Raw genomic sequence first — 60948 nt, 5'->3', positions numbered from 1 at the left:
CGCTGCGCGTCCTTCCGCGCCTCCGCTGTGCGCGAACACGCACACACACACACACACACACACTCTCTCTCTCTCTCTCTCTCGCGTGCGCGCAGCACCCACCTAGAAACTTTGCTACTTACGCGTACGCGGCATCTGCTCGTCCCACAACACACCTCGCGCGTCCCAGCTAGGTCTCCGCCGGCCAGTCGCAATCTTAAATCGTAGCAACTACGTATAGTCTAGGCATCAAGTCGAGACAAGCATCCATCCTAATCCAATTGTCCCCGAGTCCGATTCAACTCGATCGGAGTCGGCAAACTGTCGACCTCGCTCGATGCATGGTTTATCATTATTAGCTAGCTTGTACTTTACACCTTGAACGTGTGTGTGTGTGTGCGTGTGTGTGTTTGTATGAATATCACACCTTAAAATCATTATTACGCACTGTTCTTTTCCACTTATACTTGCGCCTCTATCTCTCTGCCACTGCCTCAACTATTATTATCGTTTGTCGTGTATTTTCATTGTCACGTCTGTTGTATCGTTGTGGTTTTTGTTATAATTCATATTATAGACTTACGACTAGTTTTAAGGAATGTTTCTTGATATTTGCGTACATGTGTGTATGTATGCGAAAAGCGATCTTAGCTGGATTGTAAGAGTTTGTACATGTAAATTTGATATGGTTGAAGCCAAGCAATTGGCGTGATATTTACCGAAGGAAATCAATCGCAAAGAAAAAGCAAAAGCAATTTGACAGTGTATATATAAACGGGCAAAGGCCAGAATGGGAGTTATCAATTTTCCGACATGACGTGTAAGTAGGTGTCTGCGTTCGGTTAAAAGAGACGGCAATGGTTGAATCGGCGAGTCTTGCGAGTAGTGCGAGCGCGAGTGGGAGCGCTGTACATAGCCGTGGAGTGTCTGACGAGCGCGAGTGGAACGGAAGAAGAGAGAGAGGAAAAGAGGGAGTGGGATGAGGAAAGACGAGTCGGCACCATCCTCTCTTTTCCTCGTTCTCTTGTACTGCACCACAAAGCACCAAAACTAAGCACCAAAAATAAGCACCAAAAATAAGCACCAAAAATAATCAGCAAAGTTAAGCACCAAAAGAGCACTTGGCCGAGCGAAAGGGTATACGTGAGAGGATGATCTGCACTGTGAACGACAGCACTGTGAGAACGAGGGCCTGTGGCCGATGCACCTTGCACCATGCACCAAAAGGGCGGCGATCGGACGATGGGCATGTTAGGCGTGGGTGTACATAAACATTTATAGGCAAGCCCGCAAGTTGTACATATCGAGAGCAAGTTGAACATGGATTCGATGCGAATCATTAGTGACAAAGCAACTTGCCCCACGAGCTCGGTTGATTATTAATCGACGCGTAAATCCGTCTGACTTTCAGGACAGCGGCAGCGGCACCATCGGAACGACGACGAGCTACGATCGTTGAGCGACTACGCGGCTGAAGCGGCCGAAGCGGCAGCAGCCGCGAAAAGACCAAGGGCTGCAGTCCGCGGCGGCGACTGCGTCTGCATCATGATAGCGAACGCAGGCGCGAGCGCGAGTGCAGCAGAGCAACACAAGTCAGGGACAAGCGACCACTTCCGCCTCGCTAGCGGGAGCACCAGCAGCAACGTCAACGACCAACGAGTCGACGTATGCTAGTTGCCGCGAGCCAGCGACTATCGGGACTCGCCGAGGAGCAGGCTCCAAGCCGCAGCATCTGCCAGTCGGATTTGCTCGCGACGTGACACGCGGCGATCGCTCTCTCTCTCTCTCTCTCTCTCTCTCTCTGTCGCTCTCTGTCTCTCTCTCTCTCTCTTTCTCTCTCTCTCGCTGCCTCTCTCTCTCTCCCGCTCTCGGTCTCTCGAGCTACCAATCTGTCGCTCGACTGAGAGAGCCTTCGGGGAGCAGCAAGCAGACTGGGCCAAAGACCCGGAGGACCTCGCTCGCCCTCTTCCTCCTTGTTCGGCGACGACAGCACCCGTGACCAGAGCGCGCAAGCAGCAATAGCAGCAGCAGCAGCAGCGACAATCGACAAAAATCGACAAGTCCAACATCGACTCTATATAGCGAGCAAGAAGAACAGAAGGCGAAGCCGAGGGCGGCCGAGGAGCAAGTCAGCCAAGGCGGTCGCCGTGCGGCGGCGGCGAGGCTCTCAGGCCCGGACCATGTGCTCGAATCGCGTGCTCTGGCTGCTGAGCTACATCGGACTGAGCTTGGCACTGGCCCTTGGGAACCGACAGTCGGCTGCCCTCGAGCCTAGTCGCCAGCAGCACCGTCAGCAGCAGTACCACCACCAACAGCAACAGCAGCAGCAGCAGCAGCAGCAGCAGCAGCAGCAAATGAGGGAGGCGGTGCACGACTGGCTCATGTACGAGAAGCGCGCGGGGCCGGTGCTCGGCCACGACCGACTCATCCTGCTAGACGACGTGCTGACGAGCGTGCTGGGCGACGTCGCGCATCAGCAGCAGCAAACGAGCAGAGCTCAGTCGCAGCTGGCAGAGGAGCCGGCGAGGCCGTCGAGGCGCAGCAGAGTCCAGCAGCAGGTCGTTGCCAAGCGCAGGGGCCTCTCGGACAAGCCGCTCTCGAGCAAGCGCCGCATCAGCGCGTCCAGAAGGCAGCAGATGCCCCAGCAGGAGCCGCAGGAGGCTGCGCAGGCCCTCGCCCAGGCTGGCAGTAGCATGGCCGCGTCCAGCTTCATGTTCAACTCGAGGAACGACCGCAGCTACGACGTGCCTCTCATCGGTGAGTACACACGCGTGCTTTCCGTTCTCGCTCCATCTCCGACGGGCGAGGCTTAGATCGGTCGATCGGCTGATATATTTTTGCTGAGAGCCGTCTCTGGCCGCGACGGTGTTCTCGTGCTTCGAGTCGGCCAAATCTCGTTCGCAGCTGTCGCTAAACATAGCTCGAACACTCCAGCTCCGAGCGTGTATTCGAAGGCATTGCTCGTGCGTACTTGGCGTGTGACACGGAAGTAGCTTTAGGCTGGTCAATCACGCAGGGTCCTGGCATCGGTCATTTATAATTCTGCCCGCTAGCACTCTTCTTCTTTCGGCGAATCAATGTGCGGTGAGGTCCGCTAGAATGCACGTAAAAGCGGCAAGCGAGGCGCCAGCTGGAGGGGAGCAGCGGCGAAGGGGCGAAGGGGCGTACAATTGAATGGACGAAGGGAAGAGAGAGTAACGAATGTACGAGAGGGCGTTGTACGGGCGGGCGGGCGGCAATGTCGGCCCTGAAAAGGAAAAAATGCTGACCTTGACGCGTCCCTGCGTAAATAAAAGATTCATCAGCGCGGCACGCGCGCGCGGGACCTCCGAAAATTGATGTAGCGGTTTATTCTGAATCGATAACGCGTGGAGGCCGAGTGGCGCGCAGCGAGTCTCGCTCTCGACTGGAAATCACGGTGGCAGCGGGACCCACTGGGTTGCACGCAGCTGGAGGTGGGTGGAGGCGCGAGCGAACGACGAGAGAACGACGAGAGAACGACGAGAGAACGACGAGCGGCCAAGCGAGAGAGAGTGAGAGAGAGAGAGAGAGAGCGCTCGCGCGCCACTGACGTCATTACATTCGAGCGAACAACTATAGCTGGTCCGCGCAGCCTGTCCGAGGGGGCAATGACGCAGGCAACCGCGCCCAGCCCAACCGAGTGCCACCGGTAGCCGCCAAACAACGCGGACACGCGCTCGAGCCTTTCGCCGACTCCCCGGCAGTCTGCCTGCGGGCGAGCGCGGCCAAGAAGCTCCGGCCTCCCTAACGAGCGAATCATTTGTTAATGTATCTCTTATCGATCACATCGCTTGGCGGCTCGTGCGCGCGCGCGATCATCTAGCCGCAGTTCTGGCCGACTCCTCGCACTCTACTTGACCCAGAACTGATAATCGAGTGGCTGTGTGTCTCGCGCGCTTATAGCTGCACAGTTATACGCGCGTTCTCGCCCGGATGCGCGATGCGCATTCCCATTGTTTGGACTTTGGGCGGCATTCCGCCCGCAGCTGCCAGTCCTGAAAATACCTCGGGCTCCCCGATCGATGCTCCACTCGCGCGTACCATCGGCAACGTTCGGTCGATTACACGTTTGACCGGAGACCGCGAGCGAGTCGAGCCGCCGATCGCTTACGTGGCAGCGTGCACTTGTGACCATTGCAAGCCCGAGCCGGCTATCGCTCGGCGAGATGGCCGGCGATTGTGCTCCTCGGCACAATGGGGCCTGCGACTAATTGAAAGACAAGAGGAAGCAGCCGCGCGAAAACCGCTTTGTCGGTCGCGTCCGGCGCATTCGCGACAGACCTGCCGCGGCGCTTCGCTAATTGGCAGCCGATTACAGGGGCGAGCGAGCAGCGCGACAAGTGGGTCGTGGAAAGGACGGCAAGGCCGTGCAAGGTCCCAAGACAAAGACGGCAAAACAAATAGCGAGCTGCCAGTAGGTAAATAAGCTGCGCGTTATGACGACAATGCGAGGCGCCGAGACTACGAGCGGCGCGCGAGAACCGGCACAGTCAGCTCGCGCGCCGCGACGTCAGAATGTAAAACGCCCACTCGCAGCGCCCGAGACGAGACAAAGACAGGCTATGTGGCCAACTAAAACTAGCCGAGCTCGTCGTTGACGCGCTAACCGCAGTCGCGCAAGACTATGACGACAAAGGCAGCGCGCCCACGCGCGACGTCGCGCCGCGACCCCCATATCTCGCGACGAGACAAAGCGGCCCGGCGCAGCCACCTGGCCCGTATTCCACGCGACACTCGAGCCGACTCGAACCGCGGCACTGATGTGCCCGAGACCGCAAGCCGGTTTGTCCGCTCGTCCGGACTACTTACTCTCCGAAGCCGCAGTGTGCGGCACTGCTTGATTACTTTATCAAGCGCTACATTTGCCTGGCGGCACTGCTCGACGCCGAGCGATCGACCGATCGATCAATCGAAAACAACAAAGTACTCGTTAAGCGCTCGTCGCCTCGCGAGTCACACACGGCGCGCTCGCGGACGCAAGGGTTGACCGTCCGAGTAGTATATGTACGCGAACGGCTTCACTGCTATATCCTAACGTGGCGTTGCAATTATTCATCTTCCCGGGGGTAAATGACCCGAGCCACCTTCTGCGCGACGCGTTTTGTTCAATTGTACTCGGCGGGCCTTTTGTGCAGCGAGCCGCGGTTACTCGTGTACGCGCGCTCAAAAGAGCCTTTCAGTTGGCTTAATCTTTATGCCATTAATACCTTCCGGTCGATTAACGTATATATGATGACGCAGCGCTCGGGAAACTGGTTGTGTAACGACCGGAGCCTCCATGGCTTGCTCCGTGGATTACTTTTGGCGAACGCGGCGTCAAAGCGAGCAAGTCGACCAACGGTTTGGGCTCGCTGTGAGCGTAGCTGGTGGCTAGGGCCAGCCTCGAGCCTGTGCAAAGCGCTTCGGTGCGTTTCATAAACAAGCTCTACTGGTGTACGCAAATAGCAAGAGGCCGCTACTACACCAATATTTTTCCCTTTTTCCCTGTCCAGGTGGATTATTCGTTGCATAATTATCGCAGCGCCGTCGGGCAACATCGGCTTTCGGTCCGTTTTCCCCGGTGAACCGCAGGCTAATTTTTAGCCTTATCGACTCGATAGCTCAATATTTCTTCGATCTGTCGATAGCTTATTTATGTGCTTATTTCCGCTTCTTTTCTAGCCTCTGCATCTATAGCACACAAGGCTTTCAGCTGTCGTTGGTAGCGAATTCGCACCTATCGCGGCGTGGCTTACGCATTACTTATTTGTGGGCGAATTCGACGGGCATCAAACGATTCGCGTGCCAGGGCTCGCGACAATGTTCTGGCGCTGGGTCTGTGCCGAGGCAACTCGTATGCAGACGGGCTCGAATTTGGCGTCGCACAACTCTTCGGAATACAGAGGCGCCACGAGAAAATATAAAATATCGCGAGCTGCAGACTCGAAATTGTCGATCGGAGAATAGCTTGATAATTAATGCAGCGAGCTGCGAGCAGCAACACGTATACTGGCGGCAGTCGGGTAATAATTTATGAGCGATCGCGCATGCATCGTCCACCCTCCGCGCTGCATAATCATTCGAATTTATGAAATGCATGTAATTAAGCGCATCGGAATAGTATATGAGCCGCCTATACCTAGGAACATAATAGGAATATGAGCATGCGGCAAAGCAGCAGCTCGATCTCCTCTATCACGCAGCTATAGCCCGCTTTCGTCTATGCGGATCTAGCGTTCGATGGTGTGTTTGAACGCGCAACGTCAACGCCAACTGCAATTGCTTTCCCTTATAGCTACGCTCATCGAGTCTTTTCCGACAAATCATCGAGTCTGAATCCATTATCCCGGCATTATTCTCGTCTTTGTGCAATTTGCTGCTCCTCGCTGTCCGATGCATTCTGCGATTATCACCTCGCGCATCCTCTCGGCTGCCTCCCCCTGGATCCCTGGATCGTACAACTTTTCTCCGCGGATCCAAACTTTTCACGAGCTAGAGTACCTTTCAAATTGTAAGTCATTGTTATTGCCGCAGCCAGAATAAATATCAATGAGCGTTCGCGACAACTGAGAGAACTGAGGTTCGTTCGCCTTCTACTCGAGATCAATACTTGCTCCTACGTTATCATCAGCAACACCTGCCCGCCCTTTCGTGCGTGGAATAACTTTCGATTGGTTTTATTCTCGGATGCCTGCGCCCTGCGCATTATCCTCGTCCCCGTTCCCGATACGCTTGCCTTTTATCGTCTTCCGACCCTCGGCAACGGTTCGACTCGCTTGTCGAACAGTGGCTTTCCTCGGGTTTCGCGATGCAAATGTACATCTGGCTTTTTCTATCGACCACGCGTCGCCTTTCGAGCCCACGCAGATGACGAACAAATCAAAAGATATCCAAGGACGCTTAGCATTTACATAACGCAAAATGAATCGAGTTCCCGAGGGCGAACGTCGTGTAAACGGCGCTTAAATCATCTCGCGATGGAAACGAAATACTTGTAAACACGAAAGACGAGGGGAAAGACGAATTGACGAGAGACGATCGCTAGGTCTGCTCCGACGTTGACATCGACTACTGCCACGTGCCGTGCAACTAAAAGGCAGTCGGCGTGCAGTCGCAACGGTCGATGAAAAGTTACGTGACGAGGAAAGGTGCGAGTAAGGATCGTGTGCAAAGCGCTGAGATAAGGGGGGCTATTCCGAGTGGCAAATGGTTGCGTAGCGGTCCGTCGCAAAGCTATTTTCAGCGCAGGGCCACTCGTCGATCGCGCGATCGGCTGCAAGATAGGCCGGCCGATTTACGACTGGCATTACAGCGCCAAGTGCAAGTTGGTCGCGCGGCTAAGATCGCACCGATCCAAGCCAGCCGACGAGCAGCCTCTCGAAAGAAAGAAAGATCTGGATCGAGGCGGGCCACGAGCACACGCAGAAGCGCCAATCGATACAAACTTGTTGCTGCGGCGTGGTGGTGCGTCAGTCGTAGCCGGCGCACGCTAAACGCTAATCACATCGAGGCTGGCAGCGAGCCGCAGAATCGGAATCCCAATCCGCATGACTCGCGCTCTCCATCGCGCATCTCCATTATTCAAGCCCGTCTCCGACGATCTGGAATGTCGTCCACTTTCCGCGAGCGCGACCAGCTCTTCAATTAATAATCTCACCCTCTCTCTTGTCCGGCGGTTCGCTCGATTTTCAGTCTCAACGCTAGCATCGACGTTCTTTTTATAGAAACAAATTGGCTCTATTTGTTCCGCGGCGCTTGTTATAGCCAGACGAGTGCCAACCATTCCTTACAATGCAATGCAGTTTTATTCGTCTTTAGAACGAAAAATTGACGCTTCGAGGCGTCTTTAACGATGACTGTTTTCCCGTCCGTGCTATAAACGACGTCGATTGCTATCCTTGCTAGATATCAGTGGCGTTTCTGGCAAGTCGCCACTGAAATAGAGAAGCCAGACCCTTTACACTCTGCGATACATTATCGAGCGGCTGAGCGGCTTGTCCAAGCTAAATACGGAACGTGTCGCGTTATCGCCTTGTCACGCATAGGCATTGTGCGTGCGAGTCCACTACACGACTCGAAGCGACCGTCGACATCACTGCCGACAATTTCTGAATTGTCAAAGCTAAACCAAGCGACCAGTTCGCCCGAGCCGCGAACAACTCTTATTCGTTTGTTCATTTGCTTGTTTGCTTGTTTATTCCTTTATTTCACTCCGTTGAAGCTGTTAACGGATATTTTTCGAAGGCATGTTTTTACTGATCGAGGTGTATCCATTACTTATTGACAGTGCGCCTTCGTAAGTCGAACGAAGATGCAGAGACGAAGGGTGGTTGATAAAAATATCAGTCGCTTCATAGGTGGACAGTTTGTGCCCATTTTGTCCAATGAAACGTTCGATAGAGCAGGCCACATTCTGGCGAAGGTCTAGACAATTAGTCGTAGTCTCTCAGCTAGGTCATTGATTTCTCGAAGGGGACGCGAAGCAAGAGCTCTCCGACCAAGAATAAACAAGTTAAAAGTTTAGGTTTGCGCTTGATTTTCAATCGAGCAGCGAACGCACACTCGCGTGAAAACCGACGCTTTATTCGGAATAAGTTCCGATGAAATTCCCGTGGAAAATTGGATATCGCACGATTGGCAGCAACGCGCGAGAGCGCAGTCCAAACTTTCCGCTGTAATATAGCAGCTACATTGTCGAGCTTCACCACTTTTCTCTGTCTCGTACTTTTCTTTCCTTGTTCGACTTGTCTACGTCCCGGCGAACTCGCGCAAGTAAACTTTATCTCTGCTTTAACTTGCTGTCTTTTTCTTCAATTAAGTACTAAACAGCTGCGCTTCGTCATTACCGAGATGGATAGCGGAGAGTCGATCGATTGGCGCTGCGGCTGACAGCTGGACGATTTACCCGAGGAAGCTCCGCGCTCTCACGCAGGCAGCCTGAGCGAGATCGAGAGCTGGTAATAACTCGGGTAGGCGAGCGCTCGAATCCTGCCTCTCTCTCTCTCTCTCTCTCTCTCTCTCTCTCTCTCTCTCTCTCTTGTGCACCGACCCGGATCTTTCCAGACGTACGACCCACTTTACCCTCTCAATTTCTAGCCGCGCAAGAGGGCGAGCAACTTTTTATTTTCAACGAGGCCGTGAGTCGATGTACTGCGCGCCCAAGTCGAGCACGAGCGCAGCCCCGACGTCTAAGCCAGCGCAATTTTCGTCTCGACGATATGTCGTTGACACGGGCTACAGAACGCGCTGTGTTCCTGTCTTCCTGTCATCCAACCCTGCTCGCAGACATCGCCGATCACTTCCGCCTCTTCGCGGCTTGCCTGCGCGCCCCGATATTAGCGTCCTTGTTCGCACGCGTTGTCTCCAATTATCGTACTTTCAAATAGGTTTCGTTGCACAGACCAGCTCTGTGCCTCTTCACGGCCAATCATCATGACTTACTTCTTCCAAACGTGCTTTGCCATAACAAATGACTTTCAACGGAAATTTATCATTTTTTGAGTGCCATGTGTGTGTGTGTGTAAAACGCTGAAAAGACGATCGGCTCGGTCATACTTATATGCTTTTACGCAAAGCCGATATCGAATATTTACTATCAATGGCAACTTTGTAACTTTTATCAAGAATTTCTACTTAACTTTTTCAACAGTAGGATTGCTCGAATTTTTTTTTATTTTTCAAGAAGGCAAGAAGGAGTATACTTTTCTATTGAAAAATGTTCCGACTACTTCTAATAACTCCGCAAAAGTTGTTAGCCAAAGTTTGGAACGCTATCCTCTATCCATACTTTATTGTTCTACTACGGCTACTACGTTATACCGTGAAAAGGCTCGCATGCTCCAATTCCACTATATATCGGGAACGTAATCAAATATTGTTAGAACGTTTGTCGTGTAAATCTGTTCTAAAACGTGTATGAACTTTTCATCGAATGCCACAATTTGACAGCATAAAGTTTAGAATGCCGTAAACGATATTAATAGTTGATTGAAAGGATAAATAAAGTTGTCATAACAAACTAAATAAAAATGCCTACTTATGGAAAAACGCTTGAGGCGATCTCTCATGCAGAGGGAAGGTCAACTGTGCACTTGTCCGTGCATGAACATACACACTAGCAGAAGGTCGTTTTGATGCGTTCTCTCAGAAAGTATACAGCAACGGTCTGTCTACATTACTTATTTATAGCTTCTACACGATACAAGATCTTTCTATTTGAATTTCATAAACAGCCGACGTGCTTTGATATATAATGAAAAAATGACTCTTTACGTGCACCAATTAAGGCTCCAGCAAATATCATCAGGAGCATACGTCGCTGAACATTTTATTCTAGTCAAAAATATGAAATTGTTCAAGCATGCACCAGTAAAGCTTATTGTTTGACAAGGAGAAGTTAATGGATAACTTATTCAATCAGTAACTTTTATGCAATTCAACAAGTTCAATCGTTATTATCCGCTATAGACAATTGCCATTTGAAACCGTCAGATTTCATCAGATGAACGATTGAACAGCGAATAGTTTTGAATATAACTACTATATTCTGCAAAAGCGTATTAGTTTTCTGAAGTTTCTAGCCAATCATCCGACTGCTTGAAAGTAGATTGAGTTGTTAATCAAAAGGTATCGCGCGTCTGGGAAATAGAGAGCAGCTGCGATTTTGCAAGTAACTTTGTTCAGCGGACTTTTAAAAGATTTATAATTTATTTGCGTCACAGTTTTTTGCGAGTATAAGAAAAGCTTGGAGCGAGAGAGTGGCAGGGAGTTACTTTTCGGATTGCACTGAGCTTGATAAACCGAAGAGAGCTCGAGAGTTGAAATAAAGTGAATATAATGGAAGATATGCTGATCGAGAGGAGAAGAAAAAGCAGTTATGGCGAAGGAGTTGGATGGCGCAATGCGTTGCAGGAGGGGGGGGGGCGCAGCTGACGGCTGGCTAGTTAGTCAGGGTTCGCCGAGTGAGCCGAGCTACGGCTAGGTTAGCGCTACAGCTTGTGCTCCATATATAGCCGAGCGCGCGACACCTACGCAGAGGTGCGCGCTCTGAAACTGCGGGACGCGGGTCGATGAGTGGGCTGCGCGTACTCCCTCCTCGGCCCGCAATTCCAACTCTTCATTCATCGCTCCGCTCCAGCAGCTCGTTTTTTCGACCAGTTCGTTGCCGTGACCTTTGCCTCGGAAACAATCGACTTGGAAAATGCGACTACCCAACCCGTTGGGTGGGTCAGCCACGTCTCGGGTGGCTGCTTGAAGCAGGCGCGATCAGTCGAGTTAGCGTTGCAAACGTTACCCTTGTTCGCGTCGAACGTCCATTCGAATATTCTCTGGCGACCGATTCGGCCGATTCGATGAATTTTACCTGCAAGAACAAGCGCAGCAGATCAGATGAGCGCGCACCCACGCTCTCGACTAATTTTCCGCAGTGCCTTCACACCGTTAAAGACACTCGAGAGCTCAAGGAGAATACATGTGTCTGCTCTTTGGCCTCGCAAATTTCATCAGCCAACAAAGAAATCCTCGGGGTATTAACTGAAAGTGCAGGAGGCACGAGGCTTTCAGCAAAGCCACCCACGCTCAAGGATCTCAACGCGACACCGAGGGGAAACGCTACAAAACTACAAAAGGAAAGAGAACGGCAAATCTAATCAGCGCGCTCGTTTCAACATCCTCTACTGAGTAATGCTCCTCTTGCGAGGGAAATGATGAGATGTAAAACGAGTTTGACGGCGCATGACATGTTGAAAAAGAACAAGAGGCGCGAGCGCGCACCAGAGAGAGTGAGAGAGAGGGGGGAGGGAGGGGGAGGGATCAACGAACGCTCGAGACAAAACGAACGCGTGGAAAGAGGAAAAGAATAGTGCGCGCATATGCACTTATATAAGCGATAAAAGCTTTACACCAGCCGTGCAAAGGTGTCAAGTCTGCGCGGTCTGCGCGGACGCAGTTAAACCGCTTATCGTGTATACGTAGTCCCTTCGTCTGGAATTATTCCATGGGCATACACCTTCTTCCGACCAATAAATCTTCCCTCCCAACACTGATACCGACTTGTAATCTTCCCTCGGAGACGCTGTACTATATCCTCGTGTTGCTTCAAGTCTTAATCAATTACATTGTTTGACTATGCCGTTGCTTAAAATTAGGAGATTTTAGCGAATTAATGGCAGCATCAGTATGGAAAATCAAATGAAAACACGCACCGTAAAAGGTGAAAAGTTAGCTAGGCAATGCGAATAGAGGCAATGCGAATAGAGAGCAATCGCACGAGCAGAGCAGACGAGGGTAAGAGAGCTATTATGCAGCGGACACATGATTATTTGTTCGTAAGCCTGAAATTTGGTGCGAGCGAGAGTTAATATCGGTCATTTGGAAAGTTGCCTCGTGCCTAGACGTTGGACTATTGCAGGCTGCTGCAACAACTTTTGTGGTATTATCATAACTTTATAATGGAAGCAAGGTATCGAAGCGCAGGCAAGTAGTTGATAGTTGACGTTGAGCGATATTGACCGAGGCATGCAAGCGAACGTCAAGCTGCTGAACACAGACAAGAAGCATGCAGAAATGAATTATTCGGAATTGGATGAAGAGCAAGCGAACGAAGCAAATATGATTGATCAGCCGCAAGGCACGCGCCGTCATCGTCTCTCTCGAGCAGCCGTCGTGCTGTCGGTGCCGTTTCGATCGCAGTTTCTAATTTTTCTTCCCTCTTGGCTCTTCTACCAATGGTGTCGCTTATCGATTTTCAATCGGCCACTCTGACTGTGGTCAGACCTCTCTCTCTCTCTCTCTCGCTCTCGCTCTCTTTAGCCAGCAGCTCTCCGTTCACTACTCTGAACAAACAGCAAACCCAGCCGTTTGTCGCGACCAGACTCGTTCTTCGACCGTCAATATCATCAACCGACTCAACTAAACTATCTCGCCGCTGTCACTTCCGTGATTGTGTACAAGTTTGCATGAAAATTAAACAAAGTTATTCAAATATGTAGAGATTAGATTGACTGGCAGTCGAGCGGTTGAAGAAACCGCGACGGATGTACTGGCGCGAAGCGCTCGAGCCGGTACTCGCCAACTATTATCGGTCATAGTCAAGACATTCCAGCAAGTTTGCGTGACAGCTTCGACGGCATGTTGTTCGAGCATAAAGCAGCGGCGCTGCACGGGACAAGCGGTATATTTTTGGCCCGGGAGAAAGTTATCGGGCCATTCGGCGTCTCGCGACACGCAGAAACAGCAGACCTGTAGAAAGAGTCGCGTTTGCAGAGGCGAGCGCGTAAATAAGCCCCCGCCGAGGAACTTTCGTGCGCGAACATTTTATGCTCCTGGCAATGCCCAGAGGCGTACGCAGACTGGTACACTGGAAAGGGGGGGGTTAGATATCGATGGAGTCGGCGATAGAGCTAGCTTTGATCGTCGAGCCGAATGGAGCGCGCGCTTTTTTTTCGCTCGCAGCCGCTATTTAAGTATGCCCGGAATTGGCGCGAGGGGGTACGCCGGGGCCACGCACGCGCACTCGGGGGACGCGAGCAAAGTTTCGGCGCAATTACGCGACTCGCAAACGGTGCATGCTACAGGTTGGCGTGAATCCACGCGGCCCGTCCACTCTTGCGCGGAGCTAATCGGTGCGCCTCGCATTTTCGCATTGCAGAATGCCCGATGTCGGAGGACGGCATGGAGAGGTTCGCGTGTCCAACAGCGGACCGCATGGGCAGATACCACTGCATCGACGATCACGTACTTTGCGACGGCTACCTGGATTGCCCGATGGGCGAAGACGAAGACATGCAGGCGTGCATGTTCTACAGAACCGTGAGTACTGCAATTTCATTTGCCAATGAGACCTATCGGCTCGGATCGAGCCTCGGACGAGACGCGTACGCGGCAGAAAGACCGCGCAGTCGGCACTCCGACACGTAAGCGCTGCCAATCGAGCTGTCGATTGCACCAGAGGGAAAAGAAAGCGCCGGAGCACGTAGGTGTCTGGTCTGAGGAGGCTCGCCAATTTGTCCGCGACTGCGATGTGCTCAACGAGTTAAGCGCGGCTCGCCTGTTTGGTTGGTCTGTTGCAGACAAAAGCGCACATCGACATACTGGCGGACGCCCTGCTGCGCTGGGCGAGGGGCCGCTAATCAATTCCCCGGCATTCTGCTGCATGCGGCGGTGGCGGCGGCGACGTCGGCACGCATCCAGCCCCGACCACCCACTTGTACACGGACAAGCGCCACATCAGCAACAGCGGCAGCGCCGACGAGCCCGGGATGTAGCTTTGCGCGTGACCATACGTGACCAAACGAACGGAACAAGCTCGGCTCGCTCGCTCGCTCTCTCGCTCTCTCGCTCTCTCTCTCTCTCTCTCTCTCTCTCTCTCTTTCTCCCTCTCTCTATCTCTCTCTCTCTCTCTCCCTCCCTCGCTCCCTCTGCTCTCTTCGAGCCTCTCGATTCCCGCGCACTGCGTCCGCGACGCGCAGCCCCTCCCTGCTCGTCAGCCCTTGGCCCTTTCCCGTCGGAATGGCTTTCTCGCGGGTGACGAGCGACGGGCCGCGCCGTTGATCGATTGATAACCACTTTTCTACTCTGCGTACGTGTAAGAGGCGCGACATCGAGCGAGCGCCGATGCTCGTCTTGCCGCGGCTGCGCAACGATGAGCAACAGGCTCGCCGCGAGCTCCTTGGAGCCTCGAGCGCTGGACAAGCACGTTAACGGCGCTCCAGGCGAAACGGTCGAGGACGACGTTACGCGGCGCATCGAGGCCGAGCGTCCAGTCACTCGCATCCCAAGTCTGCCTCGTCCGGCTAATGTACCCACTCGCCTCTCGGGCACCCTCGGCCTACTGCTTCCCATCTTTCACTCGCTCTCCCCCTCTTCGCTTTCTTACTTTCCGCAAAGCTTTGCAACGCGCGTCATTAATCATTCACACACAAACAGCCCCGCATACGAACGACGTCTGCAAATCCCGCCGCTTGTCCCAATCTTCTTCTCCGTCTCGCTCGGCACCTGCAGCTTGGCCTTCGCGTCCGCCTCTGATTCGGCTGTTTCGCAGTCGCTCTGTGCCAATTACTCGATCGAGCTGCGATGCGATCGATGCGATCGGAGACACAAATTTGTCGGATGGAAAAGGGAAAACAACCCTCCGACTGTTCGCTTGGCCATCAAAACACTTACTTTGCCACTTATCGATTCACCTGCGCTATTGACGTCGTGCTTCTGTGCTGTGGCCGCGTCGGCGCGTGCATAGACAAACAGGAAAGGGAGAAAGGAACGAGAAAAACGCGCAAAACGGCACACACAGAGACGAAAAGTCAACGCAGAGCGAAAACAGAAGAAGGCAAGCGCGTGGGCATACGTGTAAATAAATGCGTCCGCGTAGATTTGGGACGAGACTTTGACGACACTAGCTATACCAACACGAAAAACACTAAAGGCAAGCGCATCAGACGACCATACCTATACACTTGAAGTCAAACGTTCGATATCAAGATGTTTTCATTGAACCTATCAATAATCACTAGACGAACATATGAAAACGATGTGAGTATGCAAACGTATGCAAACATTCGTATATATACACATTCTACAAATTCGATAGAGCGAGAATGACCCTCTCGAGAATACAATCGTTAACCTTTATTTCAACTTCAGCAGCGTCGCCTAACGTACTGTCACGAGTAGTCGCGAGACAAACAAAAACTAGTAGACAGATCTAAGCCGCGCAGACTCAAGATACACCGATCACGTGAATTTACAGTGCTGGAAACAAATAACGAAAGATCTATCGTAGACTCGATCGAAGCACCTGGGCGTCTTTAATAAAATTTTGACGAAGCCTTTTTCATAGTATATCTCTACAGTGCATTACTTCATTAACCGATTTTGGGGCCTACATGCAAAATAATTTATATTTTACATTTATCCATTCGTTTGTTCATTGCTTCTCTAGAAACATGCGAAAATCAAATAACGATTGAGTATACGGTTAAATACATAACAATCGTTGTGTTACTGCATAGTCGCTTCTGACGCACCAACACTCTAATGTTATTGCTTTTGATTTTTATACAGTCACACTAGTCCTTTTTTTAAACAGAACTTCATTTGGTTGGTAAGCAAATTATAAAATGTATTTTTAGAACAATAATTATTAAAAAGAAAACTATATCGAAAGATTTAACAAATGTTAGAAAAATTATTTTCAATACTAAAAAGAAATTGATTATCAAATAAACTACGCGCGCGTCGATCGTAGCAAAATAACAAATAAGTATATATTGAAATATTTCTGTAGACAAATGAAAAAGAAAAAAAATAGTAAAGAAATCTTAAAAATTTTATTTTTCGTACAAATAAAATATTTCGATCATGATTATAGTTGTCTAAAGTAATAATATTTCAGACTCATTCTTAATGAAAGAAGTAAAGATTAACGAGTTTGGTCGGCAAAATAATTTTCACACGCGCATTTTCTGTGTAACGATTGAAGCCAAGCCAACAAAACTTACATACACGTAAACGTTTCACCGATACACATAAAGTATATTTTAATAAATTAAATTACATTAAGCGATAATGTGTTGTTTGGTGTTTTCGCAAAAAATAAAAAATAAAAAAAGATTTCCTCATCTGAAATCGTGTTACAAAGCGTCATACGTATAGGTTGAAAATAATTTGAAACGAAGTAAAATCCACCGCGAGAAAAATGTCTGCATTCCCAACAAATTTCCGCGTCGTAGACACTGCGTCAGATTATTTAATATACTTTATTGCCTGTTTGAATGCATTTGTGAAACAATAGAAAGTAAAAATTGATTATAAAAGAATGACGCTTTCTTTAATAAATGGCAATTCGTTTATCTTACTTTTATCGGACCAATGATACCGTCAAACTAAAGCAAATGAAAATGTTCTTCTAAATTGAGTTTAAGCTTCGCAGTTTCGACTTATTTATCAAGTACGTGGGAAACTGTTTACAATGACGAAAGATAAAAAGTGATACGCGAACAAGTAATTGAAGCTGTTGAGCTTCGCTCGAAAGTCAATGAAATGTCCTGTTCGATCACTGTATTAACGCACTTATGTTTTCTCAAAGCCTGCATATTAAAAATAAAATGAAGAAAAAAAACATAAAAATAAATATCTAATGTGTGCTGAAGCGTTGCGATGAACAAGACTAGTAATAATAAATTATACAAGCTATAGCGAGAAAAAAAAAAGCATTGGCGGGAATACGATGGGAAAGAACGTGGGTGTGAAATTTGTTACCAATTTGCAGAGTAACTGGCAGCCATAGTGAATATAAAAATTCTCGCTATTGAATGTAATAAAATGATGGCAATTAAAGAAAGTAGGCAATGCCAGAGAATATGTAGATGTTGCGCAAGTAATACAGTTATAAGCAGAGGTTTGCGGTTCGGCGAATGATGAATAATAAGTGTGAGATGCAAAAAATATGACATAGCTGAAGGCATTAAACAATCGTTAAAGTGTTGAAATGTACGCGATGGAAGTATTTCCAATATTAAATTATATAAACCATTGTAATACACGAACGCACACATGCACACATTAATAAGTAACACAAGCATAGATACGAAATATGTACGTACTACATTGATGCTCATCGCACCGCAGAGAACACGCTCGAGAAGTGAACAAATAATTTTAAACGAGAGACAGGAAAACTGACGGAAAAATTATAAGTATGATGCAGAAGTTACTTGCGTTATCGAGAATAAATAAATATATAAAATAGAAGAAAACATTAACATTTACAGAGCCACGGAGGAAATAAATTTATTTATATCGCGCGCGGATGACGTGCGCGTAGATCAGATATATATGCATAGAAAATTAAAGTGCATAAAAACTGTCGAGAGAGAGAGAGAGAGTAGTCGAAAAGAAATAGAATCAAATTTTCGCGAGATAACAGTATAAAAAAATTATTAAATATAAAAAAACTATTGAACAAAAAATATACATGCATAAAAAGTATTTTTACTAATGTTAAGTGTACTTCATGAAAAACTGGATTGAACGACATTAAATTTCGTTTCATCTTATCTCGCGACAAGTTCAAATATACACATTATTTAAAACTGTATATCTTTAGCTTTTGTGATGCGGAGATCAAGGAAATTCATTACGATTTTGATAATAATTGACAATTACTATGACCTATGGAATGGTAGAATCGAGTAATTGTTCAACAAATCGATGGGATTCCTTTTATCTCTAATTTACGACTATTTTTATTTTTTAAAATGAGCATTTTGAAAATTTACCGACATAAGAATAAAAAAAGTTCGAATTTCTCCATTTTCGCCGCCTTGCAGACTATCATATTACCATTTATGCACTTATAATCGATTTTTCACAAAAATCCGAGGGAACGTTTTTAAGAAGAACTGAGTTCCACATTAATATGAATAATTTTCGAGCTGTTCTGTATGCGAAATATTGCAAGCGCGCCTAACACGTGCTGAATAACGTTCAGTTGCAAATGTTAATTGTTATTGAGGAAAATTTCAATTTCAAGTTTGGTACAGCTCATTTGTTTTGATTATTCTCGTAGTTCTGAATTTGCCAGCAAGCTACATTTTAAATACCAAACGATGCGTTGTCTTAGACCGCGAGAAATAACTTTCCAGTGGGAAATCTTTTCATGTTGCAACCAAAGTTCGATGATTCTATAAATAAACAATTATATTCTTGACCGATTCGTTATAACTGTATGGAAGCATATAGAGAGAGAAAAAAAACAGTGGCGAAACCAAGAACAAAGTTAACGAAAAATTAATGAATATTCTTGAGGAATGTGTATTTTGAGACTTATTGTACAGTTTAAGTACGGAAGGATAGTAGATATGTGTATATATATAAATATACTTATTACTATTACAATGATTACTATTAATTACATGAAAATCATTATTATTGTATTTATTATAATTATTATTAAATGGTTGGAAGCGAATTTATGGACTTCTACATAAATTTAAGTCAATTAAGATACAAACTCGTCAAGTTTCCATCTACCTCTTACATCTAGCCGACGTACATTTGGCCTTGTAAGTGTTCTGTCCATGATTTCTTGTTGACTAAACTTTGCAGAACACTGATGTATTGTTCTTTTTATATTCGTCATCAAATTCGATCGATAATATGACAAAACAAAAAAAATGATCTAGTGTTTGCTTTATTTTAATTGAATTGATTTAATGAAAAGCGATTATACAAAGCTGGAAAGTCTGATATCAACTTATCTCTCTATTTTCAGATTTTACATTCATTTTCTTCCACACTTTTCGGATGCACTGATGAATAAATTATTTGCAATAATTACCCTTAAAGTCAAGACTACTTGTAGCCATGAAAGTTCCATCAAACTTATGTTTCTTGTTTTAGCTTAAAAACTTGTCTTTTTCGTTGAATCTATTGAAACATCCTTATGAAAAAGTGATGATAAACTTGAGTTCTAATAAGTTCTAACGACAGTACTATCCGGAAAAACACAATGTAATTAACATGTGTGAATTATTTCCAGCTCTGACGATCCAACAAACGAGCGACCTACTTATAATTTTTGCGTATCACGTAATGTACAATCGTATAATATTATGATATACGTAAGGTGGGAGTGTAATTCAAGGTTGTTAGTGAATAATTCTGAAAAGCGCAAACGCGAAGCGACGTTATGTATAAAAGATATAAAACGAATCGCAGGAGGCTGACATTTTTAATTGCTTTGAGGATTACTTGAGCAAGAAAAGACAACCAATAACACTAGTTTTTCTTTCTTTCGTTTATTGTACTTGATAGACTTTTTTTACCAAAAATGTTACGTTATCGAGCGTATGTATGTTACTTTTAATGCGTCTTTTGTTATTTTGAAAACCATTATTGTACTTATTACAACTGTATAACGATAAGCTAAAATGTTTATAGTTTTTTTTCATGTTGTAATCTTATAAAGTCTATATAACTTAATTACAAAATGTGATATCTAAGCGATATCATTCTTTGTTAAATCTTATATAATCGACAAAGATACTTTCAACGACTGAAACTGTTTTTTCATCTGTATTTCTTTGATCATATAGTACATCGACAATCGTCATAATCGTCATTACTTAATATTATTACTGTAATTTTCATTCATTATGATGGATTATTACCGTTATTGTGATCTAATAATAATAAAATAATAATAATAGCTATTATTGTTAAAATACCATGGAGTATCCAAAGTCTTGACAACCCAATACTGTGAAAAAGTTATGTATACAAAACTACGAAAGAGATTATGAAACACGTATGAATTTAGGTATGAACAGGAAATAAATAATGTCATGCTAATTCATTTGTACTCAATTCATTACTTTCAGTTATAAAATTTTCGATGATTTAAAGTGAAGTTGTAACAACAAGAGCCTAATAGGAATTAAGACAGAAGTGTTTCTAATTGGTCAATAATGAATTCATCTGCGACAATCACTGAAGCTACTCTACATCTTGCGTAATTTTTATTTGAAACTATAGCGTGTCAACATCTACAGATAATTGAAGATCTCCATGTAAGCCTAATAAATGCAATTCTCAAATTGGTTCACTGCTTTATTAAAATACCAGTATTCAATAAAAAATGAAGAATGGAGCCTTTTCAATTATTGATGACAACTCACTTGAAGCTTTTGTAATTAGATTGATAATACGTTTCAATCCAAACCGGCTGTTATCTGTTTCAACAACAGCTTTTTGGATTTTTTATTCCGAGCGTAATGTCATCATGTCAAGATGCCTCACCTTTCTCGTATTAACAGTGGAATGTGAAAATAGAGATGTAAACATTGAAGTCTAATTATCGTTGGATGTAGGTTGTCGGCAGAGAGACTGGTATAAAAATAGGATTGAAGTTGACGAAAGATTGAAGCGCATAAGTTTGCTTGGGGCAGCTTTAGTAGAAAAGTGAATAATCGCACATAGTGGGCACAACTTGTCGAAGTGCAGTCTACGCGCTGTTTGATCTAATAAAGCAATTGAACGGTTAACAAGCAGAGCGAAAGCGAGGGGTGCAGGAAAGAAAATAACACCTCTGGCTGCATAACAACACGATGGAGATAAAAAGAGTAGAGCTGCTAGAAATGGAGGCTTTTATTTACCCGGCGGCGCAACGCAGGCGGCGCAGCTCCGTCGGTGTTAAGCCGCAATCGATAGAAAGAGGGAGAAAAGCTAAGCAATGACGGTCTATAGAACGATGTGGCCCGTGCAGGCGTGATGGGCTTGCGGCCTGGCCAAGGCGCGTGTAGTCCACTTACAGACCAAGTGCACACGCTATAGCCCCCCCCCCCCCCTCTCTTGTTCGACCTCTACGTTCGTCTCAACGCCCAACACTTCTCTACCTTATTTATTTAATATGCTTAACTCTCTCTCTCTATCTCTCTCTCTGCGAACCACACGCTTTTCGTTATTTATTATTCATACCAAATGTTCGCACCATTCGCACATCATCAAGCATCTTCTTCTACCCTTTCTCTTCCCTGTACGTTTAGTTGACCCAACAGCAACTAGAGCATTCGCGCAGATGGACCAGCAATCGAGCATGCAAAGATAAAGCAGCCGTTGGAATCGCAGTTGACAATGAGTACAATATGTAGCTGCAATAGCACAAAGAATCGGTTGTACCGTTGCAGAGTAGTCTAGGTTTCGCGTTTACCAGCTAGGCTTAATTCATCGATCGCCGACAGCATAGCCTCAGCCGGCGATAAACTGGTAACCGATAAGGGAGTCATTTATATTATTCACCGTTGCTTTGCTGTACGCGTGCTATCGCATATGCAGTTGCGCGTTGTGTTGCTCAGGTTGGCGGACTGTAGCACACGTCACTGAAGTGCTCGGAGAGCACAAAGCCAAACCAACGCAGACAATGAGAATACAGTAGTGATGCTCGTATTTGGTCAGACAATATGCTCTCTGTCAGCTTGTTTTTATTCCTCTTCATAAAGACGAAGCCACGCGCTCACTGCTGCTTTCTCTCTCCCCTCGGAACTTTTTCAACTAAATACATATAACCTTTCCTCGGAAATAGCTTTCTCGCTCTGTTTGTCCAGCCGATTTCCAACGAAACAATGTCTTTAGTTTTACTCCTGGAACTTCACTCCGCTTTCTTGCTGAAAAGGACTATTAAAGATTAATGCGAGACAATGATTCTACACGATTCTACGTGTAATAATTTATTTTTATTCACCTTTGATTTCTAAATAATCAGATATAATACTTAATATTTACATACACATACAGTTATATTCGCTGCAGAGTACAACGTTCTCTATGTATACGAGTTACTGTTATTCATATAATAATAATAATAATCATACCGTTATAGAACATTCGCAGCTACATCTCATTTAAATATAACCATCAAACTCATTTTTTATACGTATCATTGTAATATTTTTTTTCGTTTTGTAAATATTTTTTTTCTCGCCTGTGGTCATTAATAACTATATATATCATTTCTAAAATTCAAGGTTAACGCGTCAGTGCGTTTGACACGCTGGGCGCCAATGAACCCTTTGTCCTTGCATAGACTCGCGTACTTATACATACACGTGCGTACGACTGATGACAGAGCGTGAATCGTGCGTGCGTTCGCCTGTAATTTCTGGAATCATCAATTGTCCCTTTGTGTCTGTGGCCACATTAGCCAGGCCGTATACACACCCGAGGGCGTTCTTTGCACGAATTTTCGCGAAGCATAGAAAAACGTTATCAAAGCGTTCAACTATCATTAAGTGGTTTTATCTCTTCTACTTGACTGACTGTTTGCTTGGTGTTGAAAATAAATGTGACCCGGGCTAAAATTGCTAGAAAACAAATGATCAACGACTCTTGGACGTGGAGTGTATCGATTGAAATTCATTTCTTGAAAATTCAACTTCATTTTGCGTCCGCTTGCCGATAAATAAAACTCAACGCACTGACGCGACAGAATTTCTCGTTTGCTAATGAAGCTATTGGGCGCTTCTGCCCACGGTGGTAATAATTAATAATCATTTTATCTATTTAATCATCTTGTGTGCTGATCAAGTATTCAATTTACAATTGTTTGTACTTTATTGAACCGAAAGAATTTGATTGTCGATAAGATAGTTTTGTTCGTTTTCACGGATAATTGCGACAAGTAATACTGTACAATTAGCTTTATCGAGCTCGCACGACTCGCCTCTATGAATGCGCCTAACCAAGAAGCTTTTCAGAAATGTATATGCGCAAAGAGCGATTCCGATGTCGCTGCGCAGTGAAGCAACTGAATATGAAAAGCTGGCTTCTAATCGTTGCAGCACGTAAGTGTTATCCCAAGCTAAGCACGCAGTGTAAGAGTAGTTATTAATCCAGCACGATCGATAGTCGTGCGATTGATTGGCCTCTACCACTAGAGTAAATGCTTTTGCTCGAGTGATCTACTGATCTGTTCAACAGTTGGACTTTTCATATAAGTTTTCATATTTTGTACACGATGACGCAGCAGCACTAATACACCATAATCAGCGAGCTTGAAGCTTCAAGCTGGTCGCTAGGCGATGTATAAACAATATAGTACATATAACGAAGACAAGGTCAACGATCAAGACTTTGGTTGGCTCTTAAACATTAAACGTATTGTCTTACATAAGACGAACAAAAATATACATGTGTATTCTCGTAAAAGTATACCCGTAATCGGCCAATTGTCTGGTTCAATCAAATTGCAGTCGTACCAAAAGTGCAACCTCACGCGAGCAGACACGCGAGACGCGTGTATCGCTAGTAAAGCTGATAGAGCTCATCGTTCAATTACGCGATATTAGACCGAGTGTTGCTGCTCGAAGAACATTATCCGATCAGGAGTGTAGTCGAGAAGTTGCGCTTTCCATACAGGCTGCACTCGTTATGTAGGTGTATATATAGTCTATATATTCTGTATATTCTGTATATGCATATCTAACATTTGAAATTTCTACTCAGTTATATCACAAGCATTTTTAGATGTGGTGTTTGAAATACAATATGATTGTAAGTGTAAAAGGTGGCTCGACGGCAGCGAGCTGCCAATGCGTAACAACGGAATTTCGCTGGCAGCCACCTCGCTCGAGCCCATTTAATAGACTCTGTTTAAGTACTGGCGCGCACTTGGTTACAACAAGCAGGCGCCCGCTATCCGCTCTAGCAATGAAAAACAGGACAAGGTAGGTAATGTGCGCTTGCAAGCGAGCAAGGCGAGCTCATCGAGTGCGGATAAATGCGTGGAGCGTGCCGTCGTGCGTACAAAGGACCGGGCCGCATTGTTAAGACACGCCGCCGCGGGACGGCCGACTAGCCAAAGGGAAACCAAGCGAACGCTTCGGCGGAGAGGGAATCCGAAGCTGCGCGATCGATATCAATGTACCAGCGGAGCTTTTCCCGGCGCGACCTAGCCTCGGATACTAGCTGGCGAAAAATGGCTCGCAACAAGGCCGCGCAGCAACGCAGCAACCTACTTTGTTTTGGTTGCACCGTAACCGTATTATACTTCGGCCGAGCTCGGTGCCGACAGCCCGCGAGAAGCGACCGTACGGCTTGCCGTCGCGATGCCGGTGTCGGGCGTCAATCTCGAGATTGCCGATGGGCTGGCGCGCGAGCGAGATCCCACCAGCGACAGCCTCGGCTCTGCCAATTGAATTTTCGATCGGCCGATAGCTGCGCGTGTCTGCGAGAACTCGCGTCTTCGCGGCTTTTTCTCGTCGCCTGCCACTCGGCTGGCGCGGGTTTTAGCCTGCATATCTGACCGCGCTAGTGAAGCCATCGTTATTCGTGCACCTACCGACTGCAATTTTATCGACGTTAATCGATTATTTTCGTCCGGCGTGGCGTTGCTGCCAGCTATATCTGTGTCCCCAAACTTTGCAGCAGCGGCTGGCGGAATATTCACGAGTCATTGATTCGAAGCCGTTTCGTAAAACCTGTCCGAATGAGAATGCATTACTTTTAGCACACGAGGCAGAGTTCCTCCGTCTGCTACAAGTCCACAAGTACACTCGTCGAGTTGGCAAAGTCAAAGGTTTAGCGAAGCAGCATACGTAGCGTTTGCCGAATAATCGGCTTAACGTTAGGGAATAAGCGCGCGAGGAGCTCGGGAGAATCACCGTAATTCAAGTCTGCCTCGCAGGCATCAAGCCCGCAGCAGCTTACCTACCCCGTGCGTACGCCGCAACCTCAACCAGCCATACTTCTGATAGCGCCAGCAGCAGTCGTTTCACGATAAACGATAAAACTCTTTTCCGTTCGAAAAAAAACTCGAGAGCCATCGCTTTACGACACCTTTTCCCACCGTATACATCATCCTCTTCCTCGTCGCGTAACTTCAAAACTGCGAGCAACACCCACAGCTATATTATTCTCGTGTCTGGCCAAACTTCGATCTATACTACTTGGAGCCACGCGCGTATCGCACTGGTGGCCTTTCTCGCGCGCATTTCGCTGGCATAATTGCCCGCCTCGCTTTCAAGGGGCACGCGGAAGGGAGAGCTTTGAGTGCACTTCGCGTGGATGATGTATGGACATTCTGATATATTGAGAGCGGCGAAACGACGGGGAGAGGGAGCCGATGGCCATGGCAAAAAATAGCTCGGCGGACGCTCGGCGGACGCTCGGCGGACGTTCGGATCTATTGGTTTCGCTGAACAGTCAATGTCACCTCCAGCGCAGCGACAATCCGCTCAACTATTCGAGCCCCGATGTCCGGCTAATCAAGCTGCAGCTCATCGATAAGCTACCTGCGCTAATGTTTCATCGAGCCCGACAGCACTGTCTGCTTTTCGCCCAGTTTCTTTTCCGCGCTGCTTCTCAAAGCGCTGCGCCCGTCAGCTAAACAAAGCGAAACGTACAGTTGCATTCTGCGAGCTTCCAGTCTGCCATTGTTATTTCAAAAAGTCAGCTCAAAGGCCGTGAAACTCCATGATGGAATTGCAAAAATCGTCGAGCTCGTTGAAACGAGAAGCTTGTCCAGTTAAATCAGTTGAAATTGCTGATGGCTCGCGCATATCGGTTGTTCTGTCTGACGATAAGACCTTAGCGAGTCAACGAATCACAGGGTAGCCGTGGTTGAGCGCATGTTTTATCGAAATAATTCGTCCACAAAGTCGGCTTATGTATGGAGCGTTGGAGAGCAGGACAAACGAAGATGAGCAAACGCTGAAACGGTTGTGACACTGCGAACGCAGGTGTGAGTGATGAAAATTACAGCGGAAGGCTGGTGGCAGCGCATCCTAGTGGCGCGACAATTTTAAAATCACGTCTGCACCGAGGACGCCAATGCACACACCCACAGAATTATAATGAATTATGAGTGCACGCAAGTTCACTTGGCAAATGAGCTCCCAAATTGCGTTTGCATTTGAGAGGACCATTTGACAGAGACTCCCTCCTCCCCTCCTCTCTCTCTCTCTCTCTCTTTCTCTCTACACCTTTCCTCTTGTCTCGGCTACCCGCAGCTACGTCATGCCGGGTTCGACCTATCCTAGTTAAACTTGTATCTACATTGTTTACTTTTCAAGGATCGTCGCTCGCTGTAAACACTAAAAAGCCCGACAGGCAAATTTGCAGATTTCATTTACAAGCCGACATTTGAATATGTGAAAACGATGGACCTCAAATGGACAAACGAGTTGCGCCTGCCTCGGAAGAAACATCTTGTCCGATACACGTCTACGAGTGCATTAGAAGAGACAATCAAGGGATTACGACATGAATATTAAAATGCGTTTGCCGAAGAATAAAAATGAGCTCTCGCGGCTAGCAACTTTTGTAGTTGAGGTGGATTCTCGGTGCGTCTTAGTCGGCTCAGGACCAAACTGAATATTCAAGTGGGACTTGTGAGCGTAGCAAAAGCTTGACACTGGCGTCTCTTCAGATGTGACCGCGTTATTCCACCTATATACGTGGATTTGGCTGTTGCCGTTCGCGCTCCAATCAAGCTGCCGTATTTTGAGTGCGTTGATGAATAACAGGCGAGTGTTATAGCGTTGAGCGTGGCGCCCGATAAACCTCGTTCTCTCGCTCTTTCGCTCGGTGGCGAATGATAAAATACATTTGCCGACAAGCGCAGTAAAATGGGCGAGTTTGTCGAGTGACAAACAGCGCGCTACGTGACTGCCATGCAGCGATAAACCGTAGCTTCTGCAAGCAACGATCTCATAATTTTCGACTAGTTTCTTTTAGACAATACCTAAACAAGGAGTTTCAATGGGAGTTTATCCGAATCCTCGAGAGGCTTTGATGCAAAACTTGACTAGAGCCCGAGTTTGGCACAATTGCGCCGCTAAACTATAGTTAAGAAGGCAAGTTTGCCAAGGATGCAGGAAAACAAATGGAGAGCCTCATTGAGGACTAATCGAAAAGTAAGCTTAGGCGAGGCGCGGACGTTGCATAAGCTTGGCGAGAGCGCTTTCACTCGCGGTCGGATCGTCGCAGGGGAAACAGCTGCTAGCGACAGATTGCCTCGAACAAAGACGCCTCCTGTTCAGCTCCGGAGATTCGCATTTTTGGCGCGTGTCGCGTGTGCGGCCCGCGTCTGCGCGGGCACGCGAGGCGCCTCCGCGAGTGGACGCGCAGACACGGAGCAGCGACGCTCGTCGACAGGCGCGCGAGCCCCTCAAGCCCGTCGGCGGCATTGATTTTCAAAGCGCTGCGGGCGCACTCGACGGATTATTCCCGACGCGCAAACAACGCTCTGTCTGTCTGGCCCGTTGTTCCCGATACAAGCTTGGATGACGCCCGCAAAGCTTCCGATCGATAGTCGCGCGCGGCACGAGAGAAGCGCACGGCCCAGCGGGGCTCGGCTGCCGGCCTGGCGAACGACACAGCCCTTGTGGCCCTTCGCTCTGCCAAACGACATCCAGTCTCCGCAGGCTGTCCGCCTAGCTCACCTGTTACTGCGCTCGCCAGGCTCCTTCCAAATATCGCCAGCTCCTCCGTCGCTTCTAAAGGTCTTGCAAGTCGTTGGGCAAGAACGATGCCAAAAACATAAAACAGGGTTCAACGAATCATTGAGACCAGCGGCGAATCGACTGCCTAAGGTGAATTCTCCTTGCGATTGCTGGCGCGCAACGTCAGTAGTGGTCGGGTTTGCTCGTTTCAAATCGATTATCCGTTCCGTCGCTCGGCAGCAAAGGTAGCCCCACAGCGCAGATAATGCTTGCCCAAATAATCATTAAGTCGACGAGGCCGCGCGTGCAGCGTGAAATAGAGCCGCTTTTCATCGCAAATCACTCGCAGACCGTAACATTAGCTCGCACCGCTGTCAATTAAGTCAGTCGCGCGACTCGACCAATGGCCTAGCGACGACGTTCCCTTCAATTATTCGTTTGCGCTCTCGATGGCCATTCGACTACATCGAACGCGAGCAATTACCAGTCCGAATGCGATTATAATTCTTTTTTTCCATGGCCTCTATCTCCTTTCTCGTTAACAGCAGCTTACGGGACGCCTCTCTGTGGATCGACCACGCGCTGATACGGGTTCCGAAAATACCACTTTGCCCGCGTTACTTCCTGCTAGTTCAGCTCCGAACACTTTTTTTCGTTATTTCAAGAGCGTCGATTCATTTTCATTTTACCACGGCAATCAACTTGAAACCCATTTACCCATCTACCCGCCTACCTATCTACTCGAATATCAGTGCGGATTAAATAATATCCCAGGAAGGCTGACAATAAACGAACGGTTGATGTGTTTCGAATATCGAAAGAAAACACTACGAATAGTTTGCTTTTAAAAACCGCAAAACATTTTGGAGTGCAAATATGAATTGCCAACCGCAATAATTAACTTAATTTTCACGAAGTACCTGAAATAAAAAAATCTAGAGAATCTGTGAAAACTTGTCTTTCTAGGCGCGGCGTGGAGACCGCAGGAAACTCTGTAATAGCTCTGGCTTAACGAGGCCGGCTAGCGCTACTGACGACGAAATTATTATAGGAAGAGTGATTTCCGCGGCGAGCCGTAAGGGAAGGATTTACTTGCCGCTTCAAACCCTCGCTCTAATAGTTCAACCTACATCAATTAATACCGTTCTTAGGTGCCACGGCATGTACAATTTTATTTTTGTATAATTTCATTCAATATATATAAAATGACACTCGACTGAATTTTTCGGATTTATAATTTACTTTGCCCTGTCTCTGCCGGGAATGCCACGAAAAACTGTAAAACGGCGTGCTACAAACGTCGTCAAAAGGTGTATGCAAAAAGCTGCTTCGTATGTCGACGAAAGAGTAAATACCTTCATTCAATTTTTTTAAACAAACACTACTCGACGGAGGAAATCCTCTGTAAATAATAAAATTTATGTTTCGGAATAGTTGGCTATACGAGTGGATGTAGAGGTTGCGATTGTCGAGAAACGGACTTCCAAGTTATTTTTACGTAGCACGATAAACCGCCCTCCGGTGACAAATTCAATTTCCAAAGGCGAATTATCCTCGGAAGATAAATTACAAACAAAGTAGGAAGTATAGTTTGGAAGTACAATGAGCTTCGAATGGAGCCGGGCGTGTCCTAAGCAGCATTATGATTTCAAGGGGAGAAAGTTTGCTAAAAGCGCGCTGCATTTGTGTTCCACGAAATTATCTGCCAACCGATCTTCGGTTACCCAAACTAAAATCCAAACTGAATCCCGGCGTCCTTGTCGCGCGGGCGGTCGTTGAAACAGAGAAAAGGAAGAAGCCGGTAATCCAAGCTTCGTACGGATGGACGCGCACCGCAGCACCGCGGATGCGTTTGAGCTTAGAAGGCGTCGGCGGCGCTAATCTGTGAATCTATGGCCGGAGACCCGCGCCAAAAGAGACGCATCGACGAAGAATTTTGGGTCGCGGGCTGGCGGACACAAAAGGCCAGCGAGTCGCGCTAAACGGAATCCACTCTAATTAGGGGAGCCGCGCGCGCGCGCGCGCGCGAAAGGGCTGCTGGCTGCGAGGGCACGTCGAATACTACAGAGAACGGGCCGAAGTCAAAAGTCGCAAGATTAAACGCGACGGTTCTTTTGACGCTGCCGCCTTTGTCGAGCCATTGTTCATCTTTCTCTGACCGCAAAAACACGCTCTCCTCGCGTAATCCCGGCAAAGTTCACGCACCGCACCGTCGTCTTTGTCTTCTCCATTCGCAGCTAATTAGCGTCATTTGTCTTACTCGGCCCCATTAACGCCTGTCGGTAGCGGCGTTAATGGCTCCCCTTCTTCCTCCTCGTCTTTCCCCCCCTGTGCCGGGCTTTCCTAGTCGAGACTGCAAGCGCGACGCCATGTTGGAGAATGGAAAAACTGGCTGCTCCCCGCTGCAAGATGCACGCCCCCCGTCTTCACGTACATAAAGCGCTTGCGCCGACGATAGAGAGATGTTCGTCTTGACCATTGTTCCCTTGAAATACGCTCACGACAAGCGCACGGAGAACGAACCGAGCTACAGCTTCTTCTGCGTGGCATTGCTGTCCAAAATAATGGAGAAATGCAGGGGCGCGCGCGCTTCATTTTTCACTTGGTCCCCGACTCGGTCGGTCGGTCGCTCACCCGCCCGCCTCTGTGCATTCTAATTCCTAGCTCTCCTTCCCTCTTTGTCTTTGCAGCTGGCTACGAAATTCGTCTGGCCGGTAGCGACGTCGCGCGCAACGAGCATATTTCGCTGGGCTCCGTGTTGCTTGCGCCAGCCTCGTCTATCCGGGCCGCGGACCGGCCGATCCGATGCGCTCTCGCCGATGGAACGATCGATTCAGCGGGCCGTCTATTCTCGGATTAAAGTACTGGTCTCGAGCGCGGGCCCGCGCGCTTCGAAGCGGGCCGTGGGCGCTCTAGTCGCGGGCGAATACGAACTCGTTGTAGTGGTTCCAGCGGTTCTCCTCGAGGTCGACGCCGGGCTTGAGCTCGGCGGTGGCGCCGCCGGCCGTGCCGCTGCCGCAGCTGGCCAGCAGCCGGAAGCCCTGCTCCTGCAGCATGTCGAAGGCTTGCTCGATGAAGGTGTGCTTGAGGAAGAAGCGCGAGGTGTAGCGGTCGCTCACGCCGTGGTCGGGGTCGCGGCTCTCGTTCAGCGTCTCGCCGAACACGTCCCGGCAGAGCGCCACGCGGCCGCACACCAGGATGCGCGACAGCTTGCGAAACTGCACGTCGGCCAGGCCCTCGCGGCCGAAGGCGAAGCTGCCGCGGTAGCCCACCGTGATGAAGCCCCGCTTCTGGCCCTGCAACAAACCGGCCGCCCCGTTAGTCGGCCTCGTCGCCTTGTCACGCGCAAGCGCGGCTGTCCCTGCTCCTCGCCCCTCGCCCTTCGCCTCTCGCCATCGAGCCACCATTGTTCCTGCCCCGAAGCCGACGCTGCGCTTTCTTTCGCTCTTTACTTTTCTCTGCCAAACGGACTTGTTGGACTTGCGAACGGTAGTTCGACGCAGCCGGTAGACCAAAGCGAACGACGGCAGTGAAATGCGCGGCATTCGGTCAAACGGAGCGGATGGCCCGCGGAAACAACTTTGCGATCCGGAGAGCTCGTTACCCACGCGCTCGGCTCTGTCCCGCCAGTTACCGCATATTCAAGCATAGTAGTCACGGACGAGCAAAGCGCTAGTCGTCTGCTTGTACGATGCCATAAACTCACACGGAACGCTGACTCGCTAATTGAGATTTATCGCGTCGACAGAGCAGCCAGGCTCGTTAAAAATATCCAGATTCGATTATTAATCGTGCGACGGTTGAAAGCTCTATATCCGTCCTAGGGCCTTAAGCATTTTACAGCCTGGCGTATCGTGGCTGTTGTTCTGTACACACGTACGCAGCCTTTCTCGCTGATACATGAGCGCTCGCTTGAACAATTTAACACAGAAAAATTTTAACGCGACAAACGAAACAGACGCGCGAAACTTTTGATAAGTTAAGCAACCGTCGTCGAAGATGATGGATGCGTTGGAAGGCGAGGTAGGCCGCGGCTATGAGAGCTGCGAGGCACGTAAACAGATGATAACGGGGCGAACGTAGGAGATCGGAAGAGGGAGCGAGCAGTTGGCCTGGCCGCCAGTAAGACAGATAGCTATCTGATATCTGGCGTCGCTTCCGACTCTGGCACAGCATCCCTACTACTCGCTCGACGACTGGCACTCTCCTCTCCTCCTCGCATCGGCCTCGAACCTTATTTCCACCGGACCACCGACAGAGACAGGCGCAGCCAGCTACCGATGCTTCGCGCGCCCCTCCAAACTTGTTTTACTCGCGACTCCGTTTCAGCGCCCTACACCCGCTGCCACCGACGTTCCACTTTTCTTCCTTTCCCTTTCACTTGCCTTTCAATCTAGTCGGCTTACGCGCCAGCTCACGCGCTCGTATTGTTGTTCCCTCTGCAAGACAGCCACACGACTCCAATTTGCCGTTGACTGCTGGAAGCGATTCGCGAGCGCAGCCGATATCGCCGTAGAAGAACGACCTCCAGAGCCCAATAAACCGCGTCTGCTCTAAGATCACTCGCTAATAAGCAATCGATAAATCGACCGATACGGGCTGCGCGACGATAATCAATAGATCAGCTAAGCGCAGGTGCAATTTAGCGAGGCTTTCATCCGCGAGAACAGCACGGTCGATAAGGTATTCAATGTGGACGGGAAAAATTGTTGGGACAGGACGGCTCATTGGCGATCGCGCGCGGACAGGGTGAGCTAGCGTCTGCTTTGCTCCCGCGCCTCGGACCTGCTCTGCCCGACGAGAAACCAATGCTTCTCGCGCGTCGATCCTTCGAGCGGCGAAAGGCCTTTCGCACTGGACGTCTTGGCAGTCCGAGTGCAAGTAGGGCTGATTCTTCGACAGACGCGAAAATCGTTAGTAAGAAATTAGAATGGAAATAATTTCAAGTGGGCAGCAGCAGAGAAGCTCCCGTAGTACGACTTTCGCGTCTATTGGAGAATGAGCGTAAGAGTAGCGGCGAGCGTACCGTGGACATGACGGAGACGCGCTCCGGCGGCGAGTCCTGGATGGCCCTCTGGAGGTTGGCCAGTCCGTAGAAGTTGGCCTCCTGCCTGAGCCGCTCGCGCTCGCGGAAGCCCTCCGGTAGCACGAGGGCCTGGTTGCGCAGGAAATCGAGCACGTAGCGGAAGAGCACGCCGTCGCGGTCCAGGAAGTACTTGCCCTTGGCGTCGCGCTCGAGGCTCAGCTTGTCCCGGAACAGGCCGGCCAGGTGCGAGTCGGCCTCGCGCGTCAACGTGCTCAGACCCGTCGTGTAGAACACGCCGCCCACGTTCAGCTCGACTACGCCGCCGCAGCCCGCTGCGCCCTCGTCGGCCTGAGCCTGGTCGGGCATCTCCGGGCCTCGGTCGGCTGCTCCTGCTCGGGGCTAGCGGCTTCCAGCTCCGCCGACCTGCAACCAAGCCAAGCCCATCACCAGCGACTCGTCGACTCGCTTCTCCGTCTCCCGGCTTGCGCTGGCTGACGAGCCGACGAACCCATCAGCGCGTTTCCACTTCGACTCCTTTCCCCGAAAACCCCCTGCGAACGGCCGCCCGCGGCTTTCGCTCTTTCATCTTTGACCATCCTCAATTAGCCTCGTAATCAGCTATATTTCGCAGCTACCGCTCACAGCAAATGGCTACTAACGGAACTTTCCCCAAATTCACCCTTAATGCCATGCGAAATACCGTCGATAACAATTTTTTCCCTCGAGTCTAACACGTTTCAATCAACGTACTTTGTTGAGTCGATCTCGATCAAGACTCCATCTCAAGACTCTCTTTCTCTGCATTCTCTATTTTTTCTATTCACTGTGATAGATCTATTAGAGATCTATAATTTTGATACGTACAATCGGGGATGATGATTAATCGACATTAATAATTTCAAATAATATCAACTTTGGCTAGCTAGAATTTCTAATCACCAGAATCCGTTATAATGCCTTATTTATTATTTTTGCAAAAAAATATCTCCACAGTCAAGTCACGTTAACGTGGAAAACGATAACGTAATCGATAGGAGCGATTGCGAAGAAAGAGCAGGCTGAGGTTCGATTAGAACGGATGATATCATAGAAATGGAAGAGAATGATTAGGAGTTTAAATCAGTTATAGTTTCGGAGCTCGACATAATTGCTATTAAACGATGAAAAGAAATATTAAAGTAATGCGATGAGTGACTCCAAACATCAAATATGTAAGAACGCTTATAAATTAAATATTAAAATTTAAGTGCTAATATCAAAAAATATTTCGAAACATGTAAATTTTAAATTCAAATGTGAAACGACCTCGAGCTGCTTTCTTAAGACTATTTTTATACCCTCTTCTGTCTCATAAAATGTAAAATATACAAGAACAGTATAGGATCAAATTCAATAAATGTGCCGCAGAAGAGCTTTGTCGGATAATAATCATTACATTTGCTAAGATTATGCATGTATGACGTGCGTATGATACATCACGAATCAAAATTTTATGATAATCTAGTGCTCTAAATATACGCGCATTAGGAGAAAGTGTTTTGTTCTTGATTTTGAAAAAAAAGTGGATGGTATGGTAACGTCAATTGAAAATGGTTTTACAAAATAGTTGAAAATATGTAAAAAATTAATGTCGTAGATATGATAAATATTATCTATGAAAAATTAAGTATTAATGGTATTGGCTTAGTTGTATAAAATTATGAGACAAGCACATAAATATTTATATCGTGTTGTTGAATCCAATAATTCGATCAATTATGAATCCATACATAAAACGTGTAACGGCAAAATGTATTTCGTTAAAAGATTTAACGGAAAATAAGGAAAATTAAAGCTTTAATCCTTTACTCTTGTATTAATAAATTGAATTTGAAATAAATTTATGGTCTATTTCCCTGTTATTGCAAAAATGTGATACAATGTCCATATAAGAATAACATGTGACCTTCTTGCTCATATATTCAACGTTGTTTTTGAGAGTGTTAGATAAATACTAGATCGAGCATACTTGCAAATGAAGCAAGACTAATTTGAAAGTTCGTCTTTCAGAACGAAACCACTCTTAGTCAAACCAGTCGCAACATTTTCAAGATATACGCTAGCCAATTGAGTTTTTGGTTAAATTCCGTACCTCCTCCTTTTTTCAATTTAATAAAATTTATGTTAAAGTCTTAATGCTATTATCCAGCATTTTGAATCAGAACATGCTTTTTACTCATCACGATTTCAAAAAGATCTTGAGAAAACTATTTTTAATTGTAAGATTTCATTGAAATATCATCATTTAATTCTTTACACCGTGCCTATCTTTGAATAAACAGTATTTGAATAAACAATATAAGCAACTTTTGTTAGGATTTATTGAACTATTTTCCGAAATAAATAATAAAATGAACGAAAACATGATAAAAAATATATAATAATACTATCATGAGAAATTAAGTAATGAAAAAGTTTTCTTGAAATTGTGCGTAGAATAAAAAAAATTGTTAATGCCTATCCGGCAAACCATTCTAATATAAATAAATATATAAAAAATGAAAAATTGTTGATATAATTTGATATAACTTGATAGTATGGTTTACATGAAGACAGTCAAACAATTGTCATTTTCTTTCGTTTGTTTGAAAAATCTAGTTACTTGTTTACTGGGTTTTACTGTTTTTCATTGACGTTTATTATTTCACTGGTGTTCAATACTTATTTTCTGAATATCATTGAGATGTTATTTGTATATTTTGCTTTAGCTTGCCAAATTAAATTTGATTTGAATCTCTATTATGCGTGATTTATGAAGCAATCACCCAACTTAATGAAAACACCACTGTATTATAGCAACTAGGCCGTCATGCCGCAGCAATAAACAAATCATGCGTAATCCACATATTGCAGTGTATCTTTATGTTCATGGGTCGTGTATCAAATATGAAAGCGGTGCACTTTTTGAAATATCTGGATATTTATGATTCCATTCGAAGAGGTATTTATGTATTTTTGACGATTTCAAATGAATACAGAAACGATCGATCCTGAAGGTACTGTTGTTTGAAATCCGGTACCTTATCATTCTGGATTGTGCGCACAAGTGAGTAAAATGTTGCATTCATAGCCAAACCACATATTATTGAAATAACAATACAGCAATAACAAATTCGTATTAATCATGCAGTGCCGACGCATGACTCGATATATATAATACTTGCAGCACAGCTGTTATACTCGTCGTAAAAGAATATCTAACGTCGTCTTGAGTATAGGAAATCGATAAAAATTACTCTACCATGCATTTTTCCAAATCTATTTGGTATGAATTGCGCGTAATACAAAAAATACCATTTTTACGTAACTATCGAGGTCAGTCCATTTTTAGAATGGCGAAATTCCAGTTGAGCGAAAGACAAAGGTTCATAAGAAAAATTCAACGTCTTCAATTACCAAGGTGGATCTTACTTGACCTGGGCGAATAAGTTTCTGAAGTGCAAGGCTATTACGTGCAACGCATTTGATTAGACTGTACAAAGGTAATAAAGCTAGTTTAATTAAGACTTTTGCCTTGCTTCGCTCTACTGTTTGCTGTGGGCATTTAATGTACGCGCACTGTTATTGCAAGGATAACCTAAGCTGATAATCGACTTGGTAAGTGGTGTCTACAGTCAGGATTAATTACCAGTTCAATAAGATAACGCTGGCAAAAGCAATAAGTGGAGCGAGAACGCGTTAATTTATAATTTCAAAGCAATAATTATTTATAGATTTACGATGGTGGAGGATTGATGCGATGCAAATTATGCAAGACTCGAATGAGAACTAGACAGAGGATTGAGCGGATGGAGGATGAATATAATAAGAGGAACGTTGATTGAAAATCAATAGGTGTTGGTGCGGCTGCCAGCTTGCTCGATTTCTTCGAATCTGATCTAATTGAAAGGACGCCGGAGCGATGACGTATTGGATGGGAGCCGAAGCCGCATTACGCGCTCGTTCGGGGAATAGCGCGAACGAGACGGAGTCGATGGGATTTTCGCTCGTTAGGCTTGGCGGGAGGAGAGAATAACGAGTCTCGTCGGTTTGAGAAAAGTATTGATCCGTTACAATTAGAAAGCGAGACAAAGCGAAGAGAGCGTGCGGCTGCAGACGTCGCAGTCGAGCGGCAAACTGGTGCGAGTAGGCCACGGCTCCGAGGAGCGGGCGGATGCGCGGTCGGCGCGGCGGCCAGGTGCGAGCAACAGCTTGGAGAGGCGTGATGTCGCAGCGAAGGGAGAGGACAGAGGGCCGGCTCGGCGGCTCGGCGGCTGGCGGAGGCGCGCGGCGATGGCCGAGGGCGAGGGAGTCAACAAGTAAGTCGCCGGCGGGCGCCGCCAAGGTACCTGCAGAGTCGGGGCGAGGGCGTAACGCAGCGCCCGCGGCGGCTCGCCTCGGCTGGCCGTGCTGGCGCTGGTCTTGCTGCCGAGGAGCTGCAGGCCTGGAAGCGGGCGGCGCGCGCCGGTGAGAGCCGCTGTTGCTGGCGGCGGCGACGGCGGCGGGTCGATCGATGCCTCGGGAGCTGCGCGCACGGGCCGACAGCCACGGGATAACTGTCGGCTGGCGGTGCTCGCCAGCCTCCGTCGACGTCGCACACGCGCATACGCGCACAGCAGCCCATCCGCCGCTCTCCGCCAGTCGGCCGGGGACACCAGAGCTGCCTGACCCGGCCGCTGCCGCCCGTCGAGTCGTTCTCTTGAGGCGCTCGCGGCTTCCTGTCCACGCCTTCGCACCGACTTATCAACACCAATCATTTTTCACGCACCACTTTCATTCAAGCAGCGCGCAAGCACATTACTCTTGGTTTTCCAGTCAAAGCATTTTTATAAATGTTATTGGACGTTGGACATTGAAAGCTCATGCGAGATTAGCGTCATTCGCGTTCACAGCATTGAAATCACAGAAATTTTTCTCAAAAATTGGCTATTTTATTACTTTTCAGTTTTCATGTTACCAAGTCCTGCAGCTCAACGTTTCATGCATATTTTTTTCAACCATCCCTATTTACAATCTGTCTACAAAAACGACAATAAGTAAATTTTATATAAGCAACGAGCGATAAATTTATACATGAAGGTATTTCTCCAGTGATGCCTACTTTTATCGTTACATATTTACATTATTTTTATTGAATTACAAGATAAACATAATAAATATTAAGTTTGTGCAATTGGTGTTTTATATTTTTGAATCTTGTACCGCTAGTGTTATATGGAACATTCCAACATATATGGAAAATTCCTCGCCAAACAATTCAGATATTTCGGTTGCGTACTTTCTGCTTGCAGCTTCTATTTCTTCTGTTGTCACCTTCATGTCTTTACTAATGATCTCATTCGTAATAAATTTTGGAATCTTTTAATAATTTCTATGTTCAATTTTGTTCCCGTACCTCATAATTGCATTCCGTAAGTCCATATTGGTTTCATTAAGCATTTACATATTAATACTTTATTTTTACCTAGTAACATTTTCGTAACTATACGTTGAGTTACTTACGTTTGGTCTAAATGTGGTCTCGCCATGTTAATGTGCGATCTAAGTACATCCCTAGGTATTTGGCTTTGTCCTTTTGTGGTATTGGTTGAATTTGTATGTGAACTGGTCGGCAAGTTCTTTTCTTTAAGGTTACCTGTATTGATTTTACTTTGTTAATTGTTATCCTCCATTTTTCGAACCAAAGTTGGGTCGTTTCTAGCTACTTTTGCACATTTATAGAGGCTTATGTTGTATTAGAATGTGAGGTTAAAATTGCTGTGTTATTTGCATAAGTGGCGATACTTCTACCTTCCACGGTTGGGAGATCACAGGTGTCAATTAAATGTAATAAAGGGCCGAGAACCCTATCTTGGAGGACTCCGACTTCTATTGAATATAGTTTAGTAATTTCATTATTTACTTTAAAAGTCCTATAACATATAGGTATCAAGCTAAGAGTAAGTAAAGATTTTCACGTAAGATTTTACGGAGTTTGAATTTACTAAATTTTGCCTTTATGCCAAATTTTGTCTAACTGAGCTACATCAAGTAATACAGCAGTAGAATATTCATTATTTTCAAAGTTTTTCTAATTTTAGTGGCTCCTCTATTAATTTGTTTTATTAATATTTTATTTAATCTTTTAGTTATTATTTTTTCACATACTTTTTATAGGGTAGGGTAAGATTGATAGGTCTGTAGGATGAAACAAGTTCGGATGACTTTCCTGGCTTGGCAATGAATATTATTGTTGCTATTCTCCATTGAATGGGAAAGTCTAATAATCGGATTATTGAATTAATTAGGTAATGAGTCTTTTTTGCTTTAAAAGATGGTTCTTTAACTAATTTTCCATTTATGTTATCGTGTCTCAGGCTCTTTTTATTTTTAAGATTACGTAATATATGGTTAATTTCTTTTACATTTACATTATTGATTGTATAATTATTACAGCAAGTTGCTTACGTATTGTTAAACCAAGGTACCTTCTGCTTTTTCTGTTGTACTAAGTCGTGAGGGTTGGGTTTAAATACGTCTTTTAGTACTTAGCAAAGAAAGTAGCTTTTTCTATATCTGTTCTTATCCATGTCATGTCGTTTTTTAGTGTAGGAAAAGAAAATCGTCGGAGCGATTTATTTTTTTTTTGTTGCTTTCCAGAGTGAATAGTCTGTAACTTTGGTGGTAGTTAAGTTTTCTAAATAAAATTTTATTCTCGCATTTTTTCTTTATATAGAATTGTTTTTATTCTTTAATTGATCAATTACAATTTATTTTATCAGATTGTTGTCTACTTTGTTGTCATATTTTTCTTGATTGCTTTTTTTTCTTTTAATTTTTCTAAAATTGTTTTTAAGATAAATGCATTGGATATTGAGTTGATTGGATATTTAAAATTATACTATTGATCGCTTTATAAATATATTCATTTAAATTTTCTATATTGCTTGTAAAAGGTACACTATACGATTAACAGAACATCCTAATTGTTTAGCGAAGAAACTAATTCACGCAACACCAAGAATATCAAGATTTAAAAAATATAAATCACCATTTATACATGTATAATTTAGCTCTGTAAAATCAAAGTACTGGTACGGAATAATGGTAAAGTACCTTGATGTAATGTAGATTTTGTAATCAGAAAATAACATTGTAGTAATATTATTTACTTATTATCAACAGAAAGATTGTAAATAAAATGGGAAATAAAAAATACTTCTTTATTGCAGTATCTATATCTATAAATCAGTATTCAGCGGTATTTTACACCTTTTCGTTTAGTATTTGTTTATATGTATTCCAGTTTGTTTTTATATTATAGAGAGAATTACTTTTTGTATTAGTTTTTATTTCTAAGAAACAGTGTATAATTATTGGAAAATAATCTAAAGTTAAATCTAGACATGATTTGGCTATTAATCTTTTGCAGCATAGGTTCTTCGACGACTGCAAAGTAAATTAAGTTAAGTAATTTGTTTGAATCGTAGAGCCAGTGATATTGGAATTAAATTTTATGCTTGCATTATGAGTCTAATTTAACTCCTTTTAGATTTGGAATTATTGACCTTGATCCCCATCATGAATGTTTCGTATTGCGCTCATCTGTGAAAAATTCATGTCCTATAGTCTATTAAAGTATTTTTGTATTGTTCTTTAGCGATAGATTATCTATTATGACAAAGAGCATAAATGGACCTCTTTTATCTTCAACTGTAACATTAATAGTTTGTAGGTAGTTGTATTTGTGAAAATCGCTTAAATCACGTATCACAATATTTTTAATAATAATTGCTGTTTCACCATGTGCTTCATTGTCAGGGTGATTTATGTTATATATAAAATATTGCAGTATGTTTAAAAAAATTGCATGTGTGAAGTGAGTTTTGGGTATTAATATTGTATCAATGTTATTGTTTATTAGAAACACCTTTAGTTCAATTTGAGTTAATTTCTTTAGATTCCAAACAAATATTTATTTATTTATTTATTTGCTCATGTGTAGCCTTCACGGCCTTTTAAAAAATGCTCATTTACATCTATAACAGCATTCCAAACAATTATTTTAACTTCTTTGTTCATTTAATCTTATTAATCAGATTAAGCATTGTATCCATTCTGTTTATCAGTTACATAAACGTAGTTTCCAGCTGACTGTTATTTACAGATGAGGGTTTCTGTTTGTTTGGATTCCTCATGTATTTTAAAAACATTACCGTTTACTGCCTGTGCATTCGTGATGTGTGACCTCATGTTGTTTTCGTTAGTTTGAATTTCTCGTGGTAACAGTTTTGGTCCTACTAGTAATAATGGAAATAGGTTTTATTGTAGTTGTTTTCTCGCATTAAATAGCTTGCTGTATGATTACTGTAATTTATATACTTAACTTCTTTTATTTTTGTTTGTGTTGGGCTTTCGTCGGTGAAATGATTTTCTTCGCATTTAACGCAAATGTGAGTCATGGTAGTAGCTTTAGGTATGGCCAAAATCCTGGCAGCGAGTGCATTGAGGGATAACATTCTTTTTAGATGCCAATTAAAAATTAACGATTTTATTTTGTAGTCTTGTAATTGCAAAAAGTACTTGTTTTCTCTTATTTTTAATTCTATAAAGAATAGTGGAAGGGGTTGTTTCATATTCTGCGTTTGACGTTCGCGATTCGAATAATATTATGATTATATGGTTGAATTTCTGTTTTTAGTTCGTTTATATCGACTGATGGGTGCATGTTTTTTAAGACAGCTTTATACGATTTATTTTTTTTAATTTGAAAAATCTTGAATAACGTATTATTATTTTTTAATTCCTTAACGATTGGGACGAATAGTTTTGGATTATCTGTCTGTATATTAACTTTATTATTATACAGAATTTTGATAGTCAAATTATTTTTGGCACCTGTCAAGTAATTTTTTCAGAGGACACATATTTATTACATCATATACAAAGATAGGCGGCGATCTTTGCATTGTTTTTTTTCCTTGGTATTGATGAATTTTCGCTGAAGATGCTTCCGTTATTTGTATTTCCTTTTAATACTTTGAATGGATTTTCTGTATTAACTGTTACAAGCCAAAAATTCTGATTGTCCATTTATCTTTTCTTAATAATTTTATTTTTAAAAGGGCTATTCCTATTTCTTTTATTTCTTGACATTTTTTATTTAATCGTTTTTTTTTCGCTTGTGTTTTCTGGCATGCCTGTTCAAACTTTTGAGCGTCAGACATGTTGGCTATCTACTTATTTATCTATATCTATGAATTATTGCACTTATAATTTAACTTTAATCACTTATATTTAAATTTTTTTACTACGAATTAGTATATTACTTGTTTCTATTTTCCGACTGCACTACTAAGCTGTTCAATTAGAACACAGTAAAACACGCGTCCACTTTGCATGAGTGCTAGCACTCGAATGAAGCAGAAGGTAACCCAAAATATAAATTCTACGCATTTGATACGTAGAACTAGAAGATCAATTACATCTGTTCTTTTATAATTTTTGTTAAACTCCGAAAAACTTAATCGTGAGAATAATATATCCGTTTTTGAATTGGTTTTAGTATAGTTTTGTATGACGAAAAAAATTTACTAAAATTATGTCATCTGACGGACTTAAAATTTTTTTGGATTCTACGTGTTCTATAAATTGATAAAATTGCATCAGTAAGAGCGTGTACGCAATGTGAAAATTCAATAGAATATTCGCAATGTAAGACGTGTTTTTTACAAATAATTGTATATAGGTTGATTAGAAATTATTTGTGCAAGAATTAAATGCTGGGTGGAATGTTACTTAAAGGTTGAGATTTGAAATTACTAAATTGACTAAATTGAATTGTCACATGCTCGAAGTTCGATAGTTTACAGAAAATTTATAGGTTTACAGAAATTTGGAAAAAATTATATAAAACTCGTGAGTGTTCAATAAAAAATTATGATAAATATTCACTCGTTTTCAAAAATATTGAATTCGAAGTAAAATCTTTTAGACGACTCACATTATCAATTTACTAAAAAGGTACTATTAATTTAGTAGTAAGTTCAGATCATTCTTTCATTTTATTCATTTAAATGGGAAAACTTGGATAAAATATTGATGATATCTCCGAGTATTATTTCATTTATTTAATCATACTAATTGTACCATATGACAAAATCTTACAGAGGTACATACATCTAGGTATTTATAAATAAGTTGATATAAAAAAGATTATAATAATTATATTATTATATAATTATTATATAATACATAATAAATATTTTAAAAAATGTAAAAATGTGAAATATCTCCATGTATGTGTGATGTCACTCATATTTAGTGAAGCAAATCAATCTTCTGTAGCGCATCAATCTCCAAAAAATATTTGTATTTTCCTCTACCCATTTTTTAGTATATTTCTCTTATTTTTATCATTGTTCGTATTAAAACTTTTCATATTTTTATCAAATTTTTGAAATATTTTAGTAGCAAAATATCTATGACTTTATAGAGATCAGTTTTGTTCACATTCAGCATAATTGTTTCATGTCTAATTATACTTTTAGATCTGTTAGATTTTGTAAATAAATTACTGCAGTTTTTTATTAACGTTTCATGTATGAAATGCTCCTGAATAAAAAGTTATAGTGATAAATTCATCGTTTTTACATAAGATTTTTATCAATCTATTCTGAATTCTTTAGATGCCTCTCAAGGTGTTATCATACGCTCCTCCCCAACCAATGATGCCATATGTGGCATCGTATTCAATTAGGAAATAAAAATTCTTACATCATATAAGGATTTACTACTTCAGTAGTTATAAGTATCGTAAAATGTTAAAGTGATACGGGTAGCACCTTTTTTAGGTAGAAACTATTAGAAGAAAACAAGTATTATTTACTCATATTTTGTTATAAATAAAAAAGTTATTATGAATTAATAATAATCTTTTATCAATGTTATATAATATTTGTCGATAAATTTGGTCATCAACAATGGCGAATAAATGATCTATGGAATTTGAGATGATCAATTTTTTATGAAATTTAATAAACTACTTACGTTAATTATTTCTTACATACACACACACATATGTATGTGTGTATGTGTGTGTGTGTGTGTGTGTGTGTGTGTGTGTGTGTGTGTGTGTGTGTGTGTGTGTGTGTGTGTGTGTGTGTGTGTGTGTGTGTGTGTGTGTGTGTGTGTGTGTGTGTGTGTGTGTGTGTATATATATATATGATCAAAGTCACGCTGTAGTCAATATTCCTGGATGGATTGTGCACGTAATGCATTCCATATCTTGCACATTAATATGACTGATGTTACACTTAATTTTTTAAATTACCTGGTAAATTTCATTATTAGTTTAATGGATGTCATGTATGCTATGTCATTCTTACATGAGCGGTCAAGATCGTAACCTACTGTCTATGTACGGGGAGGGATAATTATCAAAAAAGATATTTGTAATATTTTTAGTTTCCCACTGAAAGTCCTAATTGTATTCTTTAATCCTAATTGTGTTATATAAGTTACTGATTTAACAACTTTCTTATTTTTCTATCAATCTGATCTCAAGTTTCACATAATTCACCGCGTTACTATATAATATGAACCGTATTTTTACTATTTTGTGTACTTCAAATTATTAATTCATAATGTGGTAGTATAGCGCTTCATAAACTGTTATTAAGTTTTTGTTGTTGCTGGAATTTTTACGAGGAAGTTGGAATTTTGGGCAGTCGAAGATTGACAACGACAATGGAATTTCAAGGCTTTGCGACGTTACGGGATGTGAAGAATTGAAGCACTTAGCACTTTACTGTGGCGAGTTTACTGAACATAACTGAAGGAGCTTATGAAATACACTCTGGTACCCTCACGCAACCAACGATGCTGACGGAAAGTGCGAACGCAACTAAAAAGACGAAATACGAGGTGGAAATGAATGGCGTACGACAAAGCCGGTCGTGCGGCATGCGGAATAATTATGAACATTTTTGAATCTAATAATGGCTTTGGTTGGTACGTGCACATAAGCTAGAAGCATGTGGATGGAGTTGTAGTCTATTTATCAACAATAAACTAAGCAATCGGCTTATACGGCTCAAAGAAAATTATTCCATTTTAATAAAAGTTCATCTGACAGTATGGTTCTAAGTTCGAAGAATTGATTTTAAGGATGGAGCAGTTGAAAGTGAAATCTGATGACTCATCGCTTATGATGAAGCGGGCTCGAACGGACGATCAACAAATCTAACGAATTTGATTAGTGCTTTGACTTCTGACGAGGTGCATCGGCAGAAGCGCGCAGATAAATGTGAGAAAATGGTCACTTTATTTGTAAGTAACACTCATGGAAAAAGTGAGCACAACAATTCTTCTTATCACGATAAGAGGAATGATCATAAAAATAATTCAAGAAAGCTAAATCCGTCGAAAGAAAACGCAAGCGCATAAAAGAAACCAAACATAGCTGCAATGCCACAAGTGTCAAGACATTTCTAGAAAAGACATTACCATTAAGTATATGATCATTTCTATGATCATTTCCAGAATGAATGTCCGAGTTCGTCGAAGCATGAGAGTTTGAAAGCTCTGAGAGATATTCGATATGACGAAGTTTTTGTTTGTGAAATATTATTTTGCGGAACTTAAGATTGTTAGATTGCAAACTGAGGTGCAACGGATCAACGTGACTAATAATCATGAATATTGTTCTTTGTTCGAAAAATTCAAGGTGCCAAGTAAAATTAACATCGGCAACAACAACGCGATGGATACTTTTGACAAAGACTCGATTAAATATGACGCTCGTGAAAATTGGATTTTATGTGCAATGAAAAAATGTTTTGTACGTGCCTAACGCACGCGGTGCTTTCAATAATTACTATGACGAAGAAACCTTCGTCTCAACAAAGATAGGTTGTGGGTTTGTTCGAAATGGTGTCGTCAAGGAACAAGAAGTTCGTAAAGACCGTTTCCGCAAGTTGTTGATTAGAGCGAAAGTGCCAGAAAAATCATGCATTCGTGAGGTCAATAGTACTGCAGATCTGGCATGAAATGCTTGGATCATCAAAATAAAGTTCATGTGAAATAGTTGCCAAGGAAGTATGGTATTGATTTCATCAATGATGATTTTTTTCTACGGATATGTGCGGAAAGTAAGCAACATAGCCAAACTTTTTACGAGCGCACGCAACGTATTAAAAAGCCTGGCGAAATTATGCACGCTAATTTTCGTAGTTTCGCTGGGAAGAGTAAAATATATTTAATGCTTAACGTGTGATTATTCACTGCGAATAATCTACTTCTTGAAAGAAAAATTAGAAATAGCTGGAAAAATTGAAAAAGCGATTCAATTTGTGAAAATACTAGATATCCACCTGGTACGTATTTGCGGGTTAGACGCTTCCGGGTAAATTGTCATCTTGTCTTTTCATTATTCTCTTGTTGCTGTTACCACTTTTAATTTATCAATGATAATCGATGAAGGGACAAGGTATGAATATAACAATATAGAGCAAGGCGATTAACATACTCATAAACGCGGTACCGAAACGAATGTAAACGTGGGTCATAGCTCGCACTATTGCAGGCGCCATTTGGACGCCTAGACATTGTCCAACCTCAGTGAAGAAACCAACAAAGGAAAATAATCGCAATCGGCCCTTTGCAGGGCCAAACGATTGACTCTTTTCAGAGTCATAACGGGTCCTTTTTATGACCGCAAAAAATTTAGAATGCAGTCTTTCACTATTTACGTTTCTCAAACTCAAAAAATATAGTTTATGAACGACATTAAATAAAAATGATAAGTACCAGAATAAATCCAAAATCCAGAATAAATTTTAATAAAACTATATTATTTCATCAAGGAGGTATCCTTGTAAAAATTGAGGGGTTGGTAAGCGAAGCGAGCAAATGGCACCCCTTAGTATATGGGTGATTCTTGGCTATTTCGATGGGCTCAAAGACACTAGGTTATTGATTTTTTTTAGATTTTTTACAATGATTGTATACATTGAAGTAATTTTTTCCTATATTTTCTTCTTGAAATATTAATGATATATCAAAAGTTATTTAGAAAATCTATTTTTTTTAAATAAATAAAGATATCGAAGTTAACCTTTTTTAATAATATGTGAAACATCTGAAGCTTTCTGAGTAATTATAATAATAAATAATAATTCTTTTCAAAAGTTATTAACTTTTATTTGAAACAATTATTGCTAATAACTCAAAAAGTAGTTATTTTTATTTTTATATCAATATATTTCGGAGGATTTCTTCTGTAGAAATTAGTCATAAAATCCAAGTGTCTGACATATTGGAAGGTGTGGCACCAATGAAAAGAAGATGCTTAGGCGCACGCAAACTCGTGACGCTTTGCAGTAAGAGGCCTCTCAATTTTCTCTTGGGCCTTTGGTCGACTAAACTCGACAAAACTGTTACTGTAATGACTTTTCTATATATTTAAAAGTTATTTTCTCTCAGACTCGTATTCAATTTCGTGAAAAAAGAATATTTTTATAATGTGAATATAATAAATAAATGATATTATTTTCTCTCTGTGTTTATTCGAGCTTGAGACCAACGGTTATTAAATAGCGGTTCTTATTATTATCTGGAGATAATATATTTCAATCGCTGTTGGTGTCATTACTTAACAGTATATATCATTTCAATCGTTTATGGAATGGTGTCAATACCTCAATATCTTTATCATAATATATCATCTTTATCATTAGTACAATAATGCTAATATTTCGATAAAATATATATCATTTGGATCGTTTGTACAATGGTATCTGTACTTTGACATATGAATAAATTGTTCATTCAATCCATTTTTTCAAATTTTTATATTAATTGTTTCATTTTCATCTCCATTTTGTTTAACATCTGCATGTCACTTATTAATGTATATATGATTAATTTTATTTTTCGATAAAAAATGTGAAATTGTTTATGTTACTGTTTTAATGTTTGAAAAATGTTTCTATTATCTTTACTTTACATTGTTGATGTAATATTTTCTAACATGGTTAAAGAATTATTCCAATAATAGATGGAATTCAATTAAAAATCCTTACGTTAAAATTTTATGAATTTTTTAAAATTACGACAATTTTATGGAACTTCTAATCAATCGTTATATATTTTATTTTTATCAAAACTGTAATTTTACAAATGATTAAAGACATGCTTGTAGACGTCTACATTCTTTGGTATGGCTCTAAGTTTGATGTATTGTCGATTGTGTCAGTCCAGTTTGTAAGTAAATTGTTATTGTTATTATCATTATTATTATTTGAAGAAGTTCATATGTGTTGATATTAATTTTTTTACTATCATTCGTTGTTCCGTTGTCACATGATGTATTGGTGTGCGGTGTGATAGAGTGAGTGTTGGGCGGCGCCACTTTCACGCAGAGCCCCCCGCGTTTTTGTTCGGCAAGAAAAAACTTGACTATGGGACAGTACAGATCGATCTGTGATCCAGCGCTCATCGTAAGTAAAAAAAAAAGGGTCATATCGTATTGATTTATCATCAAATCAATACATTATCTATCTTATAGGTGTCTGCATCGTATTCACAGACAAAACTAACTTTTGGTCTCCTCATCACCAAAAAATAAATCATAAATCTAATTTCTCTGTGCGACTCGTCAGTGTGCAAGGTATGTGTGCAGTGGCAAGGTTTCGATACATTGTTTAGTGAATTATCGTTTTGTAAGTGCGTGATCCTTTGTGCTACGTCAATTCTTGTATCGTTTAATAAATGGATTTTTTATGCCGGTCATGGCTTTTTTTTTCCATAAGTGTTAGTCGATTTATTTTCTTTGCAAACTTAAATCAGAAAATCAAAAAATCAAACAGATCATAATAAAATCCAAATAATTATAAAATAAAAGCAAACCAAATAAATTAATAATTCAGTAAATAATATTGCTGACATACCATATAAGGTATGTTAGATTGATTCGAATCAAAACATTCGTTGTTTAAATAGTTTTTTTTGGACTGAGTTATTCAGCTACTTTCAGTCTGGTAAAAAACTTGATCTATCAGAAAAAATTTATTTATGTTCAGTAAATAAAAATGTAGAACGCTGCAGACAGTCACTAAGTACCAGTACGTATTAGTCTTGGTTCCTTACAGTCATTACCATATAGACTTACATTCCCTACAACTTTTATAATCGCGGGAGAGAAGTTCTTATAACATGAGAAAAGTTCTTATAACATAACAAACATGAAAATCTCATATTTCTGAAAATTTTTACAATTTTCTCTTCTCTTCTAGACAACAACTTGAAGATTATAAGATCATCATTGTAGCGTGTATCGTCAATCATTTTATCTCTTTTCAGCTGTTTCCCATATAAATCAAATTGATTCATGATTGTAGATCTTGATTCGATTATTATATCTCAATATCAATCAGTTGATAATGATTGCTCGATTACCGCAAGCATTGCCGAGTAGATTACGACTAGTTCAATAACAATAAAGGGATCACGAGTAAGGGATCTAATCAAAAGTGATCCCGAACATTATATCAGCACTTTATTGCAGCAGCAGCTCGATAAGCTATTACTGCGTCAACTTCCTTAGCTGTACTTATACAAACAGTACTTTAATGCGATAAACGCCGTTGTCTAGTTATTATTCTAATTCGAGGCGACATCGTGTTCAGATAAAAATGTACTTAACCTTTCTTGAACATCCTATCTACGTATTATGAGTTTTCATCAAAGCTGTTTGATTATTAATAATCTAATACATCTAATTCCAAGCGGTTATCCGTTTACGTAGAACTTAATATTTATAGTTTGATGAAAAAATCGAGAATCCCTTCAATATTGTTCTTCATGCCCATTCGAGTCAGTATCTATATACCTTTTCAGTGTTATTTTTTCCTGCGGTCACATCGCAATCTTCTCATCTTTTTAGTGGATCATAGATGTACAAACCCTTAAAGACGTAAAATGCTTGAAACCTTATTAAAAATAGTACCTAATAATCATGTGCAACATAATGTTATAGCACCTTGTCTAAAGATAACTAATTAAAATATTCAGAATTGTTGTCTGCTTTGGTAATCGGTGATTCACTTTTTTTTTCTATACAAATCAACTATAAGTACTCGGAATGACGACCGTCTTCTATTCCCAGAGGATCGCTTAAAGCTAATTAAGAGCCGGCGAGCTAATACAGATAAATCTTTCAGAAGCATAGAAAAATGTAGGTATTTATCTACACTGGTAGTTAGTGTTTAATTACAAAGGCTTTTTGCGCCTAAAAAATGTCGATTTTATGATTTTATGACAATACAAAATATTTTTTCTCATAAATTTGAAGATTTTCCACGCCTTCTAAAATTGTTTTAGTCGTTTGACTGCGTTTACGCAAAGTGGTAAGAGTGGTAAGCACCTCGATGAATACCTCGATGAAGGTGTACATTAAAACTAAATAGCATCATTAATCAGGAATTCCACTTAACGTTGATTAGATAATGACAGTTATATATAAAAATATGTATGCAGCAAATGTTTTTAAACAGAAACTGTAAATTTTGTAAATTCTGACATTTCCTTCATTACCAATTATGAATCGGCAATATATCGATAAGTTGACGTGAAAGATTTTTATCGAGAGTATTGAGAATATAATATAGAAATATTAATATATTATTAATATAATTATTAATATAAATATAATATAATATTAGAATCATTAATATAATTATTAATAGAAGAATATATATTGCCAATAGTTGATTGGATTCTGGCTCATTAAATTAATATTGACAGTATTTTGCTGATCTACCTCAAGATAAGTTTTGGTAATAGTTTTGATGCAATTACATATTAGGAGTATATCTCGAATATGTCTCCAATAGTTTGACCTCCCTGCATCTCTTAAATATATGTACTTAAAGCTTTTAATGCAACGGAGCATTTGCTCGCTCTTTCGCATGCCCGAATATCATTTCCACCTCTTTTCTCGATTTTCCTCATTATATGCCCTTGGAGCAATTTTTCGCTGTCCGATGCAGGCATAGCCTGTAATTAATTATAGGGTAAGGCTAACGATCTACACAAAGGCTATTTTCACCACGACAACGATCTTTTATACACTGCCATAATTGAGTGGTCGGTCAATCATCTTCAATTTGTTTCATGCGCATATTTCCTTCGTGATCATTCTTACGGTCATCGGGTTAGTCGTGACATAACAATGCAATGACTAATTTGGAAAACGTAACGTTACAATTTCAAGACACTACGAATTTGATGAATATTGATTAGAATAGATTTTGTAGTAAAATTACAGAAAAAATTACTGATCAAAAATCGTTAATCCTCCGATGCACCAACGTAGCTTTAAATCACACTTATAGTAGCATTTTTTTTACACCTACTATCTATGTTAGTTGTGAGGTAATTAATTTTTTTCTGATAATGCTATTTAACGGTATTTAAATACTATTTCTCGAGTGGATACATGTAAGATAACGTAAATAAAAAAAGACATATATACGAAGAAATATGTAAATAAAGAGGATCATTGTGCTACAAATTTCGATTTTCGGACAATTCAAAATCGTATTTTTTTTAATTGAAGACAATCTGAACTAAAATCGTTCGTATCATTATCATTTTCATAAAGTTTGCTTTCTGTGTATACGTTACACCCTTGATATTAATTCCTAATCACATATCGATCATATGTTGTTGATGCGTTTTCACTTTTGACAAATTACATTAATATCGGCAAGAAAGTGCTGAACAGTATAATTATTGGATAGTCAACACTATATGCAATAATAAAATATAACGATGAAAAGCATGCACCGTTAGAATTGGGAAAGCGCTATTTGAATATTCATACGAAGCGGAGTTAAATTCATGTTCCTTTTGTAGTCTATTGGGATAGACGAGTTAAAAAAAATATCAATAAATTTTTTTTCATACGTTTAATGGCCTTCGAAGAAGTACGTTGATAAGATTTGTTTCCATTCAATTAGAACAATAGTTACTACTCGTTTCAAACTGTAAAATTGGCAGTTGCTAATTTCTTCTGAAGATTGACGATGCTCATATATACGGCTGCTTATTAGATGAAGAAAACAATTAAGTTATCGTTGTAGCTTAAATTAATAAATTGTGTACTGGCATGTATAGCTACCATTTATTCATGCGCATAGCAAACATTTATAACAATGAAAATGTATACTATTGCATCGTGACCTTTCTCTTTTTTGTTTTATATCATTATAATTATTGTTCACTACATTGACACGCATCCACGATCGACTGTCTGATGCGAACTGCGCACTACATCGGAATAATGAGAAGATCGGAACAAAGCTTCGCCCGTGCTTGAGAGCTTCGAAGCACGTAGATCATCGAAGCTTACTAGCAAATTTATACTTTAGTTAGCTGCCTGGACGGGCCAAACAGGCGTTTGAAATAGTCAGGGGTGGCTTGTAGCTGGGAGAGGAAAGGGCTGCATTATTAGTCATACGCTCGTGTACGAGAGGATACTGGAATTGTTGAAGCTCGAGTGAGAGACGGACTATTCAGACTTGGGCACGAAGACGTTGAGAGCGAACAGCAGCCGAGGGCTTTGGGGGCTTTCTCGACGAACGCCCGACGATCGCGCGAATATGTACGGGAGCTAAGGGATAGGACGGATAGCGTTACAGGCACTCTCGCGAAGAAGACGAGCAAGTTTTAGAAGCCCAGAGGAACTGAGCGGAAGCCAGCCGAGCTTGAGTCGATGGAAAGTGGTGCGAGCCGTGCGATAGGACACGTCACTGCTGGCAATCGGTGAGACGAAGCACGTAATAAACCCGCGTCTTATCCTGGCACAAGTAAACTTTTCTAATACAGTGTCGGCCGTGTGACGCTTTCGTCGTAGACCAGGAGACAGGCCGTTGATAGTCGCGTCGAATAGGGCAACGGGCTGATGGCCTGGGCACATTGCTATGCCATGCGCATACCAGAGGTCACGTCATTTATGGAAGCTGCAAAGAGAAGAGGCCCAGGGACGCCACTCTGCGCAGCCCGGAAGAAGCCCTCGGCCTCTCGGCCACTCCGCAAAAGAACCTGCCTCGTCAGTTACCGCTTGAAGGTCTTAGACAAGGCACGAACAAGAGTACCTTTTCAAAACGTCGATTGATTGATTAATTACTTTGGAAGCATGGGCTATAAGCCCAGTTTCATAGCTTGGTTTTGTACTAGTGGTACAATGCGGACGCATACAATCTTAGAAATAATTTGTTTCATCTCATTGCTCTCTTCGTCAAGCTTTCGATTGATCGATCAGAGTAACAACATGGTTCAACAATGCGGCTTCAAACTAATTGCGTCTAGCACTGAAAATTTAAATAACCACATAGAAAGCAAGACAAAAGTACAAGACTCAAGGACGCCTAGAGAGGTCACTCAGTCGTAAGAGGTACGCAGTGCATGGTAGTAACGGAATACAGAGCCAGCAAGCGCCACTTTAGGCATAAATATAAATGGACTAAAAAATCTAAAGCTTCGCTTGTATGTGCATAATACGTATATATGTCGTATGTCACCCAGGTACTGCCTGGAATGTTCAAATAGGCGTTTGTGTATGCAAAGGCCAAGACACCGAAGGGGCGCCCAATAGCAGATAGAGATGACAGTTATGCGCTCGTGCGCGAAGCGACGCTCGAGTTGTTGATAAGAGAGACAGAGAGAAAGAGAGAGAGAGAGAGAGAAAGAGAGAGAGAGAGAGATAAAACTATTCTTGCACACCTTGAGTGAGAAATGCCTTGTTCGTGATCGCAAAGTTGACTACACAGCGCCGGTAGTTCAAAATCGGGTTATTAGGTTGCTGCAATTCCGAAGCTGCATAAAGGTACATTACCTAACTAGTCAGCGTATTCTTCTGTTTCATGTAGGGTTTACACTGGAAAAGCACTCGAAATGAGAATCAGTTTTCCGAGCAGCGCAACTTCTGTTCTTTTTAAAACGCGAGAAAAAATGAGCTCGATTTTGAGCGTGCAGGACAATCGTACTCGCGTCGCTCGGACGTGAACCTCACGCGAGGCAAGAATCTATTTTCTCGCACGAGTTGGCTAATGTAGTGTTACGCGTGTTCATATATAGCAGCGCAGCGTTATCTCGATTGCGTTGCGCTCGCTATACGCAATTTATGATAAATTCCTGTCTGCGCGTTTCTTTTGCTTCCGCGTTACCGTTGCCATGTCGTTCTCTCTCTCTCTCTCTTCTTTTGCCCTCGATGTAGCCTCGATTAAGCCTTCGGCACAATGCCACCTGTGCCACTAGCAAACCCTTCCGACGACTATTACCACTGGACGATCAATCGATCTATAATCCGATCGATAGCACTCTCGGCTCTCTCAGCCTTTCTGCGCGTTCTACTTTTCTACCTGATCACGTGAAAACGCTTTTCTGAATTGGCCTTCGTACCACTGAAACTTTTTAACTACCCCACAATCCTTATACTTATAACATTTCTCAATTGAAATTCCGGGCAGCGAGCAATCCCAAAAGCCGCGTGAGCATTCTTTGCATTCCACCAATTCATTTTCATAATTCATTGCCAATTACTCGTATCGATTTACCCAGACACTATTATCAAGCGACATTCCTGCGCTACTCCGACAAAAGATTTATACGCCTTGCCCCCGCCACCTTTTATATTTCGCAAAGGGATAGTGCGCTCAAAGTTAGTTTACCAACCATGCAGTGAATAAAATTAGTAAATACGTTATTTGTGAAAGCCAAAATAAATACTTCGTTATTAATATAATTATTTATTTTGGCGCGAAGCATAAAACAACCTACCGTCGGATTTATTTTAAGCCTCTTTCCGAGGCAAAAAATGTTAAGCCTCTTTCCTTATTGAAGTGTTTATAGTGTTTTTCAACCATTAACGGATGCTGCAAAAGAACTTTAACACGTCTGAATACTTCGTATTATGAATCCAGTGTAAATGACATTACTATAAATGTCACTCTTTCTTCTTGCCTAATCAGCTGCACAAAAGTAAGAGATGTTTGTACTTTATAGAAGATTGCTGTTAATGCGTTAAAAAGCATTAATGAAACGACCGACATCGTAACTCATCTCTGCAAGCTCTTCGTCCCCCGCATGCATGTATGTACGCTTGGACAAAGATGTCAAGCTTGCCGTTGCGGCGCTCGTATATATGATATATTCGCGAGTGGCCGAATTCATCGAATATTTCTCTGCACGTGCACACGTGCATTAATGCATGAGCGCCGAGTGTTCATGCCATGATGAATACCACTTGTCAATCAAATATCTGTCATAAGGCATGTGCAAATGCTGGCTTTTTCAAATGGGTTATTGTACGTGCAAAAACAAATTCTCACGATTATCATCTAATACTCTAGTGCGAAATATTGTCTATACAGTCAATTTAAAATGATTTATCGATTTGCCTCCTAACAAGCGAGATAAACCTTTTTCGTAGCCTACGAGTCTTCAATTAGTTATACTCGAACTCTGATATAAGTATATATGAAATTAGGTATGCGTTAAAATGCTTTTGTACCGAAGAGTAATTCGAATCATTCTACTCTGAATCTTTGTTTAATATAAAATATGACAATCCATTAAAAAACGTACTAGTTACGATGTCTCTTCGGTGGATTTGTGCTTATGATTTTATAATTTGTTTTTGAATTTCGGTAATGGTCGCCAACATTAAATTCCTCTTTCGTAGCGACAAGCCATGAGTTTGCCAGTATTCTTGTTTTCAGAAGTTTAGCTTTTAACTGTTATGAGCATCTACAGTAAATCATAGTAGGTTCATTTGGCCTTGGTCGAATACAAATTGGCCGGGCAGTCATAAAAAAACCGCAAGTCGTCGTTAAGAACAGATGGGAGAGGCATGCAACATGTTGCCGACATTTTAAAAGATTCAAGTACAAAAGAAAGTTTCGCGCTGCACTTGTTTGAAAATTCAAACACGATGAGGCACAGGCTTCTTAAATCAAATGTTAAAATTACGATTGAAAGTTTTTCTAATTAAATAATTGAGTAAGATCGCCGGAATTGTCCCGACGAAAGTTGCTTTTTACTCTGTGAGTTGCTCTTGGCGAATGAGACTTGCGCAGCGACGGGAGTATTGCGTGGATTTGGGAATTCTCATCGATTTAATTAGCGAGAGTGAAGCACTGAAAACCGAACAAGACAAGAATTTGAGATAGTGAAATAGCTATTTGTTAATGATGTATATGCATGTGCAAGCTTGATATTCGGAAGATGTAAATTGAAGCGCTTGGATTGAAGCGGTAATTACCGTCGGGAAGTTTAGCAAGTCAATCTAAACTGCGAAGGTGTACTTTTCGACTTGGCTCTTTCGTACTGGCTAGTCCCAACTAACTAGGAGGCGGCGACTGAACGTTTAATTAGCTCGCTCTTCGAGAAACCTCTTGTGCGTGTGTATTGTTACAACCTACTTATCATAGCAATGGATAGTTGGTGCTCAGCACTCCAATTTGGTCGTATAGCCTATCAAACGTACGTCTACGTGGCTTTTCACCCGAGATAAAACTTAGGTTCTCATTGCGAGTTGAGCAAATTTGCCTTGGAAATATTTCACGTCAAGGGACGATAAGTTTTTCAATTAAGATTTGCATAAACGGCATACTTTTCGAAGAGTGGAGTTGAAATTACGTCAATGGATGCTTGTCGGGGGAAACAATGACGCGCTTAATCCTTTCAGGCTGGATTCCAAAAGCTGCGGCAAATAAACGGAGAAAGAGATCCGAGCCATATAAACCTTCAGAGCGGTGGGCCACCGTGTAAATATTGTCAAATTCGCGCACGGTTTATGTGCCTATAGCTCATGGACACTGACAACGCGATATAACTCTTGACTAACATTTTGAGCCGGCCGTTGATTTATGCGCTAGAATGATTAATCGCGTTGATACGCAAGTTCCTCGCGGATAATAATTAGTCTTTCAATTTACGCGCATAGAGATGCGACTATGCGAGTCAGGTAAATTTAATGACCAAACTGTTTCAGAGGTGAAATGTTTTGCTGACGGAACACTGTCGCCTATTAAACTTTTGCAGTCTCATTTGCCAAGAGCAATGAATGAAACAAAGGATGAATGGACTACGTTTCTTTGCGTTCATACACCCGCGCGTAAAGAAGCTTTTTTTATATTCGGCATAAAAAGATATATGTGCCGTTCACGACACCTGCGAGAAACACTCGGAGCGTACACGAGCAATCTCAACGCAAACTGCACCTTACGTTTGCGCACATTGTTACGTCCGATGTTTCTGTCGAGATGGAAGCCCGGAGTCCCGGCTTTACGAGCGAACAATATGAGATATCGTCCTCGTCCCTCCTTGGTCAAATCAATCAATCCGAGTTTCCACTCGTTTACGCTGTCCCAAGTTTTTGCGTTTGATGTTTCGTTTGTAGCCCGTCCTCGAGTAGGAGCGCCCCTAGCTCTGCCTCGAACGCCATAAGCGAAACGTGCTATTCAATTATTATGTGGGTCCACTGAGGCAGTTTTGGAAAAGCGCAGCAAATAAAGCGTTAGCGTGCAAAAATTGTAGGAAAAGCTGGAAAAGCTCGACGAGCGCGGCCTCCCAGTGCAATGCCTCTGTACTGGGCTGTAGCGCCCGTCGCAGAGCAGTGCAGCGCTTCTAGGGATCGCTGCAGCTTGGGCCAACGTCATTCCGCGATCCGCGAAGGCGCCGAATGTTCCAGGACTGCGGCCTCGGTGCTTCCACGTGTCGCGCGTGCGGCTGTCTGCGATGTCCGCGCCATAGCTAAATAGATTACGACGCCAACTCTTATTCTATTTATTTCCGACGCCCAAATACCAAATAGGCGACCGACATTGTCAAAGGCGCCGCACCTGATATAAGCGCCTCGGTTTGATTCGCAATCGATAGTCAGTTAAGCGGCCTGCGCGCGCGGCGATAATAGCTGTAGACATCTGATTGGGCACCGGTGAAAGCTATTGACTGCGCTCGTCGGCTCGTAATCGAAAGCTTTCCGCCTGGAAAAGAGTAGGCGACAGTGTCATCGGATCCGGCTCGGCGACGACCCGTCAGCCCATTAGGTCTCATCCAAAAGCAAGCTGGCGAAATGAATGTGGGGCAGACGAGCGTCGACCTAATTTGCAAAGACGTCGAGAGATAAGGCCGAGGCCAGTTGCTCCGGCGCGTGGTGCAGGTGCGCGCGCCCGAGTGCGGCAAGCAAGAAAGCGAGAGACAGAAGACGAGGCGGAAGACGAGGCGGAAGACGAGGCGGAAGACGAGGCGGAAGACGAGGCGGAAGACGAGGCGGAAGACGAGGCGGAAGACGAGGCGGAAGACGAGGCGGAAGAGGAGGCAGAAGACGAGGCAGAAGACAGGCGGCTGGCTCTGATTGATTGCGCGCTTTCTCCGGCGACGTCGGCTCGCGAGAGGCAAGGGCCAGGGGAGGAACGGTCGGATCGATGGCACGCACAAGCGATCGCTCGGTCGGCAGGCAACTCCGCTGGGAGGCAGGCCGAGTGCGTGCACACGCGCCGCCCCTGAGCGTTCGGCTCGAAGTGCACACGCAGCCGGGCGACAGCGCACACCATTAGCGACCACTGACCTAAATTAAGCAGCCAACGCCAACTCCGTTTCAATCCGGTTAGATTGCGCGACCTTATTTACCTTTGCTTGGCCCATTGTCTCCCGCTCTCTCTCTCTCTCTCCCTCTCTCTACCCTCTAGCTGTAGCTATCAGCCGCAGCTTTCCATCACCGCTGCTTCGTACACACCAATGAATTTGGTTCAAAACGAAACAAGTCTTTCAATGCTCTTTGTCGACGCGTAGCTCTACACTGCGGCCCAGACCCACTCGACATTAATTCAAAGTCCATGAATTCGCAAAACGCCAAATCCACCGTTTTGTTGGACAATTCGCACATTTCAAACCTTCGACCAACTCCAATGAAGGTACACAAGACAGGAGCGCTGAATGTCTCAGCGATCGACTCGTTTCGATTATGCCAAGTGCATTGTAGCGCATATATTAGTCAATTACATAGGTCAATTAACTGCCGCAGCCTCACCAAGCTTATAATTGAGTCAACATTGGGCATTTGTTGACTCTTCCAGTTATGCGCGTCGCTCGCGTGCGGTTTACAGTCGACGTTACGCCTGTTTGGTTGCTGGAAAACCCTCTACGGTATTCCGCGTCATGATATCCAAATTGGACCAGCTACGTCGTCGCAACGCACTTGCCATGCCTGTCTGCCTAATGTTGCGTACGGAGCAACTGTTGATCATTGCGCTATCCACGCCTGAGCTTGGCTCGATTGTAACCCTTTTCCGACAATCTATCGCCGAATGTGACGGCGATTTCACCGGGTATCGTTTTTATTATTTTCATAAGAATCTTTTGCTCTACTATGAAATTTTATCGTCGTGGATTACCTGTGAGCGTGAACGCAATGCTGTCTCTCATCGTTCGCGCACGTTCTGCACTGAATAATGACTAATCGTCATTCTTTCACGTTCTTTTAGCATGTTTAATTTATTACTAATTCTCTTTACAGTCTTTGTATACAAATATAAGTAAAGCAGAGGATGACTTGTCAGAGTTAACATCAACGCAAATTAGGCCAACTCATATAGACATAAAAAATTTTATTCTTTAGTTGTTACAGTAGTATCATTAATTGATATTATAACAGACCGTTATATAAATTTGATAATTCGCATTTACAAGCTAACAAATAAAAATTTTATGATGCATCTACTTATTGATAACATTTCAGATGAATCTTCATTACGACGAGGGTAAATTTTTCACGGATGAATGACATATTATTTCTGCAAAAATATTTCCAAATAAGTGTTCAGAGTTGTAGTACGTTTTTTAATCACGTATGACTCACGTATTACTCTGCTCATTTCCTAACGATACTTCATAAATCATTCATTTCACTCATAGTTTCAACAAATGCGGAAGAACACTTATTTTTCGTGATGTAACAGTTATACAAATAATAAGTAAATTATCTTACAAGTCTTTTCGTGACTTATGCAAATATTAGATTTAGTTTTATACAATTTCGTTGATGGTAGGGCCACCTTACCATAGTTTTGTAAAAATATCTCTGCAAAGCCACAGGAGCCTATATAAAATACATACATAGGAATTCGTAGTTATAGACATTTTCGTAGATTTCGGTATTCTCCTTCGGTTATGTACTTCTTTTAAATAATCTGACGTAGACTCTCTGCTTTAAGTAATTTCGAAAGAGGGCTGCATTATATATTTATATCAAGTACACATAAATAAGAATAACGAAATCTATGAGTAGTTTCCTATCATATGTTCCAAGATCGTCTTAATTATTAATTTTAAATTCAAATTTATAATTTTTATGTAAACAATGAAACTGCCTCGAGCAGTATTATATACAATATCTATGTAAATTAATTAGCTTAAAATTACATGTCTATAGCTGTTTGAGTCATATTTTGATGATGTACATTAAACATTGGGTCAACATTTATACATTACATATATTGTTCAGTATTGTACAACCAGTCAATGTGAATTAAGTTATTTGCATACTATGAAATAATAAGGTAATGTTTTACTATTGATTATATATATTTTTTTCTATTTCATTTTCATCAAATAAAAATATGTATTTTGGTTTATTGTTGCTGAGTTTTAATCACTACGCTTTTACAAAAGTTTTTATTAGAAAATTTCCATAATCCTTACTGGGATAGTAATTCTGCAATCATTAAAATGATTTACATATATAGACATCTTTATCATAAGTTTATTCGGTGTAAGTTTATTAGTACGAGCATAATAAAAGGAGAGGGCGCACTGTAGTTAGCTGTCGATTACTCTTATTGTATCGAATGAACGAGAGAGTAAGGGGAGAGACTCAAAAGGAATAAGATATAAGAGAAGAATCGCGTAGTTATTAAAAGCGTATCTTTTCAATAAAAAATATTT

General features: G+C 42.8%; 3 protein-coding genes across 5 annotated transcripts in view; 1 reads left to right on the top strand and 2 right to left on the bottom strand.

The window, feature by feature from the left end:
• Positions 1-1390: 1390 nt before the first annotated feature.
• LOC131668344 (uncharacterized) lies at positions 1391-20579 on the top strand. Its single transcript, XM_058942429.1, has 3 exons — positions 1391-2736; positions 13628-13788; positions 14049-20579. The coding sequence occupies exons 1-3, from the start codon at positions 2160-2162 to the stop codon at positions 14106-14108; spliced, it is 798 nt and encodes a 265-aa protein (XP_058798412.1). The 5' UTR covers positions 1391-2159; the 3' UTR covers positions 14109-20579.
• A 1618-nt stretch (positions 20580-22197) lies between these two features.
• On the bottom strand, positions 22198-37552 carry LOC131668262 (BTB/POZ domain-containing protein KCTD12-like). The gene is made up of 3 exons (XM_058942291.1): positions 37308-37552; positions 32941-33363; positions 22198-31210 (listed from the first exon to the last, which is right to left on the bottom strand). Exons 2-3 carry the CDS (start codon positions 33304-33306, stop codon positions 30827-30829), a joined length of 750 nt encoding a protein of 249 aa, XP_058798274.1. The 5' UTR covers positions 33307-33363; positions 37308-37552; the 3' UTR covers positions 22198-30826.
• Positions 37553-59442: 21890 nt separating this feature from the next.
• LOC131668312 (mucolipin-3-like) overlaps positions 59443-60948 on the bottom strand; it is a 5501-nt gene continuing 3995 nt past the window's right edge. For all 3 annotated transcript variants that reach the window (XM_058942378.1, XM_058942379.1, XM_058942380.1), the window contains one exon: positions 59443-60948. This exon is cut by the window's right edge and continues 469 nt beyond it. The gene's annotated coding sequence lies outside the window, so the exon portion shown is untranslated.

Source organism: Phymastichus coffea, unplaced genomic scaffold (genome assembly GCF_024137745.1).
Source record: "Phymastichus coffea isolate CEN01 unplaced genomic scaffold, Cenicafe_Pcof_1.1 PCOF00076, whole genome shotgun sequence".
NCBI lineage: Eukaryota > Metazoa > Arthropoda > Insecta > Hymenoptera > Eulophidae > Phymastichus > Phymastichus coffea.
This window is presented reverse-complemented; position numbering and strand designations above follow the sequence as displayed.

What these genes read in the sequence shown, in the direction of transcription:
- LOC131668344 (XM_058942429.1), top strand. Translation starts at nt 2,160, where the DNA reads ATGTGCTCGAATCGCGTGCTCTGGCTGCTGAGCTACATCGGACTGAGC. An exon ending in CTACGACGTGCCTCTCATCG is followed by an intron (nt 2,737 to 13,627) that starts GTGAGTACACAC and finishes TTCGCATTGCAG; the next exon opens with AATGCCCGATGTCGGAGGAC. An exon ending in CGTGCATGTTCTACAGAACC is followed by an intron (nt 13,789 to 14,048) that starts GTGAGTACTGCA and finishes GGTCTGTTGCAG; the next exon opens with ACAAAAGCGCACATCGACAT.
- LOC131668262 (XM_058942291.1), bottom strand. Translation starts at nt 33,306, where the DNA reads ATGCCCGACCAGGCTCAGGCCGACGAGGGCGCAGCGGGCTGCGGCGGC. An exon ending in GCGTCTCCGTCATGTCCACG is followed by an intron (nt 31,211 to 32,940) that starts GTACGCTCGCCG and finishes GGTTTGTTGCAG; the next exon opens with GGCCAGAAGCGGGGCTTCAT.